This window comes from Panthera onca, chromosome D1 (genome assembly GCF_046562875.1).
Source record: "Panthera onca isolate mPanOnc1 chromosome D1, mPanOnc1 haplotype 2, whole genome shotgun sequence".
In the NCBI taxonomy this organism is placed as follows: Eukaryota; Metazoa; Chordata; class Mammalia; order Carnivora; family Felidae; genus Panthera; species Panthera onca.
Window position 1 is genome coordinate 9305270 of NC_138348.1, and position 65399 is coordinate 9370668.

General features: G+C 50.3%; 1 protein-coding gene across 8 annotated transcripts; it reads right to left on the reverse strand.

Moving 5' to 3' along the window:
• Positions 1 to 8018: 8018 nt before the first annotated feature.
• On the reverse strand, positions 8019 to 36803 carry INCENP (inner centromere protein). 8 transcript variants are annotated; one of them, XM_081790249.1, is made up of 20 exons: positions 36638 to 36803; positions 32871 to 33021; positions 32362 to 32475; positions 30680 to 31506; positions 24337 to 24388; positions 23470 to 23527; positions 23254 to 23371; positions 22063 to 22114; positions 21552 to 21672; positions 21339 to 21473; positions 20778 to 20789; positions 16307 to 16416; positions 16111 to 16231; positions 15743 to 15865; positions 14556 to 14668; positions 14460 to 14495; positions 14186 to 14249; positions 13908 to 14015; positions 12301 to 12451; positions 8019 to 10554 (listed from the first exon to the last, which is right to left on the reverse strand). In XM_081790249.1, exons 2-20 carry the CDS (start codon positions 33008 to 33010, stop codon positions 10340 to 10342), a joined length of 2670 nt encoding a protein of 889 aa, XP_081646375.1. In that variant the 5' UTR covers positions 33011 to 33021; positions 36638 to 36803; the 3' UTR covers positions 8019 to 10339. The 8 variants fall into 8 exon arrangements, with proteins under 8 accessions (XP_081646375.1, XP_060462913.3, XP_060462910.3 ...); XM_060606930.3 differs by having other exon boundaries at positions 14460 to 14668; positions 30704 to 31503; XM_060606927.3 differs by having other exon boundaries at positions 14460 to 14668; positions 30680 to 31503.
• Between the last annotated feature and the right edge of the window lie 28596 nt (positions 36804 to 65399).

The following is a 65399-nucleotide window of genomic DNA, read 5'->3' on the forward strand; positions in this document are numbered from 1 at the left end:
CAGAGAGTGTCTGTCATTCCTCTCCAAGCACAGCACTTTAAGTCATCTTTACCTCCTCTAAACCTCTCCCCTAATTCTTCCATCCATTTCCCCCCACTCACCACCAACGTGATCATTTATCTGTTACTTCTGGCCCTCAATAGTCACCCCTCAACTCTGTTTTGGTCTCATAATTTCGTCAGCCTGTGTTGCCCTCAATTTCCGTCTCCTGCTCCATGAGTGTGAAATCTGAAGGACGGCCGTTAAATACACTTGGCATGATCGTGCAGAGCCTTCTTTTGTCAAAAATAGAAGAGATGCTCAGTTGTCATGAACAAGTACAAATCCAAGTGACTCTTTTTTTTTGGACCACTTGGACCACTGCGTCCTGGAATGGCACGTAAGGGCTCCTCCTAGCGGCCAAGGGTATTCTGCACACGTGCCAGGAGATTCCGAATTCCTCATGAAATGGCGCCACCTGGAGGTTCAAACCTTAGAGTTGTGTTCAAACCTTAGCGTTTAAGAAAATCTCACCGAACATTTCCCGCGGGTTGACTTGACTGTGCCACTCCTTGTTCTGTGATAAATGGTTTAACACACGAATAATTATAACCCACAAAGGAAATGAGTGAAAGAAATAGGATAATAAATAGTTGGAGTGAGAATCCATGAGAAAGACCCAAAGTTATGACAGACAGGAAAACTAAAGGCTAGAAAAAAAGTCCTACAGACTTTCACTCTTGCCGATGATGGTATAGCTTGTAGAGACCAACACTTCCTCCAAGAACAAGTAGAAATCTAGATAAAATACAGAAATCGGATGTTTGAAGGTGTTAGTGAGGAACCAAGGCATCAGAAGTGGCGTTAGGTTTCCGTGGACATCAGGCAAGATCAATGATCACTGCCTCTGCGATATGGGATGTCAAGTTGACTGAAGCTATTTGCAGAGGCCCTAGACCCGTGCCTTCCACCCTGGTGCCGGGGTTCCTTGAACTCACACGTAGGAATCTTCTCCAGAAGTGACCTCGGATTGTGCGTTCCATTATTCCATTCCTCTTTTGTCTCCTTTCCCCGGAAAGGAAGAACAGAGATCAGTGTCCCACTTTTTGTGTGTGTTGAATCTCTGGGGAGAATGAGTAGTGAGAGAGATGAACAGTTCTGGTTAGAAAATGTAACTTCTCCATCTCTCCCAGCAGAATTATTGAGTCTCCAATTTGATTCTATTAATTTACCATTGATTTAGCATATAAAGTATACTTATGGAGGGCCACAGGAAAGGGATAAAAATATCAACCTTACTATTCTCACAATGTGCAGATTAGAGAAGCATTAATGTAAATTAAAAGATGTGAATTTGTTAAAATTAGATACATTTTAGTAAAAGAAAAGAAATTTTTAAAATTATGTTTATGTATTTATTTTTGGAGAGAGAGAGAGAGAGAGAGAAAGCAAGCTGGGGAGGGGTAGAGAGAAAGGGAGAGAGAAATCCCAAGTGGCCTCCTTGCCATCTGTGCAGAGCCCAATGTGGGGCTGGAACCATGGACTGTGAGATCATGACCTGAGCTGAAACCAAGAGTCGGATGCTTAACAGACTGAGCCACCCAGGCACCCCAAATATATGTGGTTTAAGTCCCGTGGACTTTATCATGCTTGGTGCCAACTGACAATGTGGTGCTCAGACTGGCCAGGCCCCAGGCCGGCTCTCCTCGCCCGTCCTGGAAGCCAGCACTGGGGCCAGTCCCAGGAGAACCATTCTGACTGAGAGTGGGGGTGGGGGTGGGGGCGGGGGCTGAGTGTGCGGATCCTGGCGGGAAAACAAAAATGGCGGCATGTGTCTCAACATGACAGCATCTCTGGATGGCCTTCTCCCGCCTCGTGTCCCAACCCATTCTGATCCTGTGTCTGTATTCTTCGATTCACCCAACAGAATTAATCGAGAACTTTCCTTGGGCCAGCCCCAGGAGGCAGTCCTGAGGAGACAGAGATGAATGAAGCAGACCTGATCTTTGGTTTGATATCACTTATGCTTCCTGGGATCACCTCTCATCTGGGCTCCTACTAAAGCACTTTGCCCCCTATTCATCAAACCCTCATAACTCCACCTGCCCTACAGACCACCATAAACCATGTATAACACATGGCCACACTGCCTACCCCCTTCAGCCCCCCAGATAGTCCACTCTCGTCACTCCCCCCGCACTTGCTCTGCCCATGCTTATCGCAGGCACCCACCCAAAATGCCTTCACTCCTCACTGCTGCCACTGCTGCTGCTGTTCCAATGACTCTGCCAATATGGCACACGGAAGTGAGTGGGAGCCTGGATTTCAGGGTGGGCCAGCTGGAGTCAAATCCAGCCCATAGAAGCTGTGTGAACTTGATGTGTTACCAAAGTTTTCTGGTCCTCAGTTTCCTCACCTCTAAAATAGAGACGATTAAACCAGAACCTCCCTCGGAGGAGCAATTGTGACTATAAGGTGTGTTTGGGGTGGAATTGTGTCCCTTAGAAAGACATGGAGTCCTAAGCTCCCAGTACCTCAGAATATGACCTCATCTGGAGATAGGGTCTTTACAGAGGTAATCAATAATGACTGTTTTAGAGGTGATTAGGATGGACCCTAATCCATAGGTCTGGTGTTCTTAGAAAAGGAGACAAAGTTGGACACACACACACACACACACACACACACATGCAGGGGTGTATTTATGGGAAATGAAAGTGGAAATTGCAGTGGAGACCACCAGAAGCCGGGAAAGAGGCATGAAGCAGATTCCCTCTCAGCATCTCCGAAGGAACCTGCTGTCACCTTGATTTCAGACTTCTGGCCTCCAGAGTAGGGACACTCTGGTGGGGTGGTCACCTTTCTGGCTGAGCTGGCAGTGGTTGGTGTTTAAAGACCAGAGCAGGGAGTCTCAGCGCACCTGACACAGCTCACCTGGGCTCCCGTTGGGAATCTGGGCATGCCCTGGGCAAGGTGTAGGTTTCAGTGTGGACACAAAGGTGAGGCTGGCCAGTCCTACCCCCTGTGTCCTGTCCCCTTCGACCCACCTGGGTGGATCAAGGCAGGCTTTGAAGAAGCTACCTGAGTGGAAGCTTGAAGGATGCATTGGACTTTATCAGGTGGCAAGCGTGGGGAGCGGCATGTGTGTGCACAGGGGCTCCGTCCTGCACAGTGAATTGGGTGAAAGATCTAGAAGTGGCTCCTTGGCCCGCAAGCAAGGAGTCCGCCATGACAGAGAGGGGCAGAGCAGACTTCATCTGCCCAGCTCCCTCTTGCCTCCTGTCTCCCATTACTTATGACTTCACCCCCAGAAGACGTTCTCTGCATTCCTGGCCTAGGTCACCTGTCCAGCCTTGTTGGTGATACTGGATACCATGTCTTGCAGCCAGGGTGAGTTGAAACTCTGGGTAAGCCACAGCAGCCTGGGGAGAGGGCTCGGCATGGCCAGGGCAAGGACTGGACCATCCCCAGTGGCACCAGAAAAGTCTGGGTGCCTTAGGCCAACAAAAGGCAATGGCGGGAATCCACTTGGATCCCTCACGTCTGGACAGACGTTGCAGCAGTGTTGACTTACGGCAGCACTTCGGGGCCAATCAGAGATGCCTACCTCATTGCACCCACTGTGTGACCTTGAGCAAGTGACTGACGTGTTCCATTTCACTTTCCATAAGCTTAAGACGAAGATGAAAATAATAGGACCCCCAGCTTGGAGAGCAGGTGTGGTTGAGGAACACAGCCATGTGCCCCCCACACAGTAGGTGCTTTGTTATCCACATTCCTAACCTATCCCCCAGGAAGCGGTCAGGTGGGGCTGACTGACAAGCCCCATATCCTTGACCCCCACAGAGGGAGTTGACCGGGTGAGTTATTTCGATGTTGTGTTCTCTGCCTCAGTTGTTCCTCTCGATCCGTTTCAGCAAACATGAGACACAGCTGTTGCCAGGTCAGTGGCACCCAGTCCTGAGGACGGCGGCCCTGCTGAGGACGCACTTCCCACGGGAGCCCCTAGAGCTGGGCCTGAGTGGGGACACGGTCCTGCTCCCTCGAGCGCCACCATCCCTATCTGGACCCACTCCACTGCCACCTTTTCTTGGCTCCTCTCAATAAAAGCACTGCAGTTGCTTTCTTGGTGGGGTCCCCCCTGCTGGGGTCTCGGACAGAGGTGGACGCTGTGGAAGGGGGACCCAGGGAGGGCTGGGTGCTGTGGGTGGAAGAGGGTGGCATGCAGACCGAAATAATAAGGGGTATTGGGGTAAGAGGGAGAGGTTTGGGGACCACACAGGTTGTCCATTGGGGGAATGTGGTGGGCACCTGGGTCAAGCCAGGGTTGCCCAAGAGGCTATGAAGTTGGGTCCTGGTAGCCCTGAGGGGATCTCTGATGAAACCCTGACCAGATGAAGCTACTGTCACTGCCCTGAGCTTGTAATTCCCTGCATCGCCTCAAACCTCTTCCCCTTGGCCACGGTGCGTGCTGTCAACCACTTTAGTCCATAGGGACCACGACCATGCAAATAACATCAGGACGGGGTATCCGGGGCGAGAGACAGCCTTCTAAGCTGGTGTCTGTTTCCCCGCCATTCATGCAGGGCTGGCTGAACCCTTCCAGTCCCTCACAAGGCTTCTGAGTTTGAGAAGCTACTGGAGCCCTCCGAGGTGATCCTACACTTGCTTCGTTACGTAATCCCAGGGGACAAGTGTGACAAGAGACCCTCACAGGGCCCCTGCCTGTGCTGTTCTCAAAATTCTCCAAGTGCAATTCAGAGACGTAAACATGCTCCTCGGGTGCCCCCTGCTGTGATTCTGGGGATGGCATCCCCATCCCTACAGACACCTGCAGGAACCACAGGGACCCAAAGAAATGTTAAAGCACTCATGGGTCATCGTCTTTTCTTCCTTGACATGTAACCCCAGAGCGGTTCTCCTGAAGTTAATCTGATATGGCCAACTTTCCTATATCATAATAGCAGAGGAATGAGGACTATTTAAAGAGAGAAGTAATGTAGGCAGGCAAGCGTGCATGTGTGTGTGTGTGTGTGTGTGCGCCCGCGCATGTGTATGTGTGGGCAAATAGTAAAGATCCTTGAATTTAGACACCTAACTTTTTCAGGCTTAATAGATTGCAACCCATGCAAGTGCCAAACGGAGGTATGACTATTGTACAAGTTCCCCATTGCAAGAAAATGAGCTCACTGCCCCTTTGCAGCATGCTAGGCAGATTGCTTTGGTTGAGAACATTCGAAATTATTGGGCAGGCGTGGGGGTCTGGCAGGGGTTGGCCACATAAGCTATTTGCTGCTTATTCAGGGCCAAGGGAGGTTGTATTTCTCGGTGAGGAATATAAATCCCCTGAGGAACTCAGCCTCTGTAGTTCTGGGCCCCGCTCCCAGCTCTGTAGGTATCCAAGGGAGCCTCACAATTGAGCCCCAAGGGAGCGGCTCAGACAGGACAAGAACTTGAGATCTGGGTAGAGATTGCAAACTTTTGTAATACAGGTTATGGCCAACTTCCCTTCTTATGCCTGCTCTTCCTTCTTTTCTTAAGGCTAAAACCTCCAGTAAAATGTTCAGAAGTAATGACAGTGGACATCTTTGCATTGGACCTGTTAGGAAGACATTCACCATGACGTCTGCTGGAGATTCTTTTGCAGAGGTGGCTTCTCAAACTGAGGAAATTCCCTTTAAATTTGTTCTAATGTTTATTTTGAGAGAGAGAGAGACAGACAGACATCGAGCAAGCAGGGGAGGGGCAGACAGAGAAAGAGAGGGGGAGACACAGAATCTGAAGCAGGCTCCAGGCTCTGAGCTGTCAGCACAGAGCCTGATGAGGGGCTCGAACTCACGAACCACTAGATCATGACCTGAACCGAAGTCGGATGCTTAACCAACTGAGCCACCCCGTTACCCCAAATTCAACTTTAAATTCTAATTTGCATGTGTTATAATTCATTCACTCATCCATTTTTGGAACTACTTACGTAGGTCATATTATTGGTCATACTTAGGCTTAATGAGAGAGAGAGAGAGGGGTAGAGTTGAATATGAGACAAAAAAAAATTCTAATTTGCTTAGAACTTTTATCGTGAATTAGTGCTGAATTGTCAATGTACTTTCTGCATCTATTAATCACATGGTTTTCCTCCTGTATTAATACGAAAATTACATTAGTTGACTTTCGAATGTTAAACCTACATTATATTCTTGGGGTAAACCCTATTTGGCTAAGATGTATTATCCTTTTTACATAACTTGTTGGATTTGTTATGAGTTTGCTAAGAATTTTTGTATTGAGGTTCATGACAGATAATTGTCTAATTTTCCTTTCTTGCCGTGGGTTTGTCTGGTTTGGGGTCAGGGCAACGTTTGTCTCGTGGATGCAGTGGAAAAGTATTCTTTCCTCTTTAATTTCCTGGGAGAGGTTACATAGAATCGGTATCATGTCTTTCTTGAATATGTGGCTGCATTTACCACTAACGTGATCTAGGCCTAGAGTATTCGTGAGATTTTAAACTACAAACTCAATTTCTTTCAACAATAAATAGGGCTACTTATGTTTTCTATTTCTTGTTGAGTGAACTGAACGAAGTTGGATCTTCCAAGGAATTTGTGGTCATGTAAATTGTCCAATTTATTACCAGAAGTGGCTCATAATAATCTTACTCTTTTCTTAATACCAATAGAATCTATAGTGGCATTACCTCTTTCATTCCTGACACTGGCCATTTGTTTCGTCTCTCTTTTTCTCCATATCGAGCTAGAGATGAATTTTTTGAGCTTCCCAAAGAATCAGCTTTTGGTTTACGTTTTCCCCGCTATTTTTCTCTCTCCAAAGTCATCGATTTCTGCTCTACTTTGGTCATTTCCCTTCTTCTGCTTGTACTCTTATTTGCTCTTCTTTCTCTAGTTTTTAATGTTTGTTTATTTATTTATTTGTTTATTTTGTGAGAGGCAGACAGAGCAGCAGCGGGGGAGGAGCAGAGCAAGAGAGGGAGCCGCAGAATCCGAAGCAGGCTCCGGGTTGAGCCATCAGCACTGAGGCCAACGTAGGGCTCGAACCCATGAACTGCGAGATCATGACCTGAGCCAAAGTTGGACGTTCAACTGACTGAGCCGCCCAGGCGCCACTCTTGTTTCTTAAAGTGGAAGCTGAAGTCATTGATTTAACACCTTTTATCGGACACAGGCATTTTCGTCCCTAAATTTCCCTCTACGTACTGGTTTAGCTGCAGCACAACATACAAGGTCAACGCACAAAAATCAACTGTGTTTCTACATACCAGCAATGAGCTACCGGAAACCAAAATTAGAAAAACAACAGTATTTACAATAGCGCCAAGAAAATAAATGCTTAGCTATAAATCCAACAAAACCTGTACAGTATCTGTATGCTGAGACGTATGTGAAGAACTTATCTATAGATTTAAAGCAATCCCCCAAACTTATCTACACATTTAACGCAATCCCAATCAAAATCCCAGCAAGGTTTTTGTATAAATAAGCTGGTTCTGAAATTTAAATGGAGAGGCAAATTGATAGAAAAGTCAGAATAATTTTGAAAAGGAAGACTAAAGTTGGAGGAATCACACTAACGGATTTTTCAGATGGATACAAACTACAGTAACCTTGATGATGTGGTATTGGTAAAAGGAGAGAACTCACAGATCAATGGAAGAGAACACAAAGTCCAGACATAGGGGCGCCGGAATGGCTCAGTCTGTTAAGCTTCTGACTCTTGATTTTAGCTCAGGTCATGATCTCATGGTTGTGAGATAGAGCCCCTGCTTAAGATTCTCTCTCCCACTCCCTCTGCCCTCCCCCACTCATTCACTCTCTCTCAAAGACAACAACAACAACAAAACAAAGTCCAGATGTAGACCCATACAAATATGGCTGACTGACAAAGTTGCCAAGGAAATCCACTGCAAAACAGTTTTTTCAACAAATGGTCCTGGAACAATTGGATATATATCCATATGCCCCCCCAAACCAAAGAGACGAAAAACAGAAATCTCACACTTAAAAAAAATTAACTCAAGTAGATCATAAACGTAAATGTAGTATTTATAAGACTCTAAAACATTTCACAGAAAATATAAGAGAAAAACTTTGAGAACCAGGGCTAGACAAAGGTTTCTTAGACGTGACACCAAAGAGTACAATCCATAAAAAAAGAAAAAGAACGATAAATTGGGACTCCACCAAAATTAAATTTTTTGCTCTATGAAAAACACCATTAAGTGAATGAAAAGGAAAGCTGCGGACCAAGAAAAAAAATACTGCCAAGCACATATTGACAGCAGATTTGTACCCGTAATACATAAAGATGATAAACTCAACGGTAAGAAAACAGCCCAATTTACAAGTGAACAAAAGCCTTGAGCAGACACTTCAACCGAGATGCGCAGATGGCAAATAAGCACGTGGAAAAATGTTCACCATCATCAGCCATTAGCAGAATGTGAATCAAAACAACCGACGAGGGGCGCCTGGGGCGGCTCAGTCCATTGAGCGAGCGACTCTTGATGTTTGGCTCAGGTGGGCTCAAGCCTCCTGCCCCCCCCTCCCCTGTCAGGCTCAGCATGGAGTGTGGGGCATGCTTGGGATTCTCTCTCTCCCTCTCCCTCTGCCCATCCCCCACTGTCTCTCTCTCAAAAAACAAAAAACAAAAAAACCCGAAACCCTTTAAAACCATGCTGAGATTTCACTACATATCAGAAGGGCTAAAATAAGAAAATACTGCCAATACCAAGTGCTGGTGAAGGTGTGCGGCAACTATAACTACCTTTTGGCTGAACGGCTTTCTCTCAAACCCAGAAATGCTCAGAAAAAGTAATATTTTGACCATGTGGTTTCAGGTGGAGACACACTCACCAATGAACTCACCACAACAGCTTCCAGGGCATACAGAACAAATTGGGATCGTGCACCATATTTGAATGAACTGTCAAAGGTTTCGTTTTTATTTTGAGATTGTGGGGGAGGGGCAGAGAGAGAGGGAATGACAGAGAATCCTAATCAGCGAAAAGCCCCATGCGGGGCTCGAACTCCCAAACCGTGAGATCATGACCTGAGCGAATGGCAGACTTAACCGACAGAGGCACCCAGGAACTCCAGATGGTTTTTTTTTTTTTTTTTTATGGGTAGATTCCTCTGAACTTCAGTCTATTGTCTGTGTTCACCAGTTCCTCATTTTCAGACACTCTTGAACTTAGCCTTTATTTTGTCCTAAAGCTGGGGTCAGCAAACTTTCTGTAGGGGGTCCTAGTAAATCTTTTCAGCTCTGTGCGCCGTCAGGCTTTGCTTGCAACTACTTACTCCGCCCTCGGCAGAGCAGCCAGAGACGAGGCATTTGCTGCAATTGGGAAGGTTCCAATAAAACTTTATAAAAACACACTGAGGTTTGATTTGGCCCCTGAGGCCACGGTTCGCCAACTTTCGTTCTGGGGGCTGGAGCGGAGGACAAGCAACTAGCCACTGCACACTGAGAGCACAGCATGCAGCCATGGGACGGGCCCTGGGCCAGCTTCCACGGCCACTAAGCATTTAATTAGCAGCTACATGGTTTTGTCGGAGAAACATTCCAACTGCTTGCAAGCGCTGGTCCCAAGGTGGTTTCAGGAGACATCTTTGTAATCAGAGCTCCTGCTTCAGCAGCGTGCACGCGCTCTCAGGTCCTTTGACCGTCCATGCGGCAAGCGTGGAGCCTGCAGGGCCGAGGGACTGTCTTAGGTGGCAGAGCTGTGTCAAGAGCCCAGTCCTCCTGACCTCGACCCCACGTCTTTCCCATTGGGCAAGCTCCCTTTTACAAACAGGGAGCTCCCCCGAGCGTCAGAAGTATCTTCGCTTGCCCCATCGCGCGAGTAACTCAAGTGTTTCTCAGCGTGGCCCAAAGACGGCATCACAATCACCCACTGCGTCAGCCGGAAGCGTACTCCAGGAAGAGGAACAGCGCCTTGGTCCCCGGCCCATCGGTGGCCTGAGACACACGGCTGCGGGGCCGGGGGCCAGGGGCATCCTGCCAAGGCCCCCATCTCTACAATACCCACGGCAGGCTTAAAGGAACAGACTTTATTAATCTAGCTCTCAAACACTAGAGGCTAAAATTCAGCTGAATTCTAACAGTCTATTTACAGAGCGCTGTCTGCAGGCCAGGTGGGGCTGGGCAGGTTCTCCCCCAACCACCCGCCGAGTGCAGCTTCCAAACAGGCCTGCGCGGCTTGCAACCCCCGGCGCACAGAGGACATTTATATACACACAGCCAACCCCCTGGAGACGGAACACCAGGCAGGATGGCACCAGACCAACAGAGAGGCGGACAGACAGACACGCGCAGGGGCGGAGACTGCTGGGAACGCCTGGGGGCCTCAGTACTTCTTCAGGCCATAGGCCAGGCTGTTGGGGACCCTGGGGCCCAGCAGGGGCGGCGAGTTCCAGACGGCAGAGCTGGTGCGCTTGTGGTAGCGAGGCTTGCTCTTCTTGAAGATGTCCTCCAAGTCCAGCGGGAGGATGGTTCCAAAGAGCTCGAGCAGGTTTGGGGGGTGGTGGTACTGGTGGATGATGGCCTGGCTTAGCTGAGTGCCTGCAGGGGACACGGAGGGTCAAGTCACCGCCTTGGAGCTCCTCAGGAGCCTCCCCATCCCCTGACCCCCTGTCCCCTTCCCCACCGCAGCCACATCAGCTCCTCCCTCAGAGCCCTCTTCCTCTCCCCTTTTCCCTGAAAAGCCTTTTTTTTTTTTTTTTTTTTTTTAATGTTTATTTTTAAGAGAGAAAGAGAGAGAGAGAGAGCACGCATGCAGGGGAAGGGCAGAGAGAGACAGGATAGAGGATCCAAAGCAGGCTCGGCGCGGACAGCAGCAAACCTGAGGCGGGGCTGAAACTCACAAACCGTGAGACTATGACCTGAGCCCAAGTCGGACGCTTAACCGAGCCGCCAAGGCGCCCTCGTGAAAATGCTCTTATTGCCTGTTCCTACTGCCATGTTCCAGCAGCTGAGGCTGAACACAGGTCCTCAAGTGCTCACCTGGGCCAGGCAACCACAACCCCACAACCAGGAGGGAGGCAGCTCCTTTATTCTCCCCATTTCAGAAGGCGGGGCGGGGCGGGGCGGGGGGGACTTGCCCAAAGGCACGTAGCTCGTGACTGGGGGAGCTGGGGTCTGGAGACCCGTCCAGCTCAGGAACTTCATACGCTGCCATCCTTGACTGCTGGGGTTGGCTACTTCTCTCACCGGCCCCCGGGTCCCACGGCACAGGGTGCAGGCTGAGGGGATCCCTGGGCCGAGGCACACAGCCCTGGCAACAAGGCCTCAGGAGGACCCTGGGGGTCAGGACATAGGACAGGTGCCCAGCATTGCTCTGCACCAGGCCTTACGAACGAGCACCAACTCTCTTCATCCTAAACTCTCTTCATCCTAAATAACCCTTCTCAGCTGGGTCCTAGTAACACCCCCATTTCACAGATGAGAACGCAGGGAGTTTAGGGAAGCTGGTGACGGTCAACCACCACTAGGTGGCTCCAGCCATGCTGACCCCTGCCTGCTGCTACCTCCCAAATGCCCTGGTGTCAATAGTTAAGGGGACTAAGATTCTGCCTAGCGTGGAGTTCAAATGAGGTGACGCCAAAGTAAGCTGTCTTCTGCAGAGTGCTGCCCCTGCAATGGGACTCTGGGCCCTTCTGTCTGGGGAGTGAGTGGGCACCAAGCCCTGACCCCCAGCTCTGTAAAACTCTATGAAAGTGCCCACCATATACGTACTGGCCCTGCTCCCTTGTCACCAGGTCTGTGGTGGCCTGCTCACACACACCCATGCTCCCGTTTAAATGCTGGGGCTTGTAAACTGGGGTCAAATCCTGCTCAAGTGGCCCTGCCTCAGGGCTTTCCTGCCCTCCCCAGCTGCTGGAACCCCCAGCTCCAGCTCTCGGCGCACTGCCTAAAACCGGTGACTACTCTTGGCGGTATTCCTACTCCAAGCTGCTTACTTGGGTCCAACTCTCATCTGGCCCACTGGGTGAGGCTCCAAGGGGCGGCGTAGAGTCTGAGCTGGACCACCCAGCCCCATGCCTGTTGGCAGCCAGCCACAATTTAACACTTTTGTTGAGAACAGAGGCACCCAATATCGTAGTTCTGGTCCCCAGTTCAACCCACTGGCCACAGAGGGCCCACCCTTCCCTGGGTGCATCCCAAGGCCCAATACAAGCCCAATACAAGCTGCCAGCCCATGATGACAACAGCCTCCTGATACCCACAGCTGCCGACCCACCACCTCCAGGGTCCCAGATGTTGCAAGTGAGGAGCCAGGTCTCCCGGGGAATTCCGGGCCCTGCTTACCTCTGGCCCAGGTGGGAATGGGCTTCCGGGGATGGGCTTCGTCATCGGTGGAATCATCGCTATTCAGATCCATCCCGTAGTTATCCGGGTTGATCTTAGGGGGCGGCCTGTGCCCCTGTGGAGTCATCTGATAGGAGGTACAAGCTGGAGACTGGAGAAGATAAACATGGCTGTCAGCTCCTGTCCCCACACTCCCGAGCTGTCAGCACAGAGCCTGACGTGGGGCTCGAACTCACAAACCGTGAGATCATAACCCATGCCAAAGTCGCTTAACTGACCGAGCCACCGAGGTGCCCCTCTTTTCTCTTAAGTGTTCATTTACTTTTAAGAGAGAGAGACAGAGAGAAAGAGAGCACAAGCTGGGGAGGGGCAGAGAGAGAAGAAGACGCATAATCCCAAGGAGGCTCCAGGCTCTGAGCTGTCAGCACAGAGCCCAACTCAGAGCACGAACTCACAAACCGTGAGACTGTGACCCAATCCGAAGTTGGACGCTTAACTGACTAGCCACCCAGGCGCCCCTGTATCTTCCTTTTTCAAGTTAAAGTATGTTGCAAACATTCCTCCAGGTCAGTGTTTCTCCTTCCAACAGCTCCAGGGTACTCCCCTGGGCACCCCATGATTCGTACTTTAACCATCCGTTCGAGATGAACGCTCGGCTCCCTTCCAAGTTCTCAACATCATAAACTACGTTGCACTGAAAACTCTCCCGCATGCGCTTTGTTAACAAGCGTTAAGCTGGCAGTAGCCTAAATGTTCACCAGTAAGGGCTTGTTAAAGAAATTCTGCTGTAAGTAATTGCCATCAACTGCACGGCCATCAAATATGAGATTTACAAGTGCTGAAACAGACATGTCTACAACTCGCTAAATGAAAGGGAAAATAGGGAGAAAAAAAAATGAAAATGCCAAATGGCATATGTTATAGACTAAATGTTGTGTGGGTACCCCCCACCCCCCAAATTCTTCTGTTAAATCCGACCCCGCAATGTGATGGTATTGGGAGGTGGAGCCTTGGGGAGGTGATTAGGTCACAAGGGTGGAGGCCCCATGAGTGAGATTAGTGCCCTTAGAACAGAGACCCCAGAGAGCCCCCTCTCCCCCTCTACCACAGGGGACACAGGGAGAAGACTGTCACCAAACACCGAATCGGCTGCTGCCTTGACCTTGGACTTCTAGCCTCCAGAACTGCTGTTTAAGCCAGCCAGTCTGTAGCAATGTGTGACAGCAGCCTGAACAGACTAAGACAGTACGTGTAGACAGTGCCCATTTAAAACTGGGCATGTGTGTGTACGTGCGTGTGTGTAGGTTTATATGGGTAAACATACAGAAAAGATCTACACCAGATTAGAGTTTTCCTCTAAGGGTACCTTTCCTTTTCTTTACGCTCTTTAAAAAAGTTTAGTTTCTTCTTCTTCTTCTTCTTTTTTTTAATTTACAACAAATTCTACTTTTACAGCAAGGAAATACACCTATCGAAAAGGGTAAAACCACTTGGGCCAACCGTATCCTTCCTTTCGCATGGTCCTAATCTGTATCTGTGGCTCCAACCAGCGGGGAGTGAATAACCAGAGCCGGAGGGGCCCTCTCCACTTGGCTGCCCGGCCTCACCTGCACGTCCACGGTCACATTCAGGCCTTTGCTGGCCGCCGCGGCCTCCCTGGCTTTCCTCTGCCGCTCCTCCAGCAGCCGCTCCTCGGCCAGGCGTTGCTGCTCTTCCTGGGGCCCCAGGGGCGGCCGGATATTAGAGATGGTGCATGTGTGAGCCCCTCGCCCCCCCGCCAACCCCACACGGCTGGGCAGGCAGGCTGCTCCCAGACCGGGAGCCACCAGGCTGGCCCGGAGCTCGGCGCAGACCCCGCAGGAGCCCCAGGCCCGCTCCCCTTTACCTTTTTCTTCTTCTCCTCCAGCTCCCTCTCCAGCCGCAGGGCCTTCTCCCTCTCCTGCAGCTCCCTGAGGACCAAGCAAGAGCCCGTCAGCCCAGGGAGCCGCCTCCTGGCCCAGAGCCCAAAAAGAAAAGGGCCTGTCCTTTTGCAAACCCCCAAGCGGAGGAGGGAGCTGCCTCCTGGCGACGGCTACGTGTGCCCCTTCCACGTGCTCACAGGAAGGCGGGCGTGTGACGACAGGGTGCCGCCTCGGCCAGCTGGGCAGCGGGCCCCTCACCTCTCGGCCTGGAGCCGCTCCTGCTCCCTCCTGCGTTCGCGCTCCTGCTGCTCCGCCAGCTGCCGCTCGTGCTCCCGCTGCTCCGCCAGCTGCCGCTCGTGCTCCCGCTGCTCCGCCAGCCTCTTGGCCTCGGCCGCCCTGCGCAGCCGCTCCTGCTCCTCCTCCCTCTTCTTCTGCAGCAGCTCCTGGTGCCGCCGCTCTTCTTCATCCTGTGAACGGAGCGGCAGGTCAGGGCCTTTGAGGCCAGCCCTGGGCTGGTGAAGCCAGGGAGGAGGTCTGGGAAGGAGGGAAGAGAGGCCACAGGGCCTGCTCCCTCCCAGAAGCGACGCCCCCCCCCCCCCTCCCCGAGCCAGGCTCCCCAAGAATTGCCACGAAAAGGCATCTTGTGAAAATTACCTTTTTTTTTTTTTAAGCTCATTTATTTATTTTGAGAGAGACGGAGTCAGCACGGGCAGGGGAGGGGGGTGGACAGACATGGGGACAGAAAGAATCCCAAGCAGGCTCTGCACTGTCAGCATAGAGCCCGACGCGGGGCTCAAACTCATGAAACCGTGAGATCATGACCTGAGCCGGAATCAAGAGTCGGACGCCCAACCCACTGAACCACCTGGGCGCCCCATGAAAACTGCTTTATATGCAGCTGCAAAGCCAGTAGTCAAGGGTAGAGACTGGAGCCAGACTTCACCAGCCGGTGTGACACGGGCAAGTGGCTTCAGCTCTCTGGCCTCAGTTTCCTCATTGATAAAACAGGAACAACAGTAACGACTACACCTCATGAAGTGACCGAGTTCGTACACAGACCATAGAACGGTGTCTGACACACAGAAAACACTAAGTAAATTTTGGTTATTAGTGTTATAATCCCCTAATGACACATCTGTGTTCCCTATCGTCCTGAGATAGACAACTCCCAGGGAGAGGTAGGTCCCTACTCTTACAGGCAAAACATTCAACCCTCACACCGACCCTGTCAGGTAGACGCTACGGTTCCCCGAGGGAATCAAAGCCCAGAAAGGTCAAGGAACCTGCCCAGGGTCACCCGGCTGGGAAGTGGCAGAGCTGAGACTGAAGGTCTGGCTCTGGAGTCCATCCACTTGACCCTTGAACTGCCACCTGCAGGAGGCAGGTTACTGTCGCCATCCACGTCCCCAGGGTATTTGTGGAAACTCCTCAGAACTTAAAGCAACAAGAGCCACCACAACCAACCCAACAAAGTGGGGCGTGTCTGGCGACCCTCGGGGGCCTTCTGCGTCCTTGATATGCGAGCCCCTCTGCCCACGAACCTGTTGTAGCCGCCTGAGCCTCCGCGCCTCCTCCTCCTGCTTGCGGCGAGCCTCCACCTCCTCCATCTTCTTGGCTGCTGCCTTCTTCTTGGCTTTCTCTTCCGCCAGCCGCTCCTCCTTAACCTGCAGGGCCCACCCACATGTGCCCATTAGAGCACCCTCGTCACTCAGCCCTGCAGCGCGGGGCCCGGAACCGCACCCCCTGCCCCTGCGAGCCGGGCCTGTTCCCCACAGCCCAGGGGGGAAGGGGGGAGGGGAAGGGGGGGGGGGACACCCAGAAACCACAGCCACCGAGTGGGACCTGCTTGGGGCCCGCCAGGGTGCAGCCCACCCCGAAACCTGGCCGCCCACCAGCCTGAGGCGCGCACCTTCTCGGTCTTCTCGTCGATCTGAGCAAACTTCTGCTCGATCTGCTTCTTCTTCTCCTCCTTCATCTGCTCCACCCGCTCCCGGGCCTGCAGCACCTTGCGGAGGCGCTCCTCCCGCTTCCTGCGGACACAGGGCGGTCGAATCCGGGGGGCGGGGCCAGGGCCCGGGGGCGGGGCCAGGAGCTGGACCACTTACAGCTTCACCTCCTCCAGCCGCCGCCGCTTGTCCTCCTCCACCTTCTGCCTGCGGAGCTGCTCCGCCTCCTCCTTCCTCCGCAGGTTCTCCAGGCGCTGCCGCTCCTTCTCCTGAGGCGGGCGGGGCGGGGTGGGGTGGGGTGGTGGTGAGCGAGGCCCACAGGCCCCAGCCAGACTGTTACAGAGGCAGAGTCACCCCCAAAACATGCCTTCCTTCCCAACCAGACTGTGGCCTGGGGCTTCGGTCATTCTGGTGGGCAGCCTCCCAAGCACCCTTGACTGAGCCCTGCCAAGTCGCAGCGGCACAAAAATCAGGGTTCGAAATTGGACAGATGCTCTGATTATAACTATATTAAAGTGTACTTGAGAAGAGAAGGAAGATTGACATCATAGAGGGACAGACAGCTGTAAAAGTTGTGGTTAACATCTATAAAGGGGTGCTGGGTACATAAGCGTCAATTTATTATTTCTATGCGTTGTAACTTTCATACTTCGTGTACACACACTTTTATGTTTCTCAATATACGGGGAAAAAAATATGGCCAAATGCTAACATAGATTACTATAGGCTGGCGAGATATGTTAAGGATGGTCTATTTTCCTTCATTTTCCAAACTTCCTGCGATACAGGCACCTAACGATTCTACTAACAACAGCTTCTTAAAAGTACTAGTTGGTTGTTTAGCAGATCAGTGCTGGAACCCTGCCCCTCTGCATGCCCAGAAAGCCCCACGGGCACGGCAGCCAGAGGGCATAGGCGGGGGCTCCAAGCTTTTCTTGGCTAAGGACCAGACTGGTACTTTCGCCCTGATGGCCAGGGCATGAGGTGGGGGCTGGGACCTGGGCCAGAGCCCCTCCCCTCCCCCCATCACCCTCACCTGGCTCCCATCAGACTCTCATCTCTGTGCTCTGCCACCCATAGGTCCCTCTCCCTGCACTAGTGGCTGTCCATTTCTCCTTGGCCTCTGACCTTGACTGCGGATTTCCCACCTAGAAGTCTGGCGCCAAGGGAATACAACCCTAAGGATGGAGAGAAGGGCTCCTCCGGTTGCGAGGAAGACACATCTGCTTCTGCCACTGAAGGTGCCCACAAAACTGGACTACGTGGAACAGCTGTGTGAGGCCGATGTGAGCAGGCGGAGGGGAAGACCAGGCTGCGAAGCATCACTGAGCCAGCAGAAATTTACCATTGTTTTCCCCTCTAGCCTAAACTCAATGAAGTCTGAAACCCCAAAGGGATCTGTGGGGTACAGACAGACAGAACTCTGGGAAAGGCCCTTTAAATCTCACTTAAGGCGTGGGAAGGGGGAGTCTGATGCTCAGAGTAGGCAAAAACCCCAATTTTTGTTTGCTCTTTTCTTCTTCCTCTCGTGCCCCAGGCCACAAACAACCCTGTGGCAATGGGACAGCAACAGTTACAAGAACTTGCAGAGGCAAAACTCTGGGGGAGGGGGAGCTTCCTCTCCACACTACGGAGCTGTGATCCCCAAAGGTGATGAATGCTGTTGCTTTTTTCTGTCTCCCTACCAGGTGGCCCCAGATGCGGTCGTGGAAACACGCAGTAGAGCAGGGTGACAGAAGCCCCAGCTTCCTGGCTGGAGGACGGAGAGCGGGAGCCCCCGGAGAAGAGAAATGTACTAGATGCGTGGAGAAAATGACACCCTATGGTTGTTTGTGAACTCCGAGGCTCAGCCCCAAGCTGCAGATGCATGGATCTGACCATCTAACTATTATATCAAAAACTCTGAGAATTAAACTCACAGACCACCTGCCAGATCCCATCCTGACCACTGACCAGCACACCCAGGGCAGATCCAAGAGTACCACAAAGGCTTTGAAATCGGGACACTGGAACCATGTCCCACAGAAGGAGGGGTGGGACCTGCAGCCTGAACCAAACCAGGTGGGTCGCTGTTAGAGCAAGATACCAACATTCTCTGACAACATGCAGCCTCATAACGCAATATGCAAAATGGCCAGGATATAATCCAAAACCACTCAGCACACAAAGAACTAGGAAAATCTCAACTCCCATGTGAAGACGATCAGCAGCCACCAACATCAAGGTGACAGATTGTTAGACTTTTATCTGACAAAGACATCAAAGCCACTATTATAGAAATACTTCAACAGTAATACATTCTTCAGACAATTGGCGAAACAGAAAATCTCACTGCAAGCCACTTCAGCGGTTGCTATCACTACCTGGGAGGTCGTTTTGTGCCTCCTGCTCTGGAAAAGAAGTACCAGCTGAACTTGCCACCCTACCCTGACACTGAGTGCGTCTACCGTCGGCAGTGAGGGAAGGCGGGAGGGCGTCCTTCCCAATAAAGACTTAGCGCCCCCTCCCAGCACCGTGGGGTCCTGGGAGCTGTTCTGGCAATAAAGGTTACTGGGTGGCAGGAGCTGGAGAGAAAAACAAAAAAACAGAAAATCTCAGCAAGAAGATCTAGAAAAAAGCAAAATGGAAATTTCAGAACTCAAAAGACAATAACGGAAATAAGAAATTCAGTGCATGGGTCCAAGGGCAGAATGGAAAAGACAGACAGATGTCAGTAAACGTATAGATCGATCAATAAAATGAATCTGATCCCAACAGAGAGAAAAAGCTATGGAAGAGAAATGAACAGAGCCCAAAGGACTGTGACGACACAGAACGATCCACCACTGGCGTGGGTGTCATCGTCACCCATGATAGAGGGGAAAGAATGCGACAATGAAACAGAATTTCTTAGAAATAATGGCTGAAAACGCTCCAAGTTTGGCAGAAGGTATAACTTGACTGGTCACCCAACCAGCAGGGGGCCGACTTCCACCCACTGCTCTGCGGTGGGGAAAGCACTATGCCTTCTCTTTCTGCCCCAAGTGCCCACCAGACTCCTGCTTCCAATTGGGCTCAGCAAAACGTGTTTTACCCCCGAAGTTTGGGTGCTAAAATTTCCCAGCACAGGTCAGAGAAATGATCCTGCGCATTGGAAATTTTGTAGAAGCAAGATTTGTTCATGTCATAGAATCCAAGTTCACCCTCTGCCCCAACCCTCCAAGGTGGGCTGGGTTGACGCTGCTCCCCAGAGGCCACCATCAAGGCCAAGGTGGTGGATGAGAAAACCAAAAGCTTATTCAGTCCCTTCGGCCTCCAGGGGCCTCAATCGAGCAGTCTCTCTACCAATCACTAAAAACCACCTCCTACTGAGTCCTGTGCTAGGTGCTTGATGGACATGACTCTGGTTCACTCGTTTCTATGAACGGACCTCTGATCTCATTTTGTAGCCAAGGAAACTCAGCCAAAAGTTAGGAAACTAGTCCAAGGTCTCAAGGTCCCTGCGATCTACTTAGGCCCCTGTCTCCTAACTAAGAACTGTCCCACTGCCACCAGATGCCCTGTGCAGGGATCTGGGTTCCCCAAAGCAGGAAAAGGCAGCACCCTGGACCTCTTGGTCATCCCCATAAAGCCTGCCAGGCTCCCATCAGTCTGTGTGCGACATGGGAGTTCTCTGTAGGAAGAGCAAGTCGGAGTCCAGTTCACTGCTGTGGGCCCAGGTGCCTAGCAGGGGCCTAGCACACAAGTAGGTGTGTAAGGCCACACAGCCTGCTTGCTCGCATACTGGAAGGCATGCCAGTGCCTCGTTCACACAGAGGGGACCAGCCTCCTTGCCGCACAGGCAAGTTCAAGGCCTACCTGTCTAGCGGCTGAGAAGCCCCTTGACCCGCCAAGCCCCAGGCCCTCGGCTAGAGGCAGAAGCCCTCCTAATAGGAGGCCCTTCAAAGCGCCAGTGGGGACAGAGGAACGCAGGGGCTGCAGCCTTGTAACCTGGGAGACCCCAGGGAGCCAAGACTGCAGGCTGAGCAGATCCCAGCCGTGTGGGGCTCCCTCCTCAGGGCCCGTGGCCTGGCTCAGCTCTGAGGTATCTGAGAAGAGAACAGCTTCTGTGGCCTTCTCTCCAGAGGCTGCTGGTGGTAGTTCTACCGCTACCCCATAGGACCCAGCCTACAACGATGGTCTCCCCCCCCCCCCCCCCCCACGGCTCTGCGCCTCAAGGCAGTAGCTCAGGTCTGTGATCCAATAAACCTCAGTGGCTCTGGGGACCAGAGACCACCTGTCTGTTCTCTTCGCAGCCCCAGACCCTGAGGGGAAACCCGGGGCGGGGAGGGAGGTGCTGTGGGGAAATCCAAGCTGTGGCCCCGGTAAACAGCAGCAGGCCGCACCCCCTCTGCCTCCTCTTGCTTTAGGGAGGCTCTGAGATCGAGACTCGGCCTCCTGGGGGCAGAGACGAGGGCAGAGAGGACCGGCCCCGCAGAGGGAGGGCAGCCAGAATGGCTGCGCGCCTCCAGGCAGCCACCCCCTTTACCGCTCCCGTTCCACCTTTGGTGTTAGTGGTTCTACAGGTGCGGGTGGGTTTGCAGGAACAGGGCTACGGCAGGTAAGTGCTAGGGGGAGCTAGGTTACAAGGACAGGAGAAGGCTTTACTTACAACGAAGCTGCACTGTGGAGGAGAGGAGACAAGGAAAAAGCCAGGAGTTAATGCCAGGCTTGGGGATGTCCGGAAAGCAGGCCACCCTCTGGGCTATGCCAGAGTCTGCGTGGGGCCTGTGCCCTCTCGTCGGCAGCCCCCCACCCCCTCCCATCTCACCAGACCTCATCCTCAGTGAGCACAGCGTCCACGGGTGTCCCTCGCCTTAACTACTCAAGCCTCCAGAGGGGGGGTGGGGAGTGCGGGGGGTGTGGGGATGGATGGTCACGGCCACGGACGGCCACACCATTTCTACTACCAGCTCAGGGCTCAAGACCCTGGAGTCACGCTGAGCCGGCCGAGCCTCTGAGCTGCACTGCAGAGCCCAAGAAGCCAGAACAGTCCTCAAACGTTGAGGCGGCCCAAGGCCGTAGAGGCTGGAGCTGGCCCTTGACCGGTGCCAGGTCCCAGCTGCCTTGGCCCAGATCCACACCCCTCCCAGCGGCCTAGGGGACAGACCGGAGCCCTCAGCCATGCTGCCCGGCTCTCGCAAAGCACGGCCAGGGGTCCGGGCTCCCTCACCTTAGGGTCCACGCGCAGGGGGGTGTTGCGCTTAATGAAGGATTTCATGACACTGCTGCGGGGGGCCGAGGTCGGAGTCATGAGCATCTGGTTCCTCTGCACGGTGTGCAGGAAGGTCCGGAGGGGCCGCACCACCTGCGGGGGAGGTAAGGGTGCAGGGTGAGGACTCCTGGGCATGGCGGGGGCCCCAAGGGGGGGCAGAGGCCCACTCACCTTGCTGGCCGGGCAGGGTGGGGAAGGGGTCTTGCTCCTGGGGGGCTGCAGCTCCTCCTCGTCCTCCAGCTGCGGCTCCTCGTCCAGCTCACTCACGGCCTGCTTGTAGCTGCGCTTCCTCCTGCCGCAGCAGGGTGGAAGCAGCGTCACGGGGCCGACCCCGGTACCCTCCCCAGGGCCCTGGCCACGCCCCATAAAAGGTCACCCTGTGAACAGAACTGGGCCCAGCTCATAGGGCACCAGACTGAGAGGCGCTGCAGAGGTGGGGCCTTCCTGACCAAGCGACCGGTCCTAGGTCACTCGGCCAGGAGGATGCAGAGGGTGGGGCCTAGGATCTGGTCACCCACTCCCAGGCCCGCTTTGTCTCATAGCGGCGAGCCACCTCCAGCACTAGGCCCCGCCCCTGACCACATTCCCACCTCCCCACCCCACCACCGAACAAGGACCTGAGGTTCATCCCCCTCTGGGCCCTTCCGAAGAGTCGCCTATACGCCCCTACCCAGATGCAAACCTGACACTCTGGGGTGGCTCCTTGGGGCCATCTGCTTGGTCAGTCTTGGGCTCTGTGAAGAGAGCAATTTTGATGAGGCCGCAGGAACAGCTCGGAGGGGTCGGGGGAAAGTGTCCTCCGGCGGCAGCCATGGAGGGGGCAAGGCTCTCTTCCTGGCAGATCCCAGGGTGGCCAGCAGCAGAAGCCATCAGCCTTAGCACCAACCGGCCTCGAGAAATCTGTGGAAGTCCGGAGCCCGGCATACGATCCCCAGCCCGTGGACCCCTCACCCCCATGCCTGGCCTCGGGGATGAGAACAGGAGGACAGTCCCACTGAGGTGGCCCCACCGTGTCCCGCCCCACCTCTAACACACACAGCTAGGGGGTACCCTTCAGGAGCAGAAGCCCAGAAAACTGTAGACTCTAACAGACCTCTCAACAGGCTTCAAAATCCCACCCCTCCAGGCCTATCAGCTGAGGCTGCCATGACAGGAGGAGGGGAGGGCTTCCTGTACAGGGTCCACACATGGGGCATGGGGTCAGTCTGTTTTGCTTCACTGCTCGGGGGAAGCACCAGTTCGCCCCTAGCCGTTTAACCTCGCAGGGACCTTGCAGCTTGCCCGTGGGCTACGGCGCTGGAGTGGCCCTCGTCGCTGACTCCATCCTAAAGCTGGGGAAGCTGTGGACCAAGACCTCACGGCCACAGTGCTCTTCCCACCGAGGAGACGTGAGCCAGACGCTGGGCCACCCCTGGCGGCCTGGGAGCGCCAGAGCCCGTAGCTCTCCTGCTCTCTTCACACCGGGGACCCACGAAGGTGAGAAGTGAGCCAGCGGCAGAGACATCACACGAGGCCAGGTGTTCACACCCCAGCACAGACCTCCTCCCACTGCCCCCCCCCCCGGGGGAGGGGTCCAAGTCTGCGACCTGGCGCATTCAGTCACTACCCCAGTTCAAGCCCCCCCCCCACCTCACCCGACTTCACACACCAACCGGCCTCGGCCACTCACGTGGCACTCGGCGACAGCTCCAACCAAAAGGTGGGCAATGAAACCTGCAGACCCAAAGATCCACGCCCCCCCCCCCCCCGGGTCTCGCTTACCTCTGGCTGGAGAGCCCAGGAAAGGGGCCTCCCTCTTCCCCAAAAGAAAGTCGGGTCAAGGCCACCAGGGCCAGCACGACCCTGGGTATCTGCACACGGCAGGAAGACTCACCTTGCCGCCCTTTGGAGGGCGTCTCCTGGCCACCAGCCACAGGCTGCGAGCCAGGTGTGCTAATGGCGATCTTGGTGGCACTGCGGGGCCACAGGGTACTCCTGTCTTGCTTGGGGCCCTGGGGGAAGGGGGGGAGGGGAGGAACCGAGGCTTTGGGGTCTGCACCTGGGCCTCAGGGGCCCTTGAGCCCTCCCCTCCCTGGCCTGCTCGCCTTACCTCTGGCTCAGCCGCCTGTGCAGGCTCGGCCTCCTCGCTGGGCCGCTTCTGCTCAGGGCTGAAAGCAGAGCAACAGGTATGTGGGACCCACCCAGCCAGCCTGAGTCCTCCTCACAGGAGCACCTCCCCACCCGTCAGATGCCCTGGTCTGGGTCACAAACCCACAGCGCCACCCGGGACAAGAGGACAGCAGCCAGGGCCAGGGGCTCCCTGGAGCGTCTGCGGCCTGGGCAGACAAGGGAGGTCAGCTTCTGAATTCGGTGGCACTCACCCCATCAGGGCTTGGTTCAGCATGTCGGCCGTTTGCCGGCTCCACCCCGACCCCTCGCGCCCCCATGGGTCACTGTCTCTTGACCCTTGTGAGGCCTGCTCTCCATTCGCGGGAGGGCCAGCAAAGCCATCGTGCCTCCCCGGTTTCCCTGTCTCCCCACCTCAAGCTCTGACCCTCTGCCCCAAAGCAGGGGCAGGAGGACCCTAGTTTTAGTGATGGCAAGATGTGGCCTCAAGGAAAAGCGGTGCTGGGGTGTGATTGGGGTGCAGGGAGCACGCGCGGCCGCCCTGCCGCCCCCTTTCCACCACAATAGGCACGTGGCTCCTCAAGTTCGCAGCAGGCCTCTGGATTGGACTCCCATGGAGCCCACGCCCTAGGGTAAGGCTGGAAGAGTCAAGGCCAGGCCAGAGCTGACACCTGTGTCGTTTGCTGCCTGGTTAGAATGGGGGGAGGGGTGGCCGCAGGACCAGGCAGTCCCCACAAGGAGGGAACGCTGGGGCACGGGAAATGCTTCCACTCCTGGGACTCACCTAGACAGGAATCCATGTGCCCTGCCCAGCCCTGGAAAGGTCCCCAGACCCTGGAACTGAACTCACCCAACTTTCTGGGGCACCTCAATATTCAGGAGCCTCTCCAGGTAACTGTGACCTGAGGGGAAAACAAAGGAATGAATGATGCCTCACAAACTGGCCAGGTGTCACTGGCCACTCTTCATCTACAGCCAGACCTCTCCTCCCCAGAGACCACCCTTCCCTTCACCGGGTACGGAGACCCTGCCTGCCTGAGCAAATTCCCTCTGCTCCTAGGATCCTCAATAGAGCCGCTGGCTTTATGTCTCCTATTCCCTAGCTGGCAACCTGGGCCCATCTGGGAGCACATCTTGGCTCCTTCACCGGGCCGGGAATACCTTGGGAAGAGAAACCATGTCTGCCTCCAGGTCCCCAACATCCAGCACGGGGTCCAACACAAAGCAGCTGATTCATTCAACAATTATTCTGTGGTACCAACACGTGGTATGTGTGGTGACAGAAAAGAGCAGATTTTGAAAGGCTACGGGGAGCCGAACTGGTCTAGAGGCTGGGACGTGAAGGAAAAGACGGTCACAGACAAAGGGGGAAGAGTTGAGAGAGAGAGAAGGACATCCAGGCCAATTGTTCCCACAGGCTATTTTCAGACTCCTGAGAGTCAGGTGCCCAATCAGGGGATCGATGAGGTCTTAACTATTTCCACCCCAACGCGAAAACGTAATTTCCCCCTTTGTGCTGTGCTTTGCCCTGAGGGCGCAAAAGCAATGAAGCAGTGCTAGGTGAGAGTCTGAGCACCAAACAGGTTGTGAAACCAGACTGTACCCCACGCTCGGCACAGAAAAGTCCAAATTCACTTAAGAATGTCCTTGATGAAAGAGTAAAAACTATGAATTTTATTAAATCTAAACTTAAGTACCCTCTGTGTGGTAGAGTGGAAAGTATGTGCAGCGCCCTCTGCTATATACTCCTGTCTCTGGAAAGCGCTCATGTTTGAATTCCCAGCTCAACTAGCCGTTTTTTTCATGGAACGATTTTTAATTGAAAAGGCAACTGACAAACCATAGTTATTCAATCTTGGATATCTGGTAGACATTTTCTTTAAAAAATGAACAAAGTTAGTTGTCACGTAAAAACAACGAATAAGGGGGACCTGGGGAGCTCAGTCAGTTAAGCATCCGGCTTCAGCTCAGGTCATGATCTCACGGTTTGGGGGTTTGAGTCCCACATTGGGCTCTCTGCTGGCAGCGTGGAGCCCACTTCAGACCCTCTGTCTTCCTCTCTCTCTCTGTCCCTCTCGCACTCACTTTCTCTCTCAAAAATAAACATTTTTAAAAAAGAACCATGAATATCTGCTATCAATAATTAAAAAATGATTTCCCGCCCCAAAATAGAATTTCGAAAACTATGTATACACGGCCAGAAGCTTCGTAGCTTCCCAATACCTACAGACTTTTCTGATGAGATGGGAAAACAAATGTGCTCCTTTTAAAAAATAGATGATGAAGGGTGTCGACATTAGGCAGATGTGCATAACTCAGTGAGACAGCATTTTCCAAACGATCAAGGCATGATGCTACAAAACTTCACGTGGAGAAAAGTTCCATTCAAAGTGCAAGAGGGGTGCCTGGGTGGCTCGGTAGGTTAAGCCTCCGCCTCTTGATTTCCACTCAGGTCATGATCTCACAGTTCGTGAGTTTAAGCCTCACATCGGGCTCTGCACTAACAGCACGGAGCCTGCTTGGGATTCTCTCTCTCCCCCTCTTTCTGCCCCTCCCCCTGCTTTCTCTCTCTCTCTCTTCCAAAAGTAAATAAGTAAACATGGAAAAACTAAAAAAAGAAAAGTGCAAGACGGTCCAAGGTGGGACCAATGACAGCTTCTGATTCTACCCTGCAATGAGCCTTTAAGAAGCTACCACTGGTTGGGGCGCCTGGGTGGCTCAGTCGGTTAAGCAGCCGACTTCGGCTCAGGTCATGATCTCGCGGTCCGTGAGTTCGAGCCCCGCGTCAGGCTCTGTGCTGACAGCTCAGAGCCTGGAGCCTGTTTCGGATTCTGTGTCTCCTCTCTCTGACCCTCCCCCGTTCATGCTCTGTCTCTCTCTGTCTCAAAAATAAATAAACGTTAAAAAAAAAAAAGAAGCTACCACTGGTGGTGTTGAGTATGCACGAATTATCTGGAAAAAAAAAAAAAAACACGAATATGCACAATTATCCAAAAAGACGTTTAAAGGACTCCTTTCTTTTCCAACTACTCCTTTCTTTTCCAACTACTGTGTGAGGCCAAGTTTTCTTCATATGCTTTAACCGAAACAACACAACGCAACACAGGGAGTGCAGAATCCGCTGTCTTCTTTCAAGCCACACGTTAAAAACATCTGCAAGACGTAGAAGAGTGGCAGCCTCCTCACTACGGTTTTGTTTTGGAAAAGAAGTATTTTTGTCATAATAAAAACAAAACAAAACAAAACAAAAACTAGGGACGCCTGGGTGGCTCAGTCGGATAAGCGTCCAACTTTGGCTCAGGTCACGATCTCATGGTCCGTGGGTTCGAGCCCTGCGTCGGGCTCTGTGCTGACAGCTCGGAGCCTGGAGCCAGCTTCGGATTCTGCGTCTCCCTCTCTCCCTGACCCTCCCCTGCTTGTGCTCTGTCTCTATCTCTCAAAAATAAATAATAAACGTTAAAAGTTTTTTTTAAATCTAACGTTAATAGATAATAGGTGTGTTGTTTTTTTATATCAGAGTATTAAATAATACTTTTAATCTTTTTTTTTGAATGTTTGTTTATTTTTGAGAGAGACAGACAGACAGTGCGAGCAGGGAAGGGCAGAGAAAGAGGGAGACACAGAATCCGAAGCAGGCTCCAGGCTCCGAGCTGTCAGCACAGAGCCCGATGTGGGGCTCGAACCCACGAACTGTGAGATCATGACCTGAGCTGAAGTCGGACGCTTAACCGACTGAGCCACCCAGGCGCCCCAATACTCTTAATCTTTAATATCAAAATAATATTACTAGAGAAAATAAAATTAGATAATACTGAAATTTTTTATTAGTATTTTTTTAGGGGCATCTGGGTGGCTCAGTTGGTTAAGCGTCCAACATCAGCTCAGGTCATGATCTCATGGTTTGTGAGTTTGAACCCCTGTCAGGCTCTGTGCTGATGGCTCAGAGCCTGGAGCCTGCTTAGGATTCTGTGTCTCCCTCTCTCTCTGAGCCTCCCCCGCTCACTCTCTGTCTCTCAAAAATAAATTAAAAACACATTAAAAATTTTTTTTTAAATATTTTTTTAAAGTAGGCTCCACGCTCAGGGCAGAGCCCAACACAAGGCTTGAACTCACGACCTTGAGACCGAGACCTGAGCCGAGATCGAGTGACGGATGCTTAACAAACTGAGCCGCCCGGGCGCCCCTCAGTTTTAATTTCTAATACAGTGAACTATCAGTGTCTAGAACCCTCACAATCAAAAGCTCTTTGGGGTCTTCAATAATTTTTAAGACTGGGAGCAGGTGCTGAGACAGAAGGTTGAGAGCTGCTGGTCTAGGCAGAAGGCCATGAGGCAGGAAGGGGGGGGGTTTGCGAGGTGAGGCTGAGAGGCAGCTGGGGTGAGGCCGGCTGGGGCCCAAGGGTCTAAGGGAGGGAGGGAAGATGAACAAGGGGCTGCAGCAGCAAACCACGAGGCCCAGAGGGAACAGCAGCAGGACCCTGCTTCTGGGGGTGGGGGGAAGCCAGGCCTGAGCCGGCGGGAGGGGGCGGTTTGGGTCCAGGCCTACAATCAAAGGAGGTGCCTGCTCCCACTGGTGGGAGGGGAGCCAGAAAGGCTCCCCTCACGGCCCACCCCAGCTCCGTGCTGGCCCCTGAGGGAGCAGAGGGATGAAGAGAGGCCCGTGTGACCACACAACTATTCCACTGGAATGTCAAGGGCCATCTGGATGCCATTCGGGCCTCGGGCCCAGGGTGGGGGCAAGGGAGATGGCGTGAGGCCTGGCAGAGGGCCGGATGGGCTGCTCCCCAATGCAGAGGTGGCCGGGGAACCCCAAAGAGGAGCCCCTCCTGAACAGCAGGACCCTCCAAAAATCCTGAAGCGGCTTCCGCCTAGCCGCTTCCGGGCCCACCTGTCCTCCCACCGCGGCACCATTTCTCTGCCCGGTGGCTCCCACCGGCCAACACGCGCCAGGCCAGGAGTGCGGGGGCATCAGCGCCCCTTCCCAGCAGCCCCTCGCCGCAGTGCTCCACACCGACTTCCGGAGGTTCCCCCGCAGCGCCAGGCCTCCCCGGTCTCGCTTCCCCACAACCCCGCTGCGGGCATTTCCTGCTCCTCCAAAATGAACAAGTTGCACTCAAATCCTGACATCGAGGCTGCTTCTGGGGGAACCCAAACTAAGACCCCCCTTCCGAGTTTGCCCGGCCAGCCAAGCCCTCGGAACCTGGGCGTCAGGAAGGCCTCCGGGAAGCCTCTCTCCCCCACGGTTAAACACCCTGCGGCTCAACTCAGTTCAGGGGCAGCCTGGCCACAACCAGACTGAGCTTGGGAACACAGGCTTCTTGGGTTGTACCTTTTAAGACTGACTGAGCCTGTGCCACATCCAAGCATTAAGATGGGCTCTCGACCCATATTCAAGGCAGGTGTTATCACCATTTAACAGATGGGAAAAACAAGGTCCAGAGAGAGGTGTGCCCAAGGTCACGGAGGCTGCGTGTGACTCCAGGGCTTAATCGCCATGTTTTACTGTTTCCCCCCCCCCCCCCCCCGCCCCCGCAGTTTCCCTCTTCCTTCCACCTCAAGGTGGATGAGCCCTGGCCTGGGAGTGAGACAGACTTGTCTAGAGTCTCTCCCCCGCCCTCCTTCTGGAGCTCCAGGCTGACCTGCTCCGTCACACTCTCCAAGGATCAGATTCAGGCCTGAGGTAACCACCAAGGCAAGTCAGAAATATCTCAGCCATGTTGAGCATCCAAAAATGGCCCGTGTGCCAGATGCCTGGACTGCATGTCCTCAAGCCCATGACCCAGAGCAAGCCCTTCCCCAGGTGGGGATGAAATCTGGCGAGGGGAGGTGTCCTTACCCGCTGGACCAAGCCCCACTCCAGGGTTCCCCACAAGGCCTCCTCGGCAAGCAGCCGGCCACCCCGGAAAGGATGAATCGTGGGGCTCAAGCCCCGGTTTCCCAATGTTACAAATTCAGTGGCCACTGTAAGCTTCAGCTTCCTCCTCTGTCAAGTGGGGAAATGCTAACAGGCTAACAGTGTTTCGCAAGGGCCAAATGAGAACCTAGTGTTTTATAAATCTTGGAAGTGCCAGGCAGATGTTGCCTACTGTTCTAATACCCACTAACTTAAAACCTGGACCTTCTTCTCCAACAGCCCCACTGCCTCACTGTCCTCTGGCTGGACCCTGGAGACAGCCTCCTCCCTGGTCTCCCTGCCTCCTTCTCTCCCTTCCTTTTGGCCATTTTCCCCACAGTGCCAGGGACCTTCCAACGACCATCAAGGGGCCACATCCTCTGCATCGATGGGGTCAAGCCCAAGCCCCTTGTACGGCACATGAGCCCAAGAGACCCTATCTTTTGCCATTTCATTCCTCTGGGTCTTCGCACAAGCTGTTCCCTCGGCCAGGGATACCTTTCCCCACAATTTTCCCACCTGCCGAAAGCCCAGCCATCCTTCTTCGAAAGCCTCCCGGCTCAGACCCCACCTCCTCCACACAGCCAGCCCTGACTCTTAGAGCTGCCTATCCTCCTCCGTGGCTCATCGCACCTGCTCCCACCGCAACCACGGTCCCCTGAGCTGGGACCAGAGGATGACAAAAATGGCTCACGTAACAGCTGAGGCCCACACAAAGAATTTTCCGTAACCTGCTCAAGGTCACAGGGCAGGTGAATTGCTGAGCTGGCACTAAATCCAGTTCTCTGTCCCTAAAGGAGCCTGCTGCCATGACAATCTACATCTCTTCCCCGCAATATCCCCAGCGCAGCAGTTTGCTATCAGGAGGCCACAAACGCGGCCAATGTCCGTGAGCCTCTGCAGGAAGACAGCCAGACACGCTGGCCCTGGGTAAAAGGCCTCGGTTTGAGCCTCAGCACGGCCATTAACCACACTGTGGCCAATCTCCCTGGACCCCGGTTTCCTAATTTGTAAAATAAGAGGGTTGGGCCAGATTTGCGCTGTCCAATACGATAGCCACTAGTTTAAATCTAAACTCAGTAAAATGTAATAAAACTAAAAAAATTCAGTTCCTCCATCACGCGAGCCACATTTGGGGGCTCAACAGCCACACGCGGCTAGCGGTGGTTTTGAGATGGGGCAGCATAGGTATGGCACGTTTACCCCATCGCAAAAAGTTCTAGGGACAGCTCCTTGCCAGATGGTTCCCCAGAGCCACTCCAGCTGAGCCAGGCACCAAGGACCATTCACCACAGCCCTACCTCCTGTTGGGCCCCCAGACTCACAGATGATGCGGGCGGAGGCAGCTGGCTCTTCAGTGGCTTTCTTGCCAATCCTTCTGCTTGACCTGCGGACTGGCTTCTCCTGTTTGGCCACCAGGGAGTACTTCTGGGCCAGCGAGACCTGGCGGCCCGGGGAGGACGGGGCGATCAGGCTGCGCCGCACGGATTGCGGGTCTATGTGGGCGCCCGTGGGCGTGGAGCAGTTATCGGGCAGGATGGGAGCCAGCACCTGCTCCTGCCACGGCGAGGCCGGAGAGCCCGCCAAATCCTGCGGGCCCGGGGAGGCCTGCGCAATCCTGAGCTTGGAGGCGGACCGGCTGGCTCCGCCCCCTCGGCGCTTGGGGTCCTGGGGTGTAGCCATCAGGGAGCTCACGGTGACAGACGCCAGTCTCCCAGCCTCCGGCTTCTGGGGTGTTGATTCCTCATCGGATATCAAGATGCTGTGGGAGGCGGGAGCCGTGGCTACAAGGGACGGAGTCGGGGAAGGAGCCCGGGCAGACTTGAGCCGGCCCAGGTGCAGCTCGGCACTCTGGCGCTCACTGACGCCGATCTCCACCACAGGCACCAGCGGGCCCTGGGCCAGGCTATTTTCAGGCTCTTTGGCCAGCACCGTGGGAGACTCGGGGGTGGGCGAAGGAGCAGCCAATGCTGCGGTGGCTGCCGCCGCCGCGGCCGCAGCACGGGTCACCCGCCGCAGGACGGAGCCGTTCTCGCCGACCACCGTGGCCAGCTTCTCCACCTTGTCCTTGCTGCGGAGGTGCCGGGAGCTCAGCTGGCTGCTCCGGGTCCTTCTGCGGGACAACCTGCTGGAGGCAGCAGAGCAGAGGCTGAGACAACCCGACGGGGCAAGGGGTACCCCCCCGAAAATCGAGCAGGGGGCACCAGTCTCCCCAGGAGCCACTAGCTTACATGGAGTAGGAACCGGAGGGCTTGGAGGCAGAAGACCAGCCGAGACCCTTGGCCGCTCCTCTCTTAGCCTGAGCCTCCTCGCCTATACACTGGGATATTACCAGACCTCACAGAACTGCTGGGAAGACTAAAGTCATTACAAACTTCCCGCTGATTGAGGTCACACTGTGCCAAGCATCTCACTGGAGGCTCTCCTCCACAAGGTGGCCCTGAGAGGCAGGGACCATCCTCCTCACCTTAGAGATGAGGAAACTAAGGCTTAGAGGTAGAAAATGAACCTGAGGACATCCAGCTGTGCAGGGGCAGAGCTAGAATGCGTACCCTGGACCACCTGACCCCAAGACCCAGCCTCTTTCCCCCAGTACACCGCAGCCCACGGCCATTTCCACGGACGTTATCAAGTGCAGCAACAGGCAGAGCCCCTGGTCCATACCTCTGGCTGCTTTGACCCACGCGGAAGGATGGATTCTCTTTCTTCTCCCACCTCTGAAAAATCCTTCCCAACTCCAAGGCCCAAACACACATACATGAACACGCACGTGCACACACACACGCACACACACACACACTCTGGACTCCACGGTCCTGGGTCACACTTTGTTTCCTTGGGGCATTTCACCCCTCAGCGTGGCCCACAGGGTACCCACTACTACTCCCGCCGGCCTCTGCTCCCAGTTAACACCTGCGGATCTAAGTCTCCTGGCGGGCTCCAAGCCTCCAGACCCAACATGCCTAGTTGACCCTCCTCCCACCTTTTCCGGATGGGGTCTCTGTTTTCATCCTGAATGTAAGAAACCCGTCTCTTCTTCCGTCGGTTCTTCTGAGAAGGTGTTTTGGGCATCAGCTCGGGCTCCTTGCTGAATTCACTGTTTGGTACGAGGCGAGTGATGTTCATGGCTGCCCGGGAACCGCCAGCCCACTTCCCCAACCCAGCCTGGCCCCAGCCCTTTCCTGGCAGTGACAGGTCAAGCTCGGATGACCAGCACCAAGGTCTCCTAGGCCACGTGCAAGCCCCGTGCCAGGCCTGCAGGGCTTCCTCCCGGAGACGCAGAGGGGAGCAAGGCTAACCAGGCAAGGGTCCGCAGCGCCACCCCGAGGGCCAGCTCAGCACCTCTCCTTCCCCTTCCCATCACGTGAGGGCGGCCCCCAGCACCAGGCACTCTGGGGGAAAGCCCGGCAGCCTGTCTGTCTTGCAAGTCAGGTGGGGAAGCAGGCTGCTGTGTCCCCACCGCGCCCCCTGCCAGCTCGGCCCTGCCTTTACCTGGTGAACATGCGTTGGGCCTCCTCCTCAATCTCTTCGAGCCACACCAAGTCCTTATTGTCCACGTTGCAGATAAACTCCATGAGCTTCTGGTCACACAGCTCCAGCAGGTGAATGGGCCCCGGGGCTGTGGACCCCATGGTGGCTCTGTCTGGTGAGAGCAGACAAGAGGCACAAGGGCTCAGGGCTGGGGGCTGGAACCCGGTGCAGGGGAAGGTCCTGCCGGGCCGCAGCGCCCATCGCCGACGACCACAACCACCCAGTACCTGAATCAGAGCCCCTTCCTGCCCACAGCCCCTCCCCTCCACCCAGAGATGCAGGATTCCAAATGCCAACCCACCGGCATCAGTTTTGCAAAAAAGAAAATGCTCGTCGCCCACCCACAGCACGCTGCCCCCAGAAGTCCACACTTCCCAGCCAATTCTGGTAGCAACAGTCCTTACAAGTGGCCTTTTTGGGGGCTTAAAATGACAAGACATGGCCACCTGCTCTCCTGGATCAAGGAGAAACTGCAGCCGGCACAGGACCCCTCTCTACCTGCCCAAACACAGGCCTGTGGGTTCTCCTCTTACTACCTGTGGGGGTGGGCAAAGGCCAGACACAGCCACCCTAAGCTACACACAAGCTGACCCCTGGCATCAGGCCAAAGAACATGGGTTCCAACTGCTCCTTCAAGAGGCCAGTGAACACAGGGTTCTGCATTCCAAAGGAGTTGGTAAGAAAGCAGGGGTCTAGAGACACGCTCGTCTCCTAAGAGTCCCCACAACCCTCTCCCTTGAGCTGAAAGGTCTTAGAAATGGATGAGAGAGCATGAGGGGAGTAGATAAGCAACGTCTTATTTTTAATACAAAATCTACAAACCCAACATCCTCCTTTTTTTCTTTTTTTTTTTTTTAACGTTTATGTATTCTTGAGAGAGAGACAAGAGTGTGAGCCAGGGAGAGGCAGAGAGAGAGAGGGAGACACAGAATCCGAAGCAGGCTCCAAGGCTCTGAGCTGTCAGCACAGAGCCTGACGACGCTCGGGCTCAATACTCATAGACAGTGAGATCATGACCCAAGCCAAAGTCGGACGCTTAACCAACGGAGCCACCCAGGTGCCCCAAAACCAATGTCCTCTTAAAAAACAAAAACACAGGGGCGCCTGGGTGGCTCAGTTGGTCGGGAGGCCGACTACAGCTCAGGTCATGATCTCGTGGTCTGTGAGTTCGAGCCCCACATCGGGCTCTGTGCCGACAGCTCAGAGCCTGGAGCCTGCTTCGGATTCTGTGTCTCCCTCTCTCTCTGCCCCTTCCCTGCTTGCTCTCTGTCTCTGTCTCTCTCAAAAATAATAAACATTAAAAAAATAAAATAAAAAACAAAAAAACCCCAAACCAGCAACTCATGCATCCTCCTTAAGGCTGTTGTTATAAAATCATCATTGAAGCCCCCACCCCACCCCCAGAGGAAGAAGTATTCATTACAGTCACAGCAGGGGCTCAGTAAATATCCCCACAGGGGAATGAATATGTGTCATCAGCCATAATAACAGACTGCGTATCTTATGCCCTGGCAGTGACCCACCACCCTGGCCTACACCCTGAAAATCAAGAACCAGGCTGACAGAGCTCAGCCTCTCACCTAAGATGGAAGCTCCTGGAAGGAGGAGCTAAGTCACTGATCCCTTGCCACCTTATAGAGCTTAATGCCAGGTCCTGTGGCAGCTTCACAAGACTTCTGGAGGCCTGATTTCCAGGGCACACTAGCCTTTGTTCCTCAAGCCAACGTCTGCCCTGTATCTGGAAGCTTCTATCTCCTAATTGCACAGCTTACTCGTCACCTGGATCTCAGCAACTCACCATCCCATCCGTCAATTTCAATTCTGTGCATAGCACTTGGGGGACTGTGTATCTCTTTGCTTACAGCCTGTCTCTGTCCACTAAACATTTGCTCCCTGAGGGCAAACCCTGGTCTGTTTTGCTTGCAACTGAAAGCCCAGAGCCTGGCACAGTGCCTGGCATAAGAGGAATACTTGTTAAATGAAATCAATTCCATCTGTCAACTCTACATCTAGAAATAAACATCCTACAGGTACTTCTCCCAGGCATACACACAAGGACACCAAAAGAGTTCATTCTATACACGTTAGGGCATGCCATACACAGGTTAGATGCCAGGGACAGCGCTAATTGGGGCAGGGCCAGTTGGGCAGGGCGGCAGAAGCTTTGGACAGAGACAGCTCTGAAGCCAGCCAATCACGGGCATGGCCTCTCTGCTGCCATCGCTCCCCCCCAGCCTCTCTGTCCCTGGCAAAGTGCGGGACCCCAGCTGGAGGCCAGGAAAGAGAAAATTGTTTTAAGGAAGCCAAAACCCAGACCAAGGTTCACTAAAGAGCTACAACAAGCAACAACTGCTATCTTTCTTTCCTATAAGTATTTGTTCAAAACAGCAAAGTTGATGAGAGCTTCTTTTGCAAAGTGCAAAAAAGTGTTTGGGCTTCTTCCATGGGGAAGTTTGTCCTTAGAGACCTCAGCTTGGCTATTTAAAAAGGGTCACTGGGCCACCTGGGTCAGTCTGTTGAGCGACCCACTTCGGCTCAGATCATGGTCTCATGGTTTGTGAGTTCGAGCCCCACATCAGGCTCTGTGCTGTCAGTGCCGAGCCTGGTTCAGATCCTGTCTCCCCCACCCCCGCCCCTCCCCCGCTCATGTGCACGGGCAGCTCTCTCTCTCTCAAAAATAAATAAAACATGAACAAATACAATAAAAACGGTCACCGTAAGTTAGAAAAGAGGTGACTGAGAAAGGAGGGATCAGCATATCAAGGAGGCTCCTGTAAAGAACGAACAGCAAAAAATCTCCGGCCAATCTAAGAACCTGTGTGCACAAACCAGGAACACCCAACATCCCACCAAGGGAGAAGGGAGCTCACTTTCCTCCCCAAATACTTCCCTCATACCCCACACCAGACCAGAGGCTCCACCGGCCTCCTTTGCAATGCCTGTTTTTTGAGGTGCAGGAAGTCGGAGACTTAACCGTCTACCACACCTTAGTGAGAAATGGTCATGATCATAAACAGCTGTTCCACGGAGTCCTGTCTCCATACTCAGGTGGGGCATCATCCCATTTAACTCTCACTACAACCTCGAGGATACCTATGTGCAAATGAGGAAACTGAGACAAAGAGAAGTTAAGTCGAAGTCACCTAGTATGTCAGGGGCGGGGCCTGGATTTAAACTGTGCTCTTAACCACAAGCGATAGCACCTCCTCGATTTCAGTCTCTGAAAGGTAAGGCCTGCAGGAAAGGCCACGGCCGCCGGATGGTACTGAACCGCTGACGGTGAACGTCCCTGGGGAGGGACAAAATGAGGGGCAACACTGGCTTCCGGAAATGGTCAATTTAAAACGTTGCTCAGCTGGGGGGGGGGGGGGGGGAGTGTGGAGCGTGGGTTAACTGTACAGAAATGTCATCGGGCATAAATCCCGGTTGGTGTGCGCTCCCTGCGCGTCCAGGTCAACAAAAGGCTTCCCAGCACAAAACAGGATGCTAGGCACCCGGGAGGTGGGCGCGGGGGATTACTTTTTCGGAACCTCGTGACCTAGGTGGAGGATAAGGGGTCATCTCAGGCCCCAGGACCAAGGCAGGTCACCACTTGGAAGAGGTGACCCGTCCATTCCCAGGCCACGGGGCAAAGGGCCGGGGGTGTCACGCCCCCAGTCCAGAGTTGGCGGGAGGGTAAAAACTCGCCAACCACCCCCAGCCCCGCCGGCCGCCCCGCGCGCACTCACTCGACTGTACCGCGTCTCCTAAGTGCTTCTCTGATCCAAATCCGGCGGCCACCCCAGCAGAGCCAACCGCGGGCCCAGACCCTCGGCTCCGGATCTCCAGGGCTCACCGCTTCGGAGAAGGGATGGGGCGCTACAGCGCGGCGAAACCTACGAATTTCAAAACTGAAGACTCGACCAATCCCCAGTAAGTTTGTCTCGACGCTACAAAACTCTAGGCCAATCAGATAAGAGAAAGCTCCAGCCCGGCCGCCTATTAGCTACTCGGGTTGGCAGTCTGCGGGACTAAGAGGCGGGGAAAGGAAGCGTTGAAACTTTAACCTGCTCAGCTTCCGGGAGCGGCGGCAGGCAGCCGACAGAGGAAGTCACCCTGGGTGGGGAATGCGCGTCCAGCGCCTCTCACGCCGGAACTACAAGCCCCAGCATGCCCTGCGAGGCCCCGCCGGGCCGATACCTTAGATCCGTGCGCGTCGCCGGAGCTTTCGGCTTTGCAAGTTTCTTACTTTAGCTTTCTCCTCCGTGCTGCACGACATCCTTTTGCCCTCTGCCCTTTTTGAGAATTAAAAAGCAAATGCTTTGTAAATCGCACCGGACTTTGTATTTCTGTAGAGCCGTCTGCCATCTCTTGGATGGGAGCAGACTGGGTCCCATCTATAATGGCCTCAGTGTTTCTTTGGAGCAATGTTCTCAACCCCGGCACTTTTGTCCCACCCTCATTTGGCAATGTATGAATACGCTTTCTTTTTGGGGCGGCGGGTGGTGGGGCTACTGGCGTCTGCTGGGTACAGGCTGGCCATGCTGCTAAACACCCTATATTGCATAGGACAGGTCACCCACCCACTCCCCGCAAAAAAAAAAAAAAAAAAAAAAAAAAAATTGTCCAGTGGCAATATTGCCACTGTTGTGAAGCTCTGCTTTAATCAGTCAGTCTGAGTCAGGGTTGCCATTACCTGTAAAAGAATGCAGTTAAATCTGGAAGAGGTATTTATATGCCAGTGCTCATTGTAGTATTAGCGGAGGTGGAAGCAACCTAAATGTTGTATCAACTGATGAATGAATGGATGAAGAAAATGTGGCATATGCATACAATGGATTATTATTCAGCCCTTAGGAAGAAAAATGCTGTCTTTGGCTACCACATGGATGAACCCTCAGGACATTTTGCCAAGTGAAACGAGCCAGTCACAAAAAGACAAATACTGCATGATTCTGATTGTAAGAGGGGTCTCATGCAGTCAAACTCTTAGACACAGAAAGTAGAGTGGTGGGTGCCAGGGGCTGGGGAGGGGAGGGAAAAGGGGAAGTATTCAATAGAGATAGTTTCCGTTTTGCAAGATTAAAAATAATTAGAGGAGTCTGCTGCACAATGGGTTTATAGTGATGTTGTAATGAACTTTTAAAAATGGTTGAGATGAGAACGTCTGGATGGCTCACTCAGATAAGCGTCTGACTCTTGATTTCAGCTCAGGTCATGACCTGCATCGGGCTGATAGTGCAGAGCCTGCTTGGGATTCTCTCTCTGCCCCTCCTCCACTTGTGCTCCATCTCTCAAAATAAATAAACTTAAAAAACAATGGTTGAGATGGTACATTTTATATGTTTTGACCAAGATTGAAAAAAAGAGAGAGAAGGGTTAAGCTGGGTCATCTTTTTCCAGTTCCTACGTTTCTGTGGCATTACTTTCTTCTGAACCTTCTTCGACCCTTCTTGATGGAATGTATTCCGCTCCAGTCTAGCTCCGTTGTCTCCTTTCACAGGGGAATGATAATTACCCCCCCCCCCCCACTCCCGGATGCTTTGTTGGCTCCCACGTTTCTCTTACTTTAGCCTCCTTCAGAGATGTCCTGCACTGCCCGTGTCAAGCCCCAAATCCTGTTAAAGCAAACTGAGAGGTGTGAACGTGGAAGGAAAGTGTGTGAACGGGGGAGTGAAGCCTTGTTCTGCTCTGCCCAGCCCTAGAGGCCTGTGTCTACCCTGGAACCGTGCCCGGTGGAGTTAAACCGAGGGAAGAACACCCAGGATAGTAACAGCTAAACCTTACCTCCAAGCTACCGTTTCCTGAACGCCCACTCTGTGACAGTATTTGTTCCTGGCACTTTTCTAGGCATTAGCTCCTCCCAACAAGCTGTAGAATTTTCTATTTTAACTGATGAAACAAGAGGATAAGTAACCTGTGGAGATACCATAGCAAAAGAACTGGAATCACGGGGCACCTGGGTGGCTCAGTTGGTTAAGTGTCCGAATTGGGCTCAGGTCATGATCTCACGGTTGGTGCGTTCGAGCCCCACATCCGCCTCTATGCTGACAGCTAGCTCAGATGCTGGAGCCTGTCTTCAAATTCTGTGTCTCCCTCTCTCTCTGTCTCCCTTCTCTCTCTCTCTCTCTCTCTCTCTCAAAAATAAATAAAACATTAAAAATTAAAAAAAAAAACTGGAATCAAACCTTGTGTCTCTCTGGAAGAATTTGCCTCCTCTGTAGGAAGACTTATTTAAGGACAGATGTGAGAAAAGAGCTTTATTTAAAAAACTTCAAATCACAGAAAGGCTACCCTGCAAAAAATGAATTAGTTAGACTTACTCGTGGGCTTTACCTGAATTGTTATCCCATATCTCCAATACTGCACGTCTAAAATAATAACTTTAGGGGCGGCTAGCTGGCTCAGTTAGAGGAGCACGTGACTCTTGATCTCAAGGTCCGGAGTTCAAGCCTCACGTTGAATGTAGTACAGATTACTTAAATAAATGAACTTAAAAAAAAAAAAAAAAAAAAAAAAAAACCTTCCCCTACAAAATCAGCTGCCCCTCTTATTTCAATTTAATAATTTTTTTGCCTGCCTGCTGTGTTCCAGGCGCTGTGCGGAGGACCCAGCAGTGAGCCTAGCAGCTATAACCCTGCTCTCGTGGAGTTTACGGTATGATGGACAATATTTATATCATTAGAATGTTGGTATATTAGAGATGGATTTCTGACAGTGAAATAAAGTAGAAGTCATAGGTAGAGATTAGCATGAAGATGCCTGTGATGGAATGTTCTGGAAAGCAATGAGGAAGCCTCCACCCTGATGATCACTGCAGCCCTCCACTGCCAGATTCTTTGGAGACAAAGGTGGGGCCTGAAATGTGGATTCTCTGTGAGATTAGGAAGCCCTCTTAACATCTGCCCCGCGGGGGAAACTGATAGTTCCAGGTCTCTAGACCAGAGAGACAAAGTCTTTGAATAGTTTTATTCTAACATCCGCTAAGACCATTTTAAAACCTAGGTACACATTCTTTAAATTGACCTTAAAATTATTTTCACCATTAAAATGGTTGTAAAGGATATAATTTTCTAAAACTCACGCATCACCCTTTCAAATGTATCTAATGACATCAAAATGCCATAGCAATTTAATATCCACTATGATCCATTTTTTTGGTATATCTTTGTTTCTGTATTGAGGCATAATTGAGAAATAAAACATATATATTGGAGGTGTACAACATTATATTTGATACATTTACACGTTGTGAAGTAATCACAGCCGAGCTAATTAACATATGCCTCACCCCACATGGTTATTTTCTTTTTCTTCCTTTCTTTCTTTTCTTTCTTTCTTTTTCTTTCTTTCTTTCTTTCTTTCTTTCTTTCTTTCTTTCTTTCTTTCTTTTTCTCCCTTTCTTTCTCTCTCTTTCTCCCTTTCTTTCTTTCTTTCTTTCTTTCTTTTTTTCTTTCTTTCTTTCTTTTTCTTTCGTGGTGAGGACACTTAAGATCTACTCTCTTAGGAGGCACCTGGGTGGCTTAGTCAGTTGGCTCAGGTCACAATCTCCCAGTTTGTGAGTCTGAGCCTCACATCAGGCTCCCTGCTGTCAGCACAGAGCCTGCTTCAGATCCTCTGTCCCGTGCTCTCTGCCCCTCCCCCACTTGCGCTCTCCCAAAAATAAGTAAATATTTAAAAAAAAAAAAGATCTACCTTCTTAGCAAATTCCAAGTGCACAATATAGTAGAATTGCTAACTATGTTCCCATAACCATACATTAGCTCTCCAGAGCTTAATCACTTTGCGTAACTGAAACTTTGCGCTCCTTGAACAACATCTCACCCTTTCCCCCTCCACAGCCCTGAGGAACCACCAATGCACTCTCTACTTCTGTGAGTTTGCCTACTTTAGATTCCACATATAAGTGAGGTCATGCGGTGTGTGTCTTTCTGTGTCTTTCTTATTTCATTTAGTGCCGCGTCCTTCGGGTTCATCCAGGTTGTTAGAAATGCCTGGATAGCTTTCTTTTATAAAGCTAAATAATATTCCATTCTCTCTCTATACCCCATTTTCTTTTTTTTTTTAATATTGTTTTTGTTTATTATTATTATTTTTTTAATTTATGCTCTATGCCCAATGTGGGGCTTGAACTCACAACCCCAGGATCAAGAGTCACATGCATATGGACTGAGCCATCCAGGTGCCCCTATATATGCTACATTTTCTTTTCCTTTTTTTTTTTTTTAACGTTTATTTATTATCGAGAGGCAGAGCATGAACAGGGGAGGGGCAGAGAGAGGAGGAGACACAGAATCCGAAGTGGGCTCCAGGCTGTGAGTTGTTAGCACAGAGCCCGACGTGGGGCTTGAGCCCACAAACTGTGAGATCATGACCTGAGCTGAAGTCAGACGCTCAACCGACTGAGGCACCCAGGCGCCCCATATGCCACATTTTCTCATCCATTCAACCATTAACAGACATTGGGTTGTTTCCATATCTTTGTTATTACGAATAAGGCTACAGTGGACATGGGAGTGCAGATACCTCTGGAATAATAACTTCATTTCCTTTGGATATAGACCCACAAGCAGGATTGCTGGATCGCAAGGTAGACCTATTTTTTTTTTAAGTTTTTAAATTTATTTGAGAGAGAGAGAAAGAGCATGAGCAGAGGAGGGACAGAGAGAGGGGGAGAGAGAGAGAATCTGCTCTTGGTGCAGAGCCTGACTGGGGGCTTGGTCCCTCGAACCATGAGATCATGATCTGAGCTGAAACTGAGAGTCGGATGCTTAACCGACTGAGCCACCCAGGCACCCCAAGGTAGACCTAATTTTAGTTTTTTGAGGAACCATACTGTTTTCCACAGTGACCGCACCAGTTTACATTCCCACCCACAGCACACCAGGGTTCCCTTTTTTCCATATCCTTGCCAACACCTGTTACCTTTTGTGTTTCTTGTAATAGTCATTCTAACAGGTGTGCAGTGGTATGTCATGAATTGGATATATGTTTCCCCGATCGTGATGTAGAGTATCTTTCCATATGTTTGGTGGCTGTTTGTAGATCTTGGGAGAAATGTCCATTCAAGTCCTTTGCCCATTTTTCAAAGGTTTTTTTTTTTTTTTTTTTTTTTTTTATGTTTATTTTTGAGAGAGGCAGACGGATTGGAAGAGGGAGACACAGAATCCCAAGCAGGCTCCAGGCTCCGAGCTGTCAGCACAGAGCCCAATGAGGCGCTCGAACCCACGAGCTGTGAGATCATGACCTGAGCCGGAGTTGGACGCTTAACCGACTGAGCCACCCACGTGCCCCATGTCTCTCTCACAATAAATAAACAAGCTTTAAAAAGGAAAGAAGAAAGGAAAGAAAGAAAGAAAGAAAGAAAGAAAGAAAGAGAGAGGAAGGAAGGAAGGGAGGAAGGGAGGAAGGAAGAAAGAGAAAGAAAGAAAAAGAAAGAAAGAAAGAAAGAAAGAAAGGAAGAGAAAGAAAGAAAAAGAAAGAAAGAAAAAGAAAGAAAGAAAGAAAGAAAGAAAGGAAGGAAGGGAAAGAAAAGTACATACAGGACAAATCTAGGAGAATATAAAATGGACTTTCTTAAAAGTCTCAGAAAGTCTTGTTTTTCTTTTTACACCCTTCATGTGGGTGGTGTTTCTTTATGTGAAGACAGCTGGGCTATATGCAGCCTCTAACCTACACTGAAAGTCTCTGGGGGTAGAAGCTGTAGGCAAAGACACAAATTGAGCTCTGAATGCCTGCCAAAATCACAACTTGGTCTGCTGCAAGGAGCAGCCTGAGCAAGATGCAAGCCCATGCAAGATGGCAACATTGGAACTGTGTCCACCTCGGCCTGGGCTTGGTTTAACTGTGCTGTCTGGCTACAGGATCTCAGACTTTCAGGGCCAGACATAATAATTGGGTAACATGTAACCACAGTCTCAGGAATGGGGGCTACACAGCCAGCCCCTTCTTTAAGTTAGGGAGTCCTTGCTACAGACTTGGAGAGTCCCATCAATGTCACAGGCAAGAATCCAGCCGGGGTCCCTATCGTATTATTCTTGCCATTTTAAAAGAATAATCTGTGCATCGATTAGTGCAAGAACTTGAAACGTTTAAGAGAAATCAGCCGATTCCGGTAGCCGATCCTGATTTAAAATGTACAATTGGTGAATTAATGTAGATTTGTATTTCTAAACTGGAATCCTACAAAATGCATATGCCAGAACTAGATTATCTAAGAGAATATAAGATTCACCATCAACCAAGATGGCCTTAAATATTCCCCTTCAGCTTGAGTCAACTTGAGGCTTCTTCCTGACTTTAGATCCCCATCTCCCTTTTCACAGAACACTTTCTTTAGACAACTTGGAAGGGTAAATTGTTTCTCTGCCCCTTTGAAGTGGATGGAAATCTCTTTAAAAAGGCTTTTGCCAGGTTTACAACCTAGGAATGTCTTTCTCAAGGACCTAGGAGGCATTCCTTTGAAATATAACCATCATGAAAGAAAGCGCTCCCCTTTCCCAGTCTCTGGAAGGGGACAGGTGTCTAACTTCAGCGGGTCTCAGCAAACACAGATGGCCTAACCGCGGAGAAAAACCTTCGCAAACTCAGGAGTAACTCAATGTGCCACACATGACCCATGGATCAACCACCCTGCTAATGCCCTTCGGTACTTTTCCACCAGCTCACCCCAGCACTTACACACCCTCCCGACTTGTGTTTAATTGTATGATAGCCTCTCTCTTTTTTCAGTAGCCTTAAATAAAGTCTTCCTTGCCTGTTTAGCTTCGTGCAAATTTCACTTCGACTCCCTATTTATAAATTACATGCATTGTATGTGGAAGAACACACATTGGTTTGAATCACATAAAATCACTACTATTCATCTGTGTTTTGCCCTGCGAAAAAGGCAGTTTCATATGGTTCAACTGAATGCCTGGGATGGTTTCTTCAAGCAGACTATCGAAGTTCTTTAAAAAACTAAAATGAATAGAAATGTGAATGCAACTGAAAACATTAGAACGAGTATAGCCGAGGTTGTAAATGAGACCTTAAAAGGAATTATTAAAATTTGCTAGCTAAAAAAAATATATTTTTTCAAAACTTATTAATGTTTATTTATTTTTGAAGGAGAGAGAGAGAGACAGAGGTGAGTGGGGGAAGGGTAGAGAGAACCCAAAGGGGCTGCAGGCTCTGAGCTGTCAGCACAGAGCCTGATGCGGGTCTTGAACCTGCGAACTGGACTGTGAGATCATGACCCGAGCTGAAGTCGGACGCTTAAAGGACTGAGCCACCCAGGCACCCCTAAAAAAAAATATTTAAAAAAAAGGGGCACCTGGCAGGCTCAGTCAGTAGAGCATGAAACTCTTCACTCGGGGTTGTGAGTTTGAGCCCCACATTGGGTGTAGAGATTACTTAAAAATAAACAAATTGGGGTGCCTGGGTGGCTCAGTCAGTTAAGCGTCAGCTCTCTTGATTTCGGCTCAGGTCATGATCCCAGGGTTATACGATCAAGCCCATGTTGGGCTCCGTGCTGAGCATGGATCCTGCTTGAGATTCTCTCTCTCTCTCTCTCTCTCTCTCTCTCTCTCTCTCTCTCTCTCTCAAATATAATAAAATAAAACAAAGAAGGAAACTTAAAAATATTTGTAAAATACCTAAAATTTGTTAGCTTTATACACGTAAAATGAACTTCAAAACTTTGAGAAGAACGAGGGTTTTAACATCGAACTTGAATAAACCAAATATTTTTTTAAAAAACACAGTCATTCTTGGGGCGCCTGGGTGGCTCAGTCGGTTGAGCGTCCGACTTCAGCTCAGGTCATGATCTCACCGTCCGTGAGCTCGAGCCCCTGTGCTGACAGCTCAGAGCCAGGAGCCTGCTTCGGATTCTGTGTCTCCCTCTCTCTCTGCCCCTCCCTCGCTCACACCTTGTCTCCCCCTCTGTTTCTCAAAAAAAAAGAGGTGCCTTATATTTGGCGGTCCCGTTCTACTCTTGTTTAAGATGGAAAGGCAAATGCCGCCCTGTTCCTCCCTCATGGCTGGTAGAGGAAGTCCTCTGGGCTGTGTGTTTTATCTGGGGAGCCTCTGCGTTGAGGTTTCAGACGCTCGCTCTTTTTTGTTGCTGCCCTAAGATGATGATGGCTGGCGGACTCACTCGTTCTAAAAACAATGTGCAGAAGGAAGATTCATAGAAGAGTGCCTGCTGATTCCCTTGCAGTGAAGAATAAACCCCATCAGACTAAAATCCTCGTGTGTTATCTGTGCAGTCGCCCGAATAAGTGAGGCGCAGAGTGAAATACCCGGACGCTCTTTCCGGAAGGATTTAGGATGAGGAACCACGGTCTTGAGCAGCCGGAATTAGCCTGGAGGTAGTCAGATGTGTTCTTTCTCTGAAGCACCGTGGAAGCCACGCGTAATCTGACGGCTGTCCTGCTAAAGGAATCAGCACGGGAGGTGGATGAGTGACTAATGGCATTCAGCTCCCGGTTTATTACAGGGAGAGACTGGTTGATGGGCCTGGGAATGCGTGAGGTCCCGGGGCGCCTGGCCGGCTCAGTCGGTAGGGCGTCTGACTCTTGATCTGGGGCTTGTGAGTTCGAGCCCCATGTTGGGTGTAGGGATTACTTAAAAATAAAGCCTTAAAAAAAAAAGGGGGTGGGTGGGGGGAAATGCATGAGGTCTGTCATACTCCCTGCATCCAACTCCACTTAAGAGAAAACCTTTCCTGTGGAACAGGAAATACAGTCTTTGAAATTCGGTGACTATCGCTCATCGTCCCCTGCACAGCCCTGGGATAGGAGTTGCCAGCCTTCGCTGCTCTGACTTTCCATCTGCTGTGCGTGTGTGACTTTGCGTACCTGCTCTGACAAGTATGTTTCCCTCACTTCAAGATCCATCAGGGGCACCTCTCCGTAACTCTAACTAGTGAAGCTCTCTGGTGCATTAATTCTTTGCTGCACCCCAATCTTCTTCTCTTTTACAGAGTATCTTGTCTGGCTCCAAGCTGCCCTACCTTCACTGTGCCCTGAGGGTACGGCCCTGGCTTCCGCCCCTGGCTGAAGGAGATATTCTATAAGGAATTCCTGCTCACAGTGAGTCGTTGGACCACATTCCTTCCGTCTACCGATTCTGAAACGCAGAGTTCGTGGATCCTTTTCACATTTTGGAATGTCGCAGTAAATGGCTACTCAGGAGAAAAGGCCCGTCATTTTGGTTCTGCCAATTCAAAGTGTATTTGACCCCTGGAAGGTGTTTCGCAGAGAAAGTTCTGTGAAGCCCGTGTGACTTAGTTTGCTGGGGCTGCCGGGACAAAGTCCCACACACTGAGTGGCTGAAGTGACAGCAATGTGTTGTCTCACCTTTCTGGAGGCCAGCGTCCAAGATCCAGAGCTGGTCCCTCCCGAGAGGGCTGTGAAGGAGAATCTGTTTCGTCCCGCTCTCCCAGCTGCTGGAGGCCTGCTGGCAAGCTTTGGCATACCCTAATCTCTGCCTTCACGTTCCATGACGTTCTCTCTGTGTGCCTGCCTTATGAGGTCACACGGCTGTGGCTGAGCCATCCTCCCACAGCCAAGGTCCCAGGGGGAGGGAAACTGACATGGGGTGATACCTTTCCCTGCCACCTGCAACGGCGGTTCCCAGCACCCAAGAGGTCTACGGGCATGAAGCTGCCATGTGATTTAATGGGACCACAAGCCCTGGACCCCGCTGTGTGACCACCACCCCCCCCCCCCCCCCCACCGGCCGCCGTCTGCAAAGTGAAGGAAGTGAAAAACAGGCAGCTTCTCAAGGTTCCCCCAGCTTGTAAGACCAATTCTGGGAGCACCTGGGGAATCAAGTTAGGATCTCTGAATTTAGAGACAAAGTCCCTGCTGCATGCCCACTAGGAGGCAGTAACCCTCTGCGTTTTGATCCCGGCCGTTGAACGGATGCCTCACCTTACTTGGTGTCAGTTAATGAAAAAGCAAAAAGAAAAAAGAAGGAGTGGGATGAGGAGTCTCTTTTTAGTTTTCCCCTCAACAAGCTACTCTAGAATAACAACTCCTAAGTCACGGCCATGTCAAGCAATAAGAAAAACGGAGTGTTTTGTTGCTTTCTGCATCCTCTGAATTTCCCCCGAATTGACCCCTCGCCCATAAGGGGCCATCTCTTCTCCCTCATGTGTTGAACCTGGAGATGGCTGGTTCGTTAAGTCACAGAATTTCGGACCTGAAAAAGAAGGACTCTTTGCAGCTGAGGAAACAGACCCGAGCAGTGAGTGGCGAGTTCAAGGTCACATGGCAAGGGAGTGGCAGGGCTGCTGTACATTGAGACATGATCTCTGAAGTTCCTTTAAGCCTAACAGTTGGTTATCTGACCGGTGATCTCCACTCCCCATGGCGGTTCTAAATAAGCATGAAGTTTGGCTTGGTAGGTTGACTTTTTTTTTTTTTTAATAGACTTTATTCTTTTAGAGTATTTTTAGATATGCAGCAAAATTTGCGTCGAAGGTAGAGAGGTTTCCGGTATACCCCCTGGCCCCAAACATACGTCACCTCCAATTGTCAGCATCCCCCAACAGTGCGATCATTTGTTATAACTGCTGGCACATCATTATCACCCAGAGTCTGTAGCTTATATCAGGGTTCACTCTTGGTGTTTTACAGTCTATGGATTTAGACACATTCCTCTTCCAGATTGTCACACAGAATGTATGTAGCCCTTTCGGATGGCCTGGTAATATTCCTGCCTTGATAGCTCCATTCTTTTTAGTGCTGAATGGTATTCTATCGTCTGGATGTATTACAGTTTATTTATGTATTCCCCTGCTGAAGGACATCTCAGTTGCTTCTAGTCGGTTGGCTTTGTGAACGTGCAGAGATGTGTTATTCAAAACCTTCCTCATCAGAATGAGATTCGGTTCGGTCTCATTAAATCCGTGATCCCAAATTAAAGCTCTGGTGAAGTCCATTAAAACAGCGGTTCTCTGGACTTGCAGAGCAGTAACATTAACATAAACGTTTGGTCATCTACATCGGGTTAAGTTTTAAAAGATTTTTATTTATTTATTTTATTATTTTATAGTTTTTTAGAGTTTATTTATTTTTGAGAGAGAGCATGAGGTGGAGGGGGGAGAGGAGAGGGAGAGAAGGAATCTTAAGCAGGCCCCACTCCCGGGCGCTCAGTCTCACGACCCTGAAATCATGAAATTAAGAGTCAGACACTTGGGGCGCCTGGGTGGCTCAGATCCGACTTTGGCTCAGGTCATGATCTTGTGGTTTGTAAGTTCCAGCCCCGCGTCAGGCTCTGTGCTGCTAGCTGGGAGCCTGGAGTCTGCTTTGGATTCTGTCTCCCTCTCTCTCTGCCCCTCCCCTGCTTATGCTCTGTCTCTCCCTGTCTCTCAAAAATGAATAAATGTAAAAAAGTTAAAAAAAAAAAAAAGAGTCACTTAATCTACTGAGCCACCCAGGCAGCCCTTACATCAGGTGAATTTTCTTAAGACGCAAGTTTTCACTTTAAACTATCACTGGGATCCTACTATTATAAAAGAAAAGACATTTTAACCAAAAAAGTAGAGGGTGCACAATGTCCGAATACATCACCGTGAGATAAATAAATTCCTGTGTGAAAAGGTCTAGCATTGTTCTTATCTTTCTCATTTTGCAGAAATCAGTAAAATCCTTGTCTCCCACTGAACCCAGCCTACAGCCGGCCTAGGGAACCACTGCCTTAAGGAACTGGCCAGTGTTACACAAGTGCCTCTACAAAAGAGCTCTTCTGCCTGTGAATGGCTCCCTTCAAGAGAGGAAGGAGGCTGACTACATTTCCTAGCGGGGAAGAGAAAACAGTGAGGGTGGGAAAGTATGTCTTTTATTTTTAAAAATTTTTTAAAAGCCCCAACTTTCTTTCTACTTTCTTTCTTTTTCTTTTTTTTCTTTCTTTTCTGTCTTCTTTCTTTCTTTTTTTCTTTTTTCTTTCTCTTTCTTTCTTTCTTTCTTTCTTTTCTTTCTTTTTCTTTTTTTTCTTTCTTTCTTTTCTGTCTTTTTTCTTTCTTTTTTTCTTTTTTCTTTCTTCTTTCCTTCTTGCTTTCTTTTCTTTCTTTTCTTTCTTCTTTCTTTCTTTCTTTCTTCCTTTCTTTCTTTTTTCTTCCTTTTCTTCCTTTCTTCCTTTTCTCCCCCAAGAAGGGGGAGAGGTACAGAGGGAGAGAGAGAGAGAGAGAGAGAGAGAGAGAGAGAGAATCCTAAGCAGGCTCCAAGTTCAGCACAGAGCCCAACACGATCCTGGAATCATGACCTGAACCGAAATCAAGAGTTGGACGCTCAACCAACAGAGCCACCTGGAAAGTATGTCTTTTAAAGCTGAACTTACAGAGAACTTTCTGGGAGAAGAGTTGTGAATTCTATTTCTATATGATCAAACGCTCTTGAAGACCAAACGTAGAATGGGGAGGGGGTGGAGAAAACAATTGTCGATGCGAACACATTGGACCGATAAGATGTGGGCTGAACGACGGTATAGACGGCCGCGGTGTGGGTCCTTCATGCTCACTTCAGCAATAAATTGCGAAAACAGAATTCCTGCTTTTATTGCCTCAGTGGCTTTGGCACACTGTCTACTCCCAGTCCACGGTACCATAGGATTGTTAGCAAGGCCCACTTGGATAATGTTAGAACTGTTTAAACAATGGTCCAGTTTTGCAAAACACACTTTCCTCACAGCAATGCGTGCACTCCACCTTCTCTGTCTCTTACATCATATTGTCTGAGAAAAGATATACTTAACAACAACAACAACAACTTTATCCCCTTTGGGATTAACTGGGTACATACCTGGCTAGCCAGAGGCAGCGAGGATCCCTGCGTCTAAACTGAGGATCCCTACGTCTAAACTCTGGGGTCTGCGGGGCTTGTATCCCCGGTTTCACACACAGAATGTTTTCTTTCAGCTTTTCTTTCTTTTATTTTTTTAATGTTTTTAACGTGTATTCATCTTTGAGAGAAAGAAAGAGACAGAGCGTGAGCAGGGGAGGGGCAGAGAGAGAGGGCGACACAGAATCCGAAGCAGGCTCTAGGCTCCGAGCTGTCAGCACAGAGCCTGATGCGGGGCTCGAACCCAGGAACTGCGAGATCATGACCTGAGCTGAAGTCAGGCGCTTAACCAACTGAGCCACCCAGCACTCTTCTTTCAGCTTTTCTGAGGAAAAGGAGATCTTTGGGCATAATTTAAGGCCAGGAGAAATGTCATGGCAAGAACCCCTCTACCTTCCAAAGCAGTTAGAGTTTCCTGTTTTGCCATAGGCAGAGAGCCTCCAGAGTTCCTAGTTTTCTCAGAAACACACAGTGCCCGGCGGGCGCCCTGAATGCCCTGACCATTCAGGAAGAGTTCTAGATTGATTTTCTCCTATTAGAAGAGGAGGGGCAGAGTGTAGTAGGAGATAGCAAAATGCAGCATTACTGATAAAACAGAACATGGGCACAGTCTTGTGACCAAAAGGAACGATAGAACTATCTATACAATTATACATAGGGCTCCTGGCTGCCTCTGGCCAGGGGGTTAGCCCTTAGTCACTGTCAAACAAACCTGCAAACTTGCCTCAGGAAATCACATGAAGTTGCCTCCCCCGAAAGTCCGAAAGTCCGTGGGATGCTGTTCTGCCTGAGCTAGCAAACATAATGTGCGGTGTTTGCGTGAAAAAAAAAGAAAAAGAAAAAGTAATTTACAGCTTAGTAATAGCCACAGGATGGAGAATTTGTGTCTTGGAACTCTTACAGAAGACATCACGAATGCAACCCGCCCAGAATGTTTTGCAGGTTTCCAGGCCCCCGAAGCAGAACGACCACCTCTCTCCATCATCACACCAAAACCAGCAGGGAGCTGTCAGAGGGGACAAGATGACTCAATCCCTAATCAATTGGCTGACCCAAGACTCTTCGAGTCTTACCCTGAATTTCCCCCCTTTCAAAATATCTGCTTGTAAGCCATTGAGGAGTTTGGGACTTGGGGGCATCAGCTCCCTATTCTCCTGGGTTGTGCCTCACCAGTAAATAACCTGTCTTTCCCTCACTGCAAAAGCTTGGTGTCAGTTTCCATTGACTTGCTATGTTTGCATCAGGTGGATGAACACTTGTTTGGTTTTGCTACAGGCAGGCCGAACAAGGGGAAGAAGGCGAAATACGAAGAAACATGGTTTAGAAGTGTGAAATCTCTGCTGTTATATTAAGCTCTGGTGGGTTAGTACAGGTTTTTTCCCCAAAGGTGAGTATAGATTACTGGCAAAGCCTTTTTCACCAGGGTAAGCTCTGAGGCTCTTAGCGATGTTCTAGAATCCTCCAGAATGTTATGGATAGTTCCACCACCCCTACAATTCAGGCTTTCATCTCCATAAGAGCTGTGATGTTTCATCACCAGATGTTTCCATAATTAAAAGAGTTTTCCAAATAAAACAGGGGCGCCTGGCTGGCTCAGTCAGAGCAGTGTGCAACTCCTGATCTCAGGGTGGTGAGTTCGAGCCTCACATTAGGTATAGAAATTATTAAAATAATAATAATAATAATAAATAAACTTCAAAATAAAATAGAGGGGTGCCTGGGTGGCTCAGTGGGTTGAGCATCTGACTCCCGATTTCAGTTCAGATCATGATCCTGGGGTTCTGAGATCGAACCCTGAGTCAGGTGTGGAAACTGCTTAAGATTCTCTCTCTCTCTTTCTCTCTCTCCCTCTTTTTCCCTCTGCCTCTCAAAAAAATTTTTTTAACAAATAAAGTACAATGTTAAAGAAAATGTCAAAACAATATATCTCCATTATAGAAACTTTGAGAAATATAGAAAATAGAGAGTGATCAGCAGACTGTTACCACCTGATGGCACCATGGCTATATTTCTTCCTGTTACTTTTCTTGTGTAATCATGGTGTCCTAACAACCTTGTGTTATTTTTGTTACTTTCTTTTTTTAAAAAAATTTAATGTTTACTTATTTGAGAGAGAGAGAGAGAGAATGCACAGGGGAGAGGCAGAGAGAGAGGGAGACACAGAATCCGAAGCAGACTCCAGACTCTGAGCCGTCAGCACAGAGTCCTACGCGGGGCTCGAACCCACGAACATGAGATCATAACCTGAGCCACAGTCGGACACTTAACTGACTGAGCCACCCAGGCACCCCATCTTTTTGTTACTCTTATGCGTGTGTGTTTTATCATGCAACCACTTCATGAGTCTGACTATTTTTTTTTAAGTTTATTTATTTTGAGAGAGAGAGAAAGCACGAGTGGGAGAGAAACAGAGACGGAAGGAGAGAGAGAGAGAATCCCAAGCAGGCTCTGCACTGTCAGCGCAAAGCCTGATGCGGGGCTTGAACTCACGAACTGTGAGATCATGGCCTGAGCTGAAATCAAGAGTCAGACGCTTAACCAATTGAGCCACTCTGGTGTCCCATGAGTCTCACTTTTATGGGCTATGAAATTTCTTCTTGAGGGTGTCACATTTTAGTTAAATATTCTCTTTGATGAGTTTGGGGACAATGAGTTCTTGTTTCGTTGTTACCAATTGGTAATCTACGAAAGTGTTCCATTTTGCCAAGCCCTTGCCTATGTGAGTCATTGTTATGTTTCAAAATCTCTAATCAATTGAATGGATACAAATAACTCATCTTTATATCTATTTCTTTTGATTACAGTGAAGTCAAACACTCTCACTTATTCTTTCATTGTACGTTCTATTTTGGTGACATCCTGGTTAAGTCCTTGGAGCAGCACCAGTTAGAATGATGTTTCCCATCCATGACCATTTAGAAATTAGCAGTAAATGTTCAAAGGGAGAGCGTACCACAGAGAATGGGGGCGATAGAGCTAACATACTCCATTGTGATTATCAAATACTCTATCGTACGTATAATTACAAGTAGATGCAATGCCCTCTTAAAATGAAAGCCTAGAACTTCTTCCTCTTGGTTCTCAGGGTTCAGCCCACGTGCTTGACAGTCAGCACATCTACGTGTGAATAGAACAGCTCAGTTTTTTTTTAATCTAATTCTTCCTATGGTCAGTGAAGACTGGAAAGCCGTTTTATACAACGTTATTGGTCAAGGGACCCTTGGAATAAAGGATTCACATTGTCAAAGACTGCAAATGTGGAAGCTTAGGTCTGTTCCTACCACTGTTGAGATGTCCTGCCTCCAGTTAGAAGGCTGTCTGACACTTTCACTGTTTTGCCACATTGTCCCCTGTCTTTGCACCTTTCCAGTCATTAGCACCGTAAATTCTTTTTCAGATCATTTACCTTTGTTTTATAGCACCAACACCTATGCGATATATTGCGGCATTCCTCATATTGAATCCTTACAACACCCTATCTGGTATTATTGTTAATGGTCCCCATTTTACACACGTGGGCATTGAGTCCCGAAGACAAAAGCCGGCTTGCTCTGGACCCAGCAGAAGAGCCCGAGGAGTAGTAGCAGGGACGTGAACTCATGCCCTTCTGATTCCAGAACCATTATAATATGTCACCTCAAACTTGTAGTTTAACCCCAGAGGCTATGAAAAAAAGCACTCTACTCTGTTAAGCAAGATGGCTTCACATTTGTACATAGTAGAGGCTCATTAGAAACCCCACTGACTGACCAAAAAGGGGGTTACTTATGTAAGATCTTATGTCTCCAAATGAGGCTGTTTCTCTCTCTCTCTCCAAACGACAAGCACCCTTAGCTGAGAATTTCTAGGAACATTTCTTGGGGCTGCGATGGATTCGAGCACTTAAAAAAATCTTTGGAATGACCTAGAGACACCTGGGTGGCTCAGTCAGTTAGAGGACGACTTGGGCTCAGGTCGTGATCTAGCAGCTTGTGGGTTCGTGTCCCGTGTCGGGCTCTGTGCTGACAGCTCGGAGCCCGGAGCCTGCTTCGGATTCTGTGTCTCCCTCTCTCTGCCCCTCCCCCACTCATGCTCTGTCTCTCCCTCTCTCTCTCTGTCTCTCTCTCAAAAAGAAACATTAAAAAAATTGTTTCATCTTTGGAATGACCTGAATGACATTAGTATTGTTGATCTGAAAGACTCTTTATTACTGAAAAGCCGGCAGGCGGTGGATTAACTATGTGATGGGAAATGATGTGCGTCTTCTGGGCTCAGAACTGTTGCCGTATCTGGACCTGACACCTCGGGGTCCTCTCTGTGGGTAACATGGCTTCTAAACCTTAAGGTTTAGAGGTTAGATTCAGAGTTTTCTGTATGTTGGATTCTTCTGGTCTCTCTCGCTCTGTGCTCACCTCTCTCCGGCTTATGGTCTTGCATTTGCCTCCTTTCCGACCTCGTGGGCTCCAGTCCAGAACAGGCTCTCATTACGACAGTTGGGCACTGCTGCCCCCGTCCCCTCCCCCCACGGAGTGACCCAGGATGACGGCAGATCCGGGCACTGAGCCAGCAAGGTGAACGCTGGCCCTCACACCGCCCTGGACACGTAGCTTGTGATACGCCTTAGCCCCGACAGTGTCCGGTGGCAATGAAGTTCATTCCGCGCCCGGCCCGGCCCAGTGCACAACTTCAAGCAGGGATCCAGCTCCGTCCCTCGTCTACTGTGGGACCTTCCTTTCCCATGGCCACCCGGGAATGAAAATGGGGGCTTCCGCGGACCCTCTGGGGCTGGATCTCCGCGGCCCACTTACCACAGCGCGTTTCCCTTCTGCTTCTCATGATGGTTCTGAGGCTGCCTGGTGTAGGAAGAATAAGGACCCCTAGTTACCTTCCAGAGCAGAAGGCAGCTTGCAGAGGGTATGGGTTCAGGACTGGGGGGTGAGGAGATTGTCTTGGATTCTCTGGGTGGGCCGATGTGACCACAGGGGGGCGTTGTAAGGGAGACGAGAGAGTCCGAGCTGGAAATCTGAAGATGACACCCTGCTGGCTTTGAAGTCAGAGTGAGAGGCCAGGCCTGAGCCAAGGGGGGCAGGCAGCCTCTAGCTGCCGCAAGGTGACAGTCTCCCCTCGGGCCTTCAGAATGGATGCAGGCCTGATGACACCTTGGTTTTTAGCTCAGGAAGACCTGTTTGTCTTATTATTATCTTTTGTTTTTGAGAGAGAGAGAGACAGACAGAGTGTGAGCAGGGGAGGGGCAGAGAGAGAGGGAGACCCAGAATCCGAAGCAGGCTCCGGGCTCTGAGCTGTCAGCACAGAGCCCCATGCGAGGCCGGAACCCACAAACCTCGACATCACGACCGCAGTGAAATCGGATGCTTAACCAACTGAGCCACCCGAGCGCCCCTCTACTGAGAATTTAAAACTGAGTCGTGTAGGGGCACCCGGGTGGGTCAGTCGGTTAAGCGTCTGACTTTGGCTCAGTTCATGATCTCACAGGTTCATGAGTTTCAAGCCCCACATCCGGCTTTCGGCTGTCAGAGCAGAGCCCACTTTGGATCATCTGTCCCCCACCCCCTCCCACCCCCGTCCCTCTCCACTCACACGCACGCCCTCTCTCCCAAAAATAAATAAGCATTTAAAAAATAAAAAATAAATAAAACTGAGTTGTGTAAACTTTGTCTCACTTACATTAAAATCTCAATATCTCCAAAGAGCAGAATGTGCCTCATGTTTCTAGAAACCCTTAGGACAGGCTGCCTGCTTCTTGGCCCATGGTTAGGAATGCATACATTTTTGTAAACTTGACGAATCCCTGGTTGTCATTTGGCATTTGAAGATTAACTCATTGGTGATATCCAGCCCCCCCTAAGTTGGCGTTTCTGTGTGTTTTGAAAGCCTGGGCTTTGGGGAGTGGCTTGACTCCAGAATGTGGGGAGAGGTCAGTTGTATGGTGACTCTCTCTCTTCAAGCTGAGGCTGAGTTTAGAATCTGAATAGGAGCCAAACGGGTTCCGGGGTACACGGAACCCAAAATATCACCGGGGTCCTAGTCCAGTGACGCTAGCGAGTGAAGCAAAAACGGAGAGGCAGGATGGCAGAGATGTGGAGAACACGGGAGCGATGTATGTGAGTTTAGGCAAGTCCCCAGTCACCTAAACTCTCTGAGCACCTGTTTCCCGATCACTTCACAGGGATAATAACGTCCACGTGTTTTCAAAGATGTGCAAGAACTGGGGCGCCTGGGTGGCTCGGTCGGTTAAACGTCTGACTTCGGCTCAGGTCACGATCTCATGGTTGGCGGGTTCGAGCCCCGTGTCAGGCTCTATGCTGACAGCTCGGAGCCTGGGGCCTGCTTCGGAGTCTGCGTCTCCCTCTCTCCCTGCCCCTCCCCCACTTGTGCTCTGTCTCTCAGAAATGAAAATAGGTGTGAAAGAACCAGAACCCTCCTCCTGGAAGGACCATAAATAGGTAAAGTCACTTTACAGAGTGCTGGCAATATCCAGTATAACTGGTGATATGATATGCTCCCCGTAATATACACAGGAGCAATTCTATTCTTGATGTGACCTTCGAGAGGGGGTTCTCAGTCCCAGTCGCATGTTAGAGCCACCTGGGGGACTTGGTGTTTTTTTAAATCCTAATGCCTCAACACCACCCTCAGAGACGAAGACTTCATCAGTTCTGGGACGAGGCCCAGAAATTGGTTTTTTAAAAAGTTCCCAAGGCTACTCTAACGTGCACCCTGCCAGAAATTTACACATACAGACAAAGAGACATCCACCTTGTGGATTACAATACATTACATAAATTAAATAAATTACATAAATAAATAAATAATAATCACATAAAAAATAAAGAAATTACATAAATAAAATCAAGGGGAATTAAGCATCTGCAGGTAAAAAGCGAATCTTTAAGATTCTTTGAAAATACAGAAAACTACCTTCTAACCTCAAGAGAGAGACAGATTTCCAAAGGTTCAAGATGCATAAGCCATAAACGATCGGATTGATACGTTTGGCTTTGAAGTGTAAAAATCTCGTACTTGAAAAGGCACCATACCCGACATGAATAATTCTTAAACACGATGTCGATCTATAACAGCAAGATCTTCAGGATGATATAATATGACACCAATTTTTTGAAAAATTCAAAACACACAAGTCAATACGATTTGTACCCATACGGGTTGTACAAGTATGAATATACACGTGGATCCCAAATGTCTGTCCTGAGTTTTATTTTACCACCAAGAAGAAAGGGAAACTGAATTGGGGCTACAAATAAATCTGTAATATTTTAGGTGTTTAGCAGAGTCATCAGTACATAAGTGTTGTATCCTTATCTATACTTTTTTTGTATGCTTTGAATTAGTGTAAAAATTACTGAAATATCTAAAAATTAGCTCTAGCATCTTTTGGGGACTAATCTTCTAGAACCACAGTCGTCTCCTCTGTATGAAACTTTGCTGAGAGTAACCTGGTTTTGTGAACTGTCGCTTTAAAGAGAGGGCAAATGAACCTGTAGAGAAACCAAGGCAGAAAGTCTTTTATTTAGTTTATTCTAAGCGGTAAGCGTGGTTGTAACTTCCTGTCTGCGATTAACCCTAAACACCCAGTAGGGGGCGCCAGAGAACAGCACAGGCAAGGGGGAGCCCTGGTTCTCCCTGGAAACAGAGCAGGCTGCGTTCGCCCGCTCCACACTGGTTAATAAGTAATCAAACCCCCAGTGGGTTCTTGCCTCCTGGGGTGACATGTCTTTATTGCCCTTGGCTCGATATAGTAAGGGTTTGCAGAGCCCCTGAAATGCAGCCTATTTTGGATCTGATTACACAGAGCTTTGAGAACTGTCTTGGGTGCGATAGTTCTCGCGGTAGTGGAGGGTTATGGAAAATTAATCTGGCTGAGCTGTTGTTCTTTCTGACAACCCCAGATCCTCATTAGCATGAAATGAGGCTGCTTGATTAAATAGGTTTTTTTTTTCATCTGTCATCTATTAAAAAATAATTTGAACAAAACTAAAAGGCAACCGACAGAATGGGAAAAGATATTTGCGAATGACATATCGGACAAAGGGCTAGTATCCAAAATCTATAAAGAACTCACCAAATTCCACACCCAAAAAACAAACAATCTAGTGAAGAAATAGGCAGAAAGCATGAATAGACACTTTTCTAAAGAAGACATCCAGATGGCCAACAGGCACATGAAAAGATACTCAACGTCACTCCTCATCGGGGAAATACAAATCAAGACCACCCTGAGATACCACCTCACGCCAGTCAGAGCGGCTAAAATGAACAGATCAGGAGACTGTAGATGCTGGCGAGGATGTGGAGAAACGGGAACCCTCTTGCACTGTTGGTGGGAATGCAAACTGATGCAGCCGCTCTGGAAAACAAATGTGGAGGTTCCTCAAAAAATTAAAAATAGAACTATCCTATGACCCAACAATAGCACTGCTAGGAATTGACCCAAGGGATACAGGAGTGCTGATGCATAGGGGCACTTGTACCCCAATGTTTATAGCAGCACTCTCAACAATAGCCAAATTATGGAAAGAGCCTCAATGTCCATCAACTGACAAATGGATAAAGAAGATGTGGTTTATATATACAATGGAATACTACTTGGCAATGAGAAAGAATGAAACCATGCCATTTGCAGCCATGTGGATAGAACTGGAGGGTATTATGCTGAGTGAAATAAGTCCATCAGAGAAGGACGGATATCATATGTTTTCACTCATATGTGGATCCTGAGAAACTTAACAGAAGACCATGGGGGAAGGGAAGGGGGAAAAAATAGTTACAGAGTGGGAGGGAGGCAAACCACAAGAAAATCTTAAATACAGAAAACAATCTGAGGGTTGATGGGGGGGTGGGGGAGAGGGGGAAATGGGTGATGGGCATCGAGGAGGGCATTTGTTGGGATGAGCACTGGGGGTTATATCTAAGCCAATTTGACAATAAATTATATTTAAAAATAAAAACTATTAATTAAAAAAATAATTTGAAAGAAAAAAAGGGACGATCCAAGTTGTCACCCAAATATTATAAAGCAAATTACCCGTAGGTGGGTTGATGCCTGACGAACACATGAGTCAGTGGTTTGCCAACGTGGAAAAGACTTCTCTAAGAGAAGGGTCTCCTGTGAGGTTTTGTTAAAAACCCACTCCGGGTCTGTTGCGGGCAGATGTCCTCCCTTCTCCCTGCCGTTGTCCTTGTGGTTTCACCTTTTTGATTATCATGGGAGACAAGATGATGCACCATACACAAGGTCAATCTGCATCTTTGTTCACTTTTCAAAGCAGAAACTCTCATCTGTTTTGCAAAAGTCTTTACCCAGGAATATGCACAAGGAGGATGCCCAGGACAGACTTGATGTCATTCTCTTGGGGACAGCTCCCAGGCCTGATCTCGCATGCAGTGGTAGCCTGAGTTGTAAGGTTTTGGTCTGGCCGCACTCACTTTAATAATTGATTTGAAGGGTGTCTGGGTGGCTCAGTCGGTTAAACATCCGACTTCGGCTCAGGTCATGATCTCGCAGTTAGTCGGTTCGAGCCCCATGTGGGGTTCTGTTCTGACAGCTCAGAGCCTGGAGCCTGCTTCGGATTCTGTGTCTCCTTCTCTCTCTGCCCTTCCCCTGCTTGCACTGTCTCTCTCTCTCCCTCTCTCTCTCTCTCTCTCTCTGTGTGTCTCAAAAATAAACATTTAAAAAATTTTTTTAAATTTATTTGAAACACAGACTAAATCTGAATTTCTGTACTTAGTGGCTGTTATGAACAGGATATAAATTCTGCTTCTACTTGAAGGGCTGAGTGAGTTTTCTCATTTGTAGAACAGAGATCATAGTACCTACCTGTCTGGGTAGAGAGATGATGAAGAGGGTTGGGGGGGATAGAACACTGCCTATAATCCAGTAAGCATTCAATAAGTGTTTGATATTTTTGGTTTGGGGAGGTTTTCAGTGGTTCTTCCAACAGGTTGTTCTTTTGAGTCTATTATTTTTTTCTTCTGCTTAGGGGACAAAGGAGCAGTACAGTAGATAAAACCTGAATGTCAACAAATGATTCTGCACACATGCTCAGGGCTGGGTTTATGGCAAAACTCTCAGAAGTTGCCAGCTCGGTGCAATTAAAAACGCTCTTCTGATTTCTGCTTTTTATTTTATTTCACTTTTTGCTGTTGTAAATAGTGCTGCAATAAAACGTAGGGGTGCATATATCTTTTCAATAGTGTTTTTGCTTTCTTTGGGTAAATACCCAGGAGTGTGATTATCGGATCGTGTGCTAATTCTTTTTTTTTTTTTAATTTTTTTTTAACATTTATTTATTTTTGAGACAGAGAGAGACAGAGCATGAACAGGGGAGGGGCAGAGAGAGAGAGGGAGACACAGAATCAGAAGCAGGCTCCAGGCTCTGAGCCATCAGCCCAGAGCCCGACGCGGGGCTCGAACTCACGGACCGTGAGATCGTGACCTGAGCTGAAGTCGGATGCTTAACCGACTGAGCCACCCAGGCGCCCCTCGTGTGGTAATTCTATTTAAAATTTTTTGGAGGGGAGGGTGGGTGATGGGCATGGAGGAGGGCACCTGTTGGGCTGAGCACTGGGTGTTGTATGGAAACCAATTTGACAATAAATTTCATATTAAAAAAATAAAATGTTTTGAGGAACGTCCATACTGTTTTCCACAGTGGCTGCACCAGTTTGCATTCCCACCAACAGTGCACAAGAGTTCCTTTTTCTTCATATCCTCGCCAACACTTGTTGTTTCTTGTGGGTTTGTATTTTTTTTGTTGTGTTGTTTTTTTGTTTTTTTTTTTTTTTTGCATTCTGACTGGTATAAAGTGATCTCTCATTGTGATTTTAATTTACATTTCCCTGATGATGAGTGATGTTGAGCACGTTTTCATGTGTCTGTTGGCCATCTGGATGTCTTCCCAAATCCCATATCTAAAAAAACGAAAAAAGAAAAATGCCTATTCAGCTCCTCTGCCCATTTTCTCTTTGGGTTATTTGGTTTTTTGGTGTCGAGTTGTGTAAGTTCTTTATATATTTTGGATATTAACCCCTTATCAGATATGTCATTGGCGAATATCTTCTCCCATTCCATAAGTTGTCTTTTTATTTTGTTGATGGTTTCCTGGGCTGCACAGAAGCTTTTTCTCTTGGTGTAGTTCCAATAGTTTATTTTTGCCTTTGTTTCCCTTGCCTGAGGAGACATACCTAGAAAAATGTCTCTGTCTATTCATTTTATATCCTGTGACTTTACCAAATTCATTTACTGCATTGAAAACACTCTTCCAATTTCTGCTCTTCTGATAGGAATTATGGCAGAATTGTTTCCCCACCCCTAAAGATGTTTCTGTCCCAATCCCCGGAACCTGTCAATACGTCGCCTTACATGGCAAGGGAGGATTAAGGCTACAGATGAAATTGAGGTTGTTCCTCAGCTGACCTTAAAACAGGAAGATTATCCTGGAGTCTCCAGTGGGCCCACGGTAATCACGGGGGTTATTAAATTTGGAAGAGGGAGGCAGAAGAGGAAGTAGGAGTTCCAGGACTCAACCCGCTATTGCTGGCATGGAACAGCACGAACCGAGGAACGTGGGCGGCCTCTGGAAGCTGGAAAAGGCAAGGGAATAGATTCTCCTCTGGAGCCTCCAGAAAGGAACACAGCCTTGGTGACACCCCAATGACACTTCTGACCTCCAGAACTATATATATATATATATATATATATATATATATATATATATATATATACCTCTCTCTGCACTGTATATATATATATAAAATATATATATAGGTATATATATACACATTTTTTTTGTACTGTTTTAAGCCACCAAGTATGTGGTAATTTGTTACAGCAGTCAAAGAAACCTGATATAGAAATTAAATCATTTAAGCTCCTTAGGGCAGAAGGATGGTAAGGTTAGTTGACTTTCCCCTGTGACAGTCTCTTAACTAGTTTGCCAACTTACCTACATGATGCTTCTCTCCAGGCGTAGCTCTAAGATACCCCATTAGGCTCCTTTCCAGAGCGTCATAAGAATGCTGCCATTTAGGAAATAAGAGATCTGCACTGTCTTAATCCTGAGTTAAACTCTAGAGGAAATCGTTACTGCTTCGCAGACATAACGCTGTGGAGCTCGGTCCTGGGGATGGGGGGGTGGGGGTGGCGGGGTGGCGGGGGTGGCAGGGGAGGGGGGCAGTCTCATTGCACATTCCCAAGCGAGGGTTCTCCATAGGTGGTCTTAGCTTTTTTAATTGTTAGAGACCTCTCTAAAGTCAGGGATTAGAGGCCAAGGTGTCTTTGCAAACCAGGCCCTCAGCTCCCCACCTCTCCCTCCCTCTCTGCAGCAGTCCTGTTTTCCCTCCTCTAGGGTTTCAGTTGGAGACATCTGCCCTCTTTGTCCTTCGGCCTACCTTTCTGTAACCGATCCCCCCCTGCCCCGCCCCTGCTGTGGACGAGAGGGAGCAACGCTTTGGGTTAAGGTCAAAAGGACTTTCACCCACACTCCACTCAGCACCCTCCTGTGTGTGTCTGGGAGGCAGGAAGGATAGAATACCGGGGAGTCCGTCCTCATCAAGGTTAAGAGGAAGTTCTTACTCAGCACCATGCCCAGGGTTGTTTCTAGGATTTGCTGAGGCAAAATCAGGAGAAAAATAAAACATGACATCATGTTCCTGGTGCCCAGGGGCCCACTAGACACAATCAGAGGAAATATCAGAGACGGGTCTTTGTATGCAGTAGGACTGACTGCCAAGAAACTCCCCGGCTCTCCACTTGCCATAGAATCTGATGAGTACTCAGATTGTTCGGGCCACAAAAATAAACCCAAGAAAATTCTAGAAGCAGATAATGGTGATGGTTATACAACATCGTGGATGGTCCTAATGCCTCTGATCATACATTTAAAACTGGATTAAGTGGTGGGGCGCCTGGGTGGCTCAGTCGGTTGAGTGTCTAACTTCAGCTCAGGTCGTGATCTCATGGTTCGTGAGTTCGAGCCCCATATCGGGCTCTCTGCTGTCAGCACGGACCCCGCTTCAGATCCTTTGTGTCCGTCTCTCTCTGCACCTCTCCAGCTCACTCTCTCTCTCAAAAAAAAAAATAAATAAATAAAACATTGAGAAAATGGATAGTGGGAACTTTTATGTTGTGCATATTTTACTGACACACAAAACAGTGAACTGTTTCCTTCTAAAACCCAAGGCGCATTCTTGATTCTCTCCTTTCCTCACCCCACATGACCAATCTGTGGGAAGTCTGGTCACCTGTACCTCCAGGAGACTTCTGGAACCTTCCTCTCCATCTCCACAACCACGCCCTGGTCCAAGTTACCTTTGCCCAGCTTTGACTACCATAGTAGGAACGTCCTAACTCATAACTTCCCTCTTCCGTAGACTGTTCCCCTTCTGCAGCCCATCTCCCCCACTCATGCTAGCTTGCTCACTCCTTCTCTCTCAAAAATTTTGAGAGTGAGAGAGAGACAGAGAGTGCGCTCGATTGAGCAGGGGAGGGGCAGAGAGAGAGGGAGAGAGAGAATCCCAAGCAGGGATTGGATGGATGCGGGGCTCCATCTAGCAAACTGTGGCATCATGACCGGAGCCCAAATCAAGAGTCGGACGCTTGACCGACTGAGCCACCCAGACACCCCAAGAATCAGTGCTTTTTTGTTGCATGGTGAAAATTACATGCCTTTAAAAAGACACCCTAGTAAGTCGAAATACGTGTCTGCTTTCCTTCTTCCTGCAAGACTTCATCTCTATTTGCTTTGGCATTTGAACGTGTTTCAGACAAGTCGGCCAGTTGAGAGGAGGTTGTTCATTTGCTGGAACCAGACGTGTGTCAGCCTTCCTCTGGCAGGGAGGTGCTCATTTCACATTCTGCCAAGAACACGCTGAGTGAAATAACCATGAAACGTGCCCCGACTTCCCCATGGGTCTGTGTGGATGGTCAAACAAGACGATAACGGTCTTCAAATCCCTTTGAAAGCGAGCGCGCTGGCAAGGGCTAGTGGAGTTTTTATGAATTTCCCTCTTACAGACCTGGAGACAGGCAATGGTTCATCCTTACAGCTCACTGGCGGCTGTGCTGGGACCAGAACCCGGGTCCTGACCTTCAGCCCTGGGGGAAAGCGTGCCGGGCAGAGGGCTTGACCGCACATCCCATGTCTTGAAACTCCTTCAACTGAGAGCAGTTTAAACCATTGTCTATCTAGAAGGAGGAGCCCCTGCCGCCCTCTTCCTTCGGTGTTGAGGGAAGAGGGAAGGACAGTCACTCAATCAGAGGTTGACTGGGAGGGGGAGGGGGGCTGGGGGCTGAGTTGGGCAAAGGCAGGAGGCGTGGAGATAGTCAAGGGGTGATGAGCATCTGGCCTCTGAAATAACAGAGCGGAAGGGACCAATTCGAGAAATGTCAGCGTGACTTTCAATGCGAAACGTGGCTTTCTGTTCGGAGACCTCCAGACTCACACACGCACGCGCGGAGAACAGTACCCATCAGTTGTCATGTTTCGCATTCGACAGGTGGAGCCGGTGAGATGGAGAGGGCACGGTGATTGGCTAGATGGTGAGGGATGGGGGACGGGGACGAGGAGAGGGAGAGCAAAAGAGGAAGAAGAATCCAAGAGGACCCCAGGCCTCTGGCCTCGGTTGCGCAGAGAACCAAGGAGCCGGGCCGGAGTGGGGGAACCCGACAGGCCGGGCGAGCAGAGGCTCTCTGGAGCGTGGGGGCTGGGCTATTTGCACCCCCACCTCCCAGATCCTTGCACAAACCAATAGGCAAAGGATAGTGGATAGTGGGGCCCGGCAGGGGCTCCCAAGCCTCCTGCAGGATTGGCCCGGTCTGAGTGCTTCGCAAGCGGGAGCCGGTGGGTCATCTGGTTAGTTTCCCCGCTGGTCCTTATACGTTGGTTTTGCCTCTTGAGGATTTCTGAAAATGCAAAACAACCAGCTTGCCTTTTCCCCCAGAAAAAGAGAGGTTTCGCTTAGGAGCAGAAGGACGCGAGAGAATGTTCTGGAAAGAGACCAGGTGGTGTAACGTGTGATGGTCCCACCTTGCCAGAAGCTGCCCAGGCGGTGCTCCAGGGACGCCTCTGCTGGGCACAAGGATCAGGCTCGACCTCGCAGCCCATCCCCTTCTCTGCCATGGGTCTGGGAGCACACCCAGGGAGAGGAGAGGAATGGTACCCGCGGCAGACCGCACTGACGTACGGAGGGGCTGGGATGGGAGCAGTAGACCCCTGCTCACACCCCAGACGTTCATGCTCACATTCATTTCACATCAGGGTGACACCGACCGTGCTCCTCGCCTATTCGGAGTTTCCTGCTTCTCCTCCGCTCTTTATTTATTTACTTACTTTAATTTTTTTTTCTTTTTAACATTTCTTCATTTTTCAGAGACAGGGAGAGAAAGAGCGTGGGCAGGGGAGGGGCAGAGAGAGAGGGAGACACAGAATCCGAAGCAGGCCCCAGGCTCCGAGCAGTCCGTACAGAGCCCAACGAAGCGGGGCTTGAACCCACAAACCGCGAGATCATCACCCGAGCCGAGGTCGGACGCTCAACCGACTGAACCACCCAGGCGCCCCCCCCCCCCCATGCCTCTGGTTTTATAACCCTCTGGGGTGCAAACAACCCTGAGATACAGCCCTGAGTCAGTTAAGGTGGCCCCTGGCCACTCCTACGTTGCCGCATTCTT

What these genes read in the sequence shown, in the direction of transcription:
- INCENP (XM_060606923.3), bottom strand. Translation starts at nt 33,010, where the DNA reads ATGGGGTCCACAGCCCCGGGGCCCATTCACCTGCTGGAGCTGTGTGAC. An exon ending in GCCCAACGCATGTTCACCAG is followed by an intron (nt 32,476 to 32,870) that starts GTAAAGGCAGGG and finishes CGTACCAAACAG; the next exon opens with TGAATTCAGCAAGGAGCCCG. An exon ending in AGAGACCCCATCCGGAAAAG is followed by an intron (nt 31,507 to 32,361) that starts GTGGGAGGAGGG and finishes TGCTGCCTCCAG; the next exon opens with CAGGTTGTCCCGCAGAAGGA.